We start from the raw sequence: 72,089 nt of genomic DNA, 5'->3' as shown, positions 1-72,089 counted from the left end.
TTCTGTATAGTTGAAGCAAGAGTAATGGAAAATTGAGAGGACTCTACAAAACATGGTTTACTTTTTTGTTTGTTATTTCTTGAACCAAATCTATGCAGACCAGAAGAAGTTAGCCAATGCATAAGTTAGGTATCTGTAGTGTGAATTTAGTTGTATTCTAGCAAGCACACTGCACACTAAAAATAAATTGCCAGCATTGAAGGAGGCGACATAGCGTACCATTATAAAGCTCCATGTTCGACCTGGATCGTTGTACCTTGCAAGCAAACAACCCATCTGAGGTTTAAGGCCATCTTTAATGATATTGGAGCGCAGAGTTCTCTCCTTTTCGCGAACAATATCCTCTGTAGGTTTTCCACTAAATTTTAGCACTGCAGCAATGCCACCTTCTATCTTTCTCAAGCTAACTGTTTCTTGATTAGGATCTGGTAAACTGGTCAAAATATTAAACATAAGCACAAACATATAAACTCTACTAAAGATGTTATCATTACTTTTGGATAAAATATAATTGTCCCCTTAAACATTACCTTAAATGCACTTTACCCACATCGATTTTAAACATGCAGGTTATCTAATTAAACTTATGCATGTGAAGGCTTAAGTAGTGGAAGAATGGCCATGATGAGGTTGGAAAGTGGCAAACAAATTTTACACATATTTTGACTAAGGAGAACTAATATGTTGATGCTAGCTTTGGCTACAATGGGAAATGCAGCTTGCTTTGCACTCAGAAGCCGCAGGACTCTTCTTCCTGAGGCACTGCATCTGCTATCTGGTAATAGAGGTGGTATCTCCACTAGTCCACACACTTGTGTAATTGGACTTGCATATCTAAATCTATTAAAAAATTTGAAGGAATTTATGCAGATCATGGGGGTGAGAATTGATGAAAGCATTACCTGATAAGGTTTATGTATTAGATAATCTTAAATTCATACAAATGTGACAGGACTGGTACCAGTAAGCAACAATTACATAAAGGAGTAGTGCGTAGAAATTGGGATTCTCAGCAATGTGTTGAAGAAACCTAGAAATTGGGGAAGAATGTATATGCAAATCTTTAAGATACAAGGAGGGAGAGTTAGAGTCATGTCTGAAACTTTTTAAATGATCCTCCCCTAACCGATTCTATTGTTCCTCTATTTATTCCTAACTCTAGCTAACTACCTTTCCCTCCAAAAGCTCCTCTGTTACAAATCTGTTACACCTAAAGGCCATCTTGCCATGCTTATTTGTCTTGTATGCTAGCCCATATAAATAGTCCCTAGCAAAATGCGAGGCAACAGTGGACTCTAATAGTCTGTTTAACCAAGAAATTTTTTATTTACGTCGAATACATCATTATTTTTATCAACCTCAGAAGAGAAGGATTAAATCTTTCCGAGAAGAATAGGAAATACAATCAGTTATGTACAAGGCACTGAGCAAGGGGATTTAAGCGCTGTCAATAAGATTAATGAGTTAAATTGTATATTCTTGATGGGGTAAAATACAACTGAAGAAACATTCAAAGGTTTTCCTTTATATTTTACCATTTTTTCCTCTACTGAACTAAGGATTGAATAATATGTGCCTTGTAAGACTAGGTAGAAATACCTCGCTGTTTCTGTATCTACAGGAAGAACTATTTGGATTGACACTTTGGACAATTCATCATCTATGGCTTGAGTGAAGACCGGAGTTGTCATCGGTATCTTCTCCGTTGTCGAGTTCTTTCCAAATATGTACCTGGGGGGAAATATTAACATGTATGCATATCATTTGAGAGCCTAAACTCTAAAGTTTCCATTGTTAACAAATGCAGCTATATTTCAGACATAAAAACTAACCCGGCCACATCATTAAAGCCTTTAGACCCAGAAAGCTTGTCTCCCGTTGTTTCTACTATTATAAATGGATTATACTGTCTAACCTGTTGTAAATTAAAAACAATCAACACCTGCCACAACAAATAGGTTGGTGGTAGAAAAATCACGAAAATTTTCGTTTTTCGTACAAATTAACGACAGTGAGATCACAAAAGGTGAACTTTACATTTTGACAGAATCATTAATGCAATTCTTTAGAGAAAATGACTGTGAGAAATGAATTGATAACTTATTAATGTAAATATATGAAGTTAAACAATGACAGTATAGACCTCATAATTTGCTGTCCTTTTCAATATTTGATATCTTGGTGTTTCCAAGTCAGGAGTCTTGTAAATCCTCAACTGCGTATCAAGTCGTCATGGTTAGACTCAGCTTTAAGAAGATATCAGGAGAACAATAAGTCCAAGGCATATTTAAAGAGTGAAATACAGGGATATACTTGTTTGACTACATCCGATAAACCTTCCAAAGAGAAATAGTCATTTTTCTCTATTGAGTCCCAGTAGTCCTACAAAATTGAGGATCAGAAAAAGAAAAAAAATGAAACCAAAAAATATCTCTTTCCATCAAAGTTAATGGTAAAAAAAAGATCAGCATTTTTAGTAACATCACTTCCACCACTTCTTGATTGTTGGAACTTTAAACTTTGAACCTACCACATGGCTACAGAACTTGCCATTTTCAGGGTTGATGCCCATCACAGAGGTTCCGGTAAACACCAACTCCGGTTTCCAGGGAAGTAGTATGAATTTCATAACCATAGTCCATCTCGTAGTTATCTCATATGGTCCTGTCTATAGCAATTCAGTCAATCCAACTGCATAAAGAGAATAATTTGCAACAAACTAGACAATAAAACCCATCAAATAAAATTTTAGAAAACAAACTTGTCACAAAATTGAAAAAAGAAAATAACATGATTTGATTCCAAAACTCTACTCAATTATAACTAGAGTAATTGATTCCTGAATTTTACAGGAAGGTCCCCATATATTAAACCAATTCTTGTTGCAATATCAACAAGGTCAGCAGCAATATTGTATATGGCTACCGAATTTTTTACAGACGGAATTGTAATTTTACTTTAAGAAAAAGTTCAATTTTCGAAAGATTGCCATCCAACCATGTTGACAAGTTCAATGACAGAACAAAACACATCCAGGTAAGTCGTAGGAGAAACTCATTGATTGCTATGGACTTCCCATTTTTATCTATATAGATATTCAAAATATTTTAAGCAGAAACTTTTAAAATATAATTAGAAGTATACAAAAGTATGTACAAAGGGAAATGGGAGCATAGACATAGACATAGTGTAAAAATTTGTCACTTGGTCATTTTTTGAAACATACAGTGTTTTTATATTTAGATTCCCTCTTATATTTAGATTTTGTTGTTTTAAATTAAATTAAAATTGAATTGAATTTAAATTTTAAGTGATTTGTGGCTCTGTGCCATATGCCAAAAGAAAAATATTGTTGACAAATTTAACAAAACTAGTTTTGTATCCACGAAAAGATGATTTTCATACTACAAAAATACCAAAATGTTAGTTTTATTTATGTGTAGATTTGTCAATATTCTAAATTTTTCATAGGTAGAAATGACCGTTGCTAGCCTGTCATGAATAGAGTGCTTGTTTGGGCGCCATTATTTTGATAAAATCTTTTTTCAATAAAAAAAGATTTTTTTTTATTTTTTAGCGTGTTTAGCAAATTTTGAGTAGTAAAAGTAAAAGCATTAGAAAAATCAGAAAAACATCTTTTTTTTTAGAAGCTGTAATTTACATTTTTTTTAAAAGATCTTTTTTTCCTTAAAAAAAAAAAGTAAAAAAAGAAAGATGTTTTTCATGTAATAAATAAACAAAAAAGTACTTTTATATTGTTATATCCAAACATAATTGATAGATAAAAAGATCTTTTTGCATGAAATATACAAACATAAAATTACTCTTATTTTTCCATAAGATCTTTTAAAAGAAGATAACTAAAAAAAATCTTTTATTAGAAACTCATCCAAATAACCTCATAAAATTAGTTTTGTTTATTGACGGTAAATTTGTCAATATTTTAAACTTTTATAGATAGAAACGGACTCCAAATTTAATTAATCTTGACATGGTGTAAATATCATGTTAAATGTTTTAATCCAACAAAGGTATAGAGATAGTGCAGTCGAAGCAAATTAAAATAAGAAAATGGGAGCATAAATGAGAGGAAAGAAGAAAAAGAGACCTGCTTGACCCAATGCAACTGAAAGAGAGGCCTAAATAGCGTCCTGAGAAGGGAAATGTTGAAGAGGTAACCGCTCAAACTGTCATGCTTTGTGATCGGGTCTCTGAAGATGACGCCTTCGTCGTAGGCCGATTCATCAATACCCTGATCGTCGAAGAGATGAGGGAGATCGTCATACAGAAACTCCACAAGTGCCTGCGTGTCAAGCCTGGGTTTTGGTGGGCTTTGCTCCGCTAGGCTAAGCTGAATGGCCCACTTGAGGCGGTTGCTTTCTGCTCTGAGAGGAGGGGGAGGGTACGGCTGGAAGCTTGTGGTGGTGGTCAGTGGCCGGAAACTGATGCACGTCGTGGGAAATGGCCGGGATGTTGGGTTTAAGAAGTTGGAAGTGGCCACAAGCATTTGTTGAAGACAGTGAATCCTAGCCATGTAAGAAATGAATGGAGGCCGAAGGGGCAAAGCAAAGGCACCAAATAATCCAAAATAAATAACGAGCAGAATTTTTCCATTTCATTTCGTTTTCCTTTTAATTTTTTGATGGAAAAATTACACAACTATACACACTCGTTTTAACTTAACTACATATCTGTTGCTGTTTTAAGATTTCTTTATAGAGTGAATTTTGGCCACATAAACAAACTCCTTCCATCTCCCTTCTAATCCTCTGTGAAAATATTCAAGAGAAAAATTTAACTAACACATAATTCTTTTAAAACATTTTTTGAAGATTTTTTTTGTAGAATAATTATTCAAATCAGTCTCTAAGGATCTTAAAATAAGATATTTTAGTCTCAAAAAAATTAATACAAAGATCAATCTTCAAGGTTTTACTTCGGCAGACAAATCAGTTCCCAATTCATTTTCTGGCAGAGCAATTACCCAGATCAGTCCTCAACGATTTTAAAAACAAACATTTTAGTCCCAAAAAAAAATTAATGTACAAATCAATCCCCAATATTTCTCTTCGTTAGACATAACAGTCCTCTGTCCAAAAAATAAAATAAAATAAAATAAAATTATTATTATTATTATTAATTGCACAATAATATTATACTATAATTTTTTATATTTTTTGGACAAAAATAATAATAAATTTATTCGTTATATATATAGTCACTCAATAATAATAATAATAATAATAATAATAAAAATAAAATTATTAAAAATTATTCTAAAAAAATTTAAGGTTAAAACCATTTGATATTTTTGTATTTAATATAATCAAAAGATGTCCTATTTTAAAAAAATATGTTTGTATTAAAAATTATGTATTAAAAAAAATTTTTAATTTGGATTTATATTAAATACATATTTCTTTTAATACAAATATGTTTTTTAAAATATGACATCTTTTGATTATATTAAATATAAAAATATCAAATGATTTTAACTTTGAATTTCTTGTAAAATAATCTCTAATAATTTTATTGATTATTATTATTATCATTATATATATATATAAGGTTAAAATGTCTTGTATTAATTTTTTTTTAAGACTAAAATGTCCGATTTTAAAATTTTTGGGGACAGATTTAGATAATTACTCTTTTTTTTATTTTTTGAGAACTGTTTTTTTTTTTAAATTGATTTGTCCTATTCAAATATATGCATACTTTAAGGCTCTTTTGTAATATGTTTGATTTAGGAGATAGAGATAAAATATATTTTTTTATAGGTGTCTCTTAGTTAAATTTTTGTATCAGTCTCTACTTGAGACATATAGAGACACAAAATTTAGAAACTATTTTAATGATTTTTTTTTTTTAACCTCTAATTTGCAAATACCAAAATTTGTCCTTTCTTTATCAAAATCTTAATTTCATCTTCTCTTTTATTCTGCGCAATTAACAAAGAAGAAGAGAACTCGTCCAATCTGGTGTCATTTTTTCGTCTTCCTCTTCCTCTCCTTATTTCTAACCCTTTTCAAGTAACCAAACCCTATTCAAGAATCAACAAACCCTAAACACAAAAAATTACCCTTCTAAAATCAACAAAAATTTTAAAGAAATGTAGAAAATTAATATTGCTACCTTGACAGCCATCTGCTATTTGGTTGTCGTCTGTGTTACCTTGACTTAGTCATTCTTAAAATTTGCCTCTTGTATGTTTTTTGGTGTCGTAACTAGAGAAGTAAGAGTGAAAAAAATAAAAGAGTGAAAAAGATAAAGGAAGCGTATGAAGGTAGAGTAAAGAAAATGAAGGATTAGGAAGATGAAGGAAGAGTATGAAGGCATATAAAGTGACAAAGATAAATGTTGAACTAGTTGAGATTTAATAAAAAAAAAACAGAGGACACAAGGAAGGATTTTCTTTTATTTCAAGATGGGATTTGATTGAAAAAATATTTCAGTTTAAAAAAAAATTAAAAGGGTATATAATGTCTTTTGTTATGTATTTAGTTAATTGTATCTATTTTTGTAAATATAAAACAAAAATATTTGACAAGTTTTTATCTATTATTTTCAAACATAATATAAAAGCATAAAAATATTAGAAATTGTCTCCGTCTCTCTATCTTTGTATCTTTGTCTCTATAATTTTGTCTTAAATACAACATTCAAACATAGCTTAATAGTCACATGAATAAGCTAACGTTTTATGTCACTAATCCTTGTAAGTGATTCGTAGAAAAAAATATATTATCTAACAAAAATAATAGAGTAAAAGACAAATAGGTCTTTAACCTTTTTTTTTGCGGACATTTTTGTCCCTGACCATTGAAAAATACTTTTAGGTCCTTGACGTCGTTAAAAGTTGGACGGATCAGTTCCTCCGTCCAAATGCCTCCGTCAGACCCAACAGAAAGTGTTTGTCACGCGTACGCGTGGGTCACGCGTACGCGTGGGTCACGCGTACGCGTGGGTCACGCGTACGCGTCACTTGGCAGACTTCTCTCTCATCCAACGGAAAGTGCTTGTCACGCGTACGCGTGGGTCACGCGTACACGTCGCCCTGAATTCTCCACTTCTCCATGAATTCTCCACTTTGCATACTTTTTTTTTCCCATTTCTTTCAAGCCATTCTTGCCTTTAAAACTTTAAATCACTTAAATAAACATATCAAGGCATCATGTAACACCCTACCACACAGAGCCTTATGCTTAAGTCATAAGACAGAGGTGGCGAGGTATTACGACCTCTAGAAATAAAATTTAGTACATATAGTAGTGTGAAAAATGTTTATAACTAGAAGCCTTTGAAGAAAAAGGGGTAGGACAAAATCGTTAAATAGAAAAGCACAACACTCCGATCGATAACGTAACAGAACAGATAAAGGATAGACTAACGCGAATCCATGACAAGAGAGTGCCAAAGATACGAATATCAAAATATATATATATATATATATATATATATATATATATATATATATATATATATATATATATATATATATATATATATATAAACATAAAGAAAGAAACCCAAGGGAAATCTCAAGGACAAACTACCAAAACCTATTCTCCAAAACAACCTCTAAGAAGAGTCAACAGTATATAATTATTTAGTGGAGATAGTAAGTATCTACATAAAACCAAAATAAAGTCCCAAGAACCAAGGATCTTCGCTAAACCAGGAGTCTCCAGCATGCCTCAGCAAGAAGCCTCACGACCTGCATTTGAAAACCACAAAATCCGCATGGGTGAGAACCGGAGATTCTCAGTATGGTAACAATACCCACATATCTAACATGTAATGTCCTGGGAAAGCAGAAGGCGATCCTAGAACTTCCAACAGATAAATCAAAGCTTATAAACAGACTAAACTATAAATGGCAACTGACTAAAGATCTTCAGTCTAACTGACATTTTCCCTTTCCAAATCCTATAGGCCTCCCAACTGCCATCAGTAATTTGATATTGCAAACATAACTATATCAATAAGGAAATGCACAAATAGGAAGTAGATACAGAAATTAAACAATTAGCAAGTATTATGCAGTCAATTAGGCATTCCAAACAATTCACATATAATGCATATGATGTATGCCTGTCCTAATGGCTGATGAGTCTCATCTGTCAGTTATAAAGCCAACCCGACAAGTCCTGGTAGCTAACCATTGGACTGTCCCTCTGTCGTGCATCCCCAACTCGAGTTAATACATATTCACAACACCTACACTGGTGTTTTATCTACGGGGGCGAGCTCATCCGAAACTTTCAGTGTCCGGCCACACTTACGACATAGGGTCAGCAGAGTATCGAGTCTCCACCTGGAACACGTGGTGGCTAGCCACTGTTTTCACCCAGGAAAACTTGTATCTCAGATAGTGGAAGTGCAACATTCACATCATTCAATACGCATATATGCAATCATACTCAGCCATAATTCAATAATAGTTCAGTTGTAATTCGGCAATATCTCAGCCATTCGGCTCATAATCCAATTCATAACCAGCCAATTCATTAACAATTACAACCATTCGGCTCATGGCTTACAATGCACTTCGACAATCATCCTCCGTATCTCATACAATAATCTTTGATCATCATTCATCATTAATTCTCCCCTTACTTCATCCACAAGTTACCAAAGTTACAGTGACGCGTAAGCATCGCCCACGCGCACGCATGGATGAGAGAAACGTAAATTGACGCCTGCACGTCAGCCACGCGTACGCGTAGGTGCGTTTTGTGCCCCACGCACAAAATCAGCACAATACCCGCACAACTCTTTGGAACTTTGGCTGGGCAACTGAATCAGCACATGGACGCGTACGTGTCGGACAGGCGCACGCGTGGAGTAGTGAAAATTTGATAGCGACGCGTGCACGTCGGCCACGCGTACGCGTGGGTGTACGATCTGCCAAAAATTTTACTAAGTTAAAAAGCTGCAGAATCACAGTTTCAAATCCCAATCTTCCGACGGGCATAACTTCTTCATTTCAAATCATTTTTCATCCATTTTTCGAACAGCATTAACATCTCGAATCTAATTTTATTTCTAAATACGTTTGACACAAATCGGGGATCCGGAGGCCAAGTTATACCCCATCAAAGTAAGCCCAAAAATCACATTTTCATACAAAGCCACAAAGTTCCATTTTCAAAACAAACCAATTTCAACCATTTTCAAAACCAACCAAAACATACCAAAAATCAACCTCAAGCCTCCTCAACTCATATATTAACATTGTTATCAAATTCACAACCACCAATCCACCATTTTTACCAATCTCAATCAATTAACTCAATTTCAAACATAATGTCATGTTATATACTTTTCCTCATCCCAATTTCCAAAAATACCATTCCCAATCAACTATCAATACATACAACCAATATCATCCTCACCATCAACATAGTTTTACCCACAATTCAACCTCAACCAATCATTAAACATATATCAAAACATGTATATCTCTCGTGCATCACACCATCATAATATCAATATTCATTAATCACATATATAACCACACAGGGACGGATTTACATTCAACAATGTGGGGGCAAGTGCCCCCATTGAATTTTTATAAAATTTTATGTAGAATATATAAAAAAATATATTTGCCCCCACTTAAAAAATAAATTTGACCCCACTAAATTTTTTTTCTTGGTTCACATACTTTTCAGTGTATAGGAATGGAAAAAAAAAAACTCGAAACATAAATATTAATTAATAATAAATATATAAAAACATAAATATAAAACACATTAATTCAATTTTAGTAGATGAATCTATTATCATTAAAAATTGATAGACTATAAATAATGTTAAAATAAAATTATTTTTTATTTGCTCATTCGGTGCTTAACAAATTAAAAAAATTAAATAAATATAATGAAGAGCCAAAATTTGACTCCATTAAATTTTTTTATTATAAAAGATTAAAAATTTATCCATGAAAAATATATTTAGTTCGCTTAATATTAGTAAAAAATTAATATCTAAATTATTTGAATAATTAAAAATAAATTTAGATTTTTGGTATGTTTATGTAAATAAATATTACCAAAGAATTTTTTTTATAAATTGCCTATATCAAAATTTGTAGTAAAATTTTAAAATCTAATCAATTGTCGAAGAAAAACCAAAAAAGGAATAAATTAAAAATAAAACAAAAAAATATTGTTTGAAATCAAATGGCTTAGTTTCTAAAATAAAAAAAATTATATAAACTCAAAAAAATATTATTTTTTTATTGGTAATTTTTTTTAATTAGTTTTAGTTTTCTCGGTAACAATAACATTAGTTGAAGAAACTTCTTCAGTTATAAATATTATAAAAAGTCAATTTCGTAACTATACGAGAGATAAATTTTTAAATAATTGTTCAATAACATATATAGAAAGAAAAATATTTGATTGTATTGAAAATAAAAAGAAAATATAAAATCTATTTAACTTACTATTTTAGTGATTAAATTTATTCGTTAGACAATTAGAAACTAATTATATTTTACAATAACAAAATATAATTATAAAAATTATTATCATATTATATATGCATTGCCCCCACTGATAAAATTTTCTAGATCCGTCACTGTAACCACACAATTTATCTCAACCATTCAACAACACCAACCATTCAAATCCTATTTTAGGGCCTCTAGCCTAAGTTTTCACACTACATTACATTTTAGATACAAGAAACCGAGATCATACCTTAGCCGCTTTTCTGCTTAATCCGGAACACCTCTAAATCACTTTTTCACAAGCTCTCAAGGCCTCAACACCTCCAAGAACATATTTTTAGCACACAAAAGTTTATTCCAAACTCTCCAAGACCTCAATCAAGCTTCAATATTCACATACACACTACCTAAGCCATAGTTATCACATCCAAACACAATAATTCAATATCCAATCATCATAAACCAACAAATTCTACTAGGGTTGAGAATCTTACCACACCCAAGGATCAAAGAGACAAGATTAAGCCTCTCCTTCGAACTAGTTGGATCCTATAACATCAAAGAGCCCAAAATCTCAATACTTTTTTCTCAAAAATTCAAATTTAAGGCTGAGAAACTGGACTAAAATCGTGGCTTACTTCAAGAACAAAGTAGTGGGTTTTGTAGAGCTTGTCTCGATAAACGCATGACCGCAAACGGTGCGGCAATCAGAACTCCGGATCAAAAGTTATGGTAGTTTGAAGATCAAACGAGAGTTAGAACTTTGGAAGAGTGTTCTTCCCTTCCCTTACTCCATTTTCAGCATGTGTGAGGTTTTAGTGAGGAGAGAGAGTGTTGTTTTTAGGGTTTTAGGTTTTGTTTGGTTGGCCAAGGGCCTAATATGGGTCCGGTTTGGCCCGTTCGGTCCAATTTTGGGTCGATTTCTTTAAAATTGGTATCAAAATTCTCGTTTTAATTTTCTCTATCATATTAAGCCATAAAAATCACATTTTTAACCCTTTAGATAAAATTCTAATTTATGGGTTAATTAGTCGTTAATTAACCGGGTTTTACACATCAAATGAAAAAAAAAAGTAAATTAAATTTAACAATTCAGGGTATGTTTGAGATTCACGTTGGGAAGAGAGAAGTCCGTTTGAGTATCTTGAACGTCCCATTTTTATGTTTGAAAACTTTGTGAAACTTTGAACCTAGAATTGCTTTCACCTCTGAACGTACGTTCATGTGAAGCAAAAGATTCTAGCTTTTGCGTTTACGTTGGGGAAGGTTGATTACAGTTGAGAAATTAGATGAGAAATCATTTTCCTTTTCTACCAACTCTACCCTTTATTTTCTTTTATAAAAAAGATGCAAATAATCATATAATTTTTACAGTAATTCTTTGTCGTTCCAAATTTTTTTTTATCAAAATCTTTTAGATTTGTTTCGATCACGCTAAGGTAAATATTTTAATTTTTTTTATTATTTTTAGTACTTTCTTTCATATTTTGATTTTTTATGTTTTTTATTGTATTTTTTTATTTATATGATAAATATTTTAATATTATTTTTTTAGTGTTCTAATGTTATATTTTTATTGTATTTTTTTATTCATATGACACTATTGTTAATATAAATTTTTATTTTTATTAATTTTTATGATATTTTTATTATTTTTTGTTTATATAAATTCCTTTTTTTATCCTTTATTATACTATATTTATGTTGTGTATAAATTTTTTTATTTTTTATTTATATAAATTTTAATTATAATTTTTTTGTTCATATGATATATGTTGTTGGTTGTAATTATTATATATTATATTTGTATAAAATTTTTTTGTTTTTTTGTTATTTTTATTATACTTCTCACTGTACTTTATTTTCGTTTTTATTATATACTAATGATAAGTAACAAAAGAGTCATAAATAGTAAAAATTTATAGTTCAAAATGATACTGAAAAAAATTATAAAACATTTTTTGAAGTGATTTAAAATTTTGAAGGCAAGAATAGCTTAAAAGAAATGGAAAAAAAACATGCAAAGTAGAGAATTCAGGAAAAAGTGGAGAATTCATAGCGACGCGTACGCGTGAGAGGGAAGTCTGCCAATCGACGCGTACGCGTGACAAGCACTTTCTATTGGATGAGAGAGAAGCCTGCCAAGCAACGCGTACGCGTGACAAGCACTTTCCATTGGGTTTGACAGAGGCATTTGTCCAACTTTTAACAACGTCAGGGACTTAAAAGTATTTTTCAATGGTCAGGGACGAAAATGTCCATACAAAAAAAGGTTAGGAACCTATTTGTCTTTTACTCAAAATAATATTAAAGACTATTTTATGTATTTTAAATTCTAAAAAACTAATGTATCTTTTCTTTTACAATTTTATTTTCTTTCTATTTTTTGGCATTCACAAAGTTATTACAGGTTAAACTTATGTTTTAATTTTGTTCTTGGTCCTTTTTAAATACTTTATTTCATTATTTTTGGTCTTATGTTTTTGTTTTTTTTTTTAATAATTTTTTTAGTACAATGTTTTTTAATATAGAAGATAAACTATCAGATACTTATATCAGTAGAATTAAAAAAACTTTTTTTGAAATATTTTAACTTTGTTAGCATATTAATATTTTAAAGTAAAAAAATATATTTATTTTATTGAATATTATTCTGAAGTCTTTTAGTGTAAAAAAAAGAAAAGAGAAATAAAAAAACAAACTTAAAAAAGATTGAATTGATAAAATATATTTTTTTTATGTATTATATATATATATAGTATAAATTAGAAAAGAAATATACAAAAACGGTTTCTTGTTATTTTAAAAAATTGATAGCTCTGTATCTTAATATTCCCTCTCCTTACAAATTCAGGGTGGTTTGCTTGTCAATCTAAGTTTGTCTTTAAACTTATCAAAGAGAAGTAAAGAAAAGGGTTTAGTTAATACATCAATCACTTGCTCACTAGATGGAATATGAGTAAAGCAATTTTTCCTTTTATTACACTATCTTGAACAAAACATAGATCCAATTTAGATCCAATTTGAAGTGTTTGGTTCGGTTGTGTAGAATTGGATTATAGGCTAATAATACTACTAACATATTATCACAAAATATAGTAGGAGTGGAGATTATAAATTGCCTGAGCTCGCTGAGAAGATTTTGAATCCAAAAGAGCTCCATAAAAACTGTAGCCAATGTTCTATATTCTGTCTCAATAGAGTTCCTACTCATGGTGACTTGTTTGCTACACTTCCAGGATACTAGATTAAGGCGATAGCATATGCAGAATTTAGTTGTTGATTTCGGTCTCAATATTACATGCCCAATAAAAATCTGAGAAAACAGTAAACCTTAAATTAGTTGATTTGTGAAATTGAAGAGTTAAAAAAACTGTACCTATAAGATATCTGAGAACTCTTTTGACAGCAATCCACTGTTCTTGATAAGGATTAGCCATATATTGGCTAAGCTTGTTTGCTAAGTAACTAATATCTAGCCTTGTGTTTGTTGCATATTGCCTCTTTTATTTATAGGTAACTCAATAATATTTCAAATTTTATGATATAAAAAGACTTTATACTCAGTTATCATAGCCTCTTTTCATAGAGGATCTTGTAAGGCTATTTTTACACTTTTTGAGAGAATAACTAAATCTGATTCCTCAAGAGTAGATGTTACATGATAAGCTTTTTGTTATTTAATACCTTATTTTGATCATGTCTACATTGGGTGAATGTTTGAGGTTGTTCCAGAATCTGAGGATGTTACCAGAGAGGAGGTACCGTGATTTCTGTTTTAGAACTGGTGTGGGAATAAACTGCGTAGTTGCTGGTGTAGAATTCACTTGTGGGTGTGAATTATGGAAGAAAGTAGCATCTTCAATACTAGATTTGTTATCTGCTGAGACATGAAATGATTGCACAACTAAATAGGGATCAAGACAAAATGGGGGTATAGTTGAAATTTGGGGTAAATAATCTAAAACAAGATCATAACTCAGGAATTGTTAGTAGTTGAAATAAAAAATGATGACGAGGGAAATTTTCTTTCCTCACAAAATAACATCTCTTGAGACAATGATCTTGTTAGACTTTATTAAATAGTTATAGCCTTTCTGATTAATAGAGTATCCACAAAAATACAAGGTTCTAATATGTATTCTAGTTTGTGTGCATTGTATGATCTTGTTTGAGAAAAACATAGGCAACCAAAATTTTTTAGAAAAGAGTAATCTGGAATAGTATGATATAACAGTTCAAAAGAAAATTTATGTCCAAAAATAGGTGTAGGCATATGATTAATTAAGTATACAGATGTAGCAAAAATTTCGTTCCATAAAGTAAGTGGTAGAAAGACAGTGGCTAATAGAGCCAATGTAGTTTCCACAATATGTCTATTTTTTCTCTCAGCAAGACCATTTTACTGAAGGGTGTATGGACATGTCAAACGATGAAAAATTTTCTCTTGATTAAGGTATGCTGTAAATGCAATGGATAAATATTCTTTTTTATTATCTATTTGCAAAGCTATAATAGAGTAACCTAACTACTTTTCTATATAATTTTTGTATTGTTTGAACATAGTAAAAACACTTGAGATTTATGAGTAAGAAAATATATAGTAGTATGTCTCGAGTACACATCAATAAAAGAGACATAATATCTTACACCATTGTGAGAAGAGACTGGAGATGGTCCCTAGATATCAGATATAATCAAAGATAAAGGATAATAGTAGGCAATAAGGAATGGAGAATAAGGTAATCGATGAGATTTTGTCAAACAACATGAATTACATACAAAATTAGTGATATCAATATTTATAAAGAATATTGAGAAAGAATCTGTTTTATAATAGGCTTGGCTAGATGTCCAAACCTTTTATGATACACATCAAAAGACAAACACTTAGCAAGAAACACACTTGGATTACTTTCAGATTGTGCAGATTTAGGAATGACAATTCTTCAAAGCGATACATGTCATTAATAGCTGCTCTTCAAAGAAGAACCTCCTTGATAGTCTGAGATTTCACAAGACAAAATTAGGCCAAAAAATAAACATGATTATCTCTTGCAAATTTTGAGACACTTACAAGATTATGTGCAATTGATGGAACATGTAGTAAGTCATATAGATAATATCTCTTCTCAGTAGGTTTATGTTGCTATTAATGCTATTGGGGTATGAAAGGATAGAGGAGGAGGAGCATTATGCATTGACGAGTTGGGAGAGTTTTATTGGGCATGTTGGAATTGTTGATCGAATCTGAAGTAACAGTAGCTTGCCACATGATCTAGTTTACCACAGATTTGGTATTGAGGTCTATTTGAAGGATTCAAAATTTCTCTGCCTCCTCGATTTGCATGTTCACCTCTGCCTCTTCTACCAAAATTTCTACAGTCCAGAAGAGGTGCAGTTTCTCTTCTGTAGGTATTTTTAACATTTCTAGAATTTAAAAATGTTGGTTGAGTAAAGTTTACTTGAATCATTGAAGATTTTTATTTTTTTAAATATCTCTATGATGTCTTCTTGAGCCATTAATGATGCTTCAAGATATAGGATAGAATAGGGTGGGTCATTAGCTGTGACATAGGTGATGAAAGGATCATAATCCTCACTAAAGCCATCAAAAATGATGTTGGTATCTTTACTTATTTAGAATTCACTAATTTCTTGAAAATTATTTGTGAACGGCTCAAAATTATTTTTACATGTCATTGTTATAATGATTTTGGTATTTGTATATAGAGAAATTGCATGTACAATATATAAGGTATGCAGTTAATAACTACTATATAGTGGTTAGACTAAAATTAAAAGATTATAGTGTTATTACTAGTTACTTATTTCCAATATTTTGTGGAGTTTAACAATCATCTTCACTTCTTCTATAAAATTTCCTTTTTTATGTTAGGATATCCATAATTCAACTATTTTAGTCTTTAATTAATATATTTAAAAAAAGAATAGGATATCAATAATTAATTGTGATTAATATCAACATCAATAATTAATTCTTATAATTATTTTTGTACGACTAAAAGTTACGTATAGTGTTTTTTTTTATGTAGAATAAAAAAAGTTTGTGATTCATAATATTTTCATAAAGTTTTATTGTATGGATACAAGATTAATTAGATAACAAATTGAATTTTAATTAATATATTTTATTTTCTGTTCATATTTTTTCATTAATTATCTTACTTTTTATATTTACAGTAAATATTGAATGCAAAAAGAAAAAAATAATATTGAATGTTATCTATTTTATTTATTTAGAGTCATAATTAAATTTGATATAATTATAGCAAGTATCTAGAATTAATAATAACATGATACTACAATTTTAAGTTGTATAATATAATAAAAAAAATGTATCAATTTATGTATGCTTCCTATTAGAACCGTCAAAATGGGCTAAACTCATCGGACCAACCCGTTTACCCATTTAAATGGGCGGACTTTGCCTCTAAAATTAAACCCGTTTAAATTTCGGGCTAGCCTGTGTGCTAAATGGGTGGCCCGTTTATTTTTTTTTTACATTTTTTTCAAAAAAATTAGTACTTTTAGTTGATATTTCTCTCGATTCGACCTGAAAATCAGACCTATCAACTAAAAAAAATATTATTTTTAAAGATTTTTGACCTAAAAGTGGTATTTTTTGTCAAAATATTTTTCAAAAAATAAAATTAAATGATAAACGGGCTGACCCATTTAACCCATTGGACTGACCATAAACGGTCCGGGCTAGAAATTAAAATTCTGGCCTGCGAATAAAGTGGGCTTAAACGGGTTAGCCCATTTAACCCATTGGCTTAATGGGCTGGGCCTAAATGGACCGGACTAGCCCGTTTGCCAGCCCTACTTCCTATATAGCAATGATATTATATATATTTATATATCTCCTCTTTTAGCTCTTTTCTAAAAATATTGGCATATAATTAATATAGATAACATATATATTGAGTAAGTATCTCTATTGAATTAATCATAAAGGTTAATAAAATATAATGAAATAAATTTCACCTAATTGTAGTAAGTATTTCCATTGAAGATATTTGCTAATTATTACCGTGTATAATTAGTGTATATATATATAGAGAGAGAGAAGGAGTAATAGTGAATTGTTACTATTATTTAATTTATCATTTAGAAAATTCGTACTTTGGACATAAATTTTCTTCTGTTTATTATTTTTCATACCTAAGGGCTACTAATTACAATTCTATCAACAGTGTTACCTATGGTACGGTAGATTATGTAATGAAAAGGTTTGAAAAATAAAGGCAAGAATTATAAGGTTATGGAAAGTCCCATACAAATTTGACAAGAACAAGACGACTTACGTCGAAATGGTTCTCATGGATGATAAGATAAGTTGATTATTTTTCATGATTCTTTCAAGTGATGCTAGGTCCAACTTATAAATATTTTTTGTTTATATTTTTAATTTATTTGACAAGTAAACCCTCGCACGAATCAAAGAAAGTACGATTTTATAGATTTATAAGTGTTAATAGTCTTTATATTTAATTTGTTTAATAGTGTGATAATATAGCTAATATATTTGTTGGTGGATTTAACTATTATTACTATATTATTTATGATCACATTCAGTATATATGTGTGATTTATTGAAGAAAGTACATTATTAAAATCGATTAATAACTATTTTAGAATTAATCCAATTAACACTGAATTAAAAAAAGAACAAACAATGCATAACATATTACTTTTTTATTAATCAAATTATTATAATTCAAATTAATTTTAAAAGAATAATTTAAAATTATAATTTCAATCTTTTCACGTGCATGGCACGGGTGATTATACTTGTTTCCAATATTTTGTGGAGTTTAACAATCATCTTCACTTCTTCTATAAAATTTCCTTTTTTATGTTAGGATATCCATAATTCAACTATTTTAGTCTTTAATTAATAAATTTTTCATTATATAATTATTCATTCAATTAGTGTTTTAAAAAAGCGACTACGATGCCAACATTAAAAGTATACATAGATGAGGTAAAATCGAATTTGTCTTGATTTAGACCTAATTCTAAATATACTCCGAATTTATTTTTGAAATTGTAACACCCTACTACACAGAGCTTTACACCTAGGACGTAAATAAAAAAAGACGAGACGCTATGACCTTTAAAAGTATATATATAGGAAGTTTAACTAGGAACCTTGAAAAGAAAAGTAAACGGAACACCAACAGATAAGCGCATCACTCTCGATCGGATCAACGTAGAAAGGTAGATAAGATTGAACAGTAAAGATAATATATATATATAAAAGATCAGACTTTCAAAAATATAAATAACAAGTTCCAAGCTAACAAGTTCCAGGCCCGACTTGTGAAGTTAAGGCCGGCCGGAGTATAAATACATACATATACATCCCAAAAGTTTCCCGAAACACAAGACAATACCTGTTTTCTGCAAGTCAGCCTCTAAGAGGGACAAAGTAAAATATATACAAGGCATATAATCTATATACATATATAAACATAAACAAACTACAAACACCAAATCCCAAGATAGTTCTTCGCTTCCAAGAGTCTCCAGAATGTTCAGTGCGGTGCCTCCAAATTTGCATCTGACAAACCACAAATATATGTATGGAATGAGAACCGAGAATTCTCAGTATGGTAATGGTGCCAACATACATAATATATAAGATCCTGGAAAGTCAGAGGCGATTCTAGAACTCACACACTCAGATTTAAAACTTAAAAGATTAGCTAAGCCAGATCTTTAGATACATAATCTAAGATTTTTCAAGTTATATCTCAAATACTAACTTAACCCTGCAAATCCTACTTCCTCCTACCCTTCAAAACTCTGGTGGAACTGCCCTCATCACTCCTCCGCTAGATAAAGGGCCGCTCAGTTGCACAGACAAACAATACAGACAAAGAAAACACAGATAGAATGCAGTTACAACAGATAGAATATATAGCAAATAAATATAGATATTCAAATAGGCAAACCCAAGTAATGCAAAATCAAACAAATGCATATGATGCATGCCTTTTCTACTGGCCGTGAGCTCACGTGTCGGTTAAACTGCCAAAACCCGACACACCCGGTAACTAACCCGGATATGGTCTCTGAGTTGCGCATCCCCAGGAGGAACACAAACGAAGGAGAGTGCATTTCCACCTTCTCCTGAAGGTATCATGAAGGAGTGTGCCTTTTCACGTCAAATGAGTGTGTCTTTCCACCTTGCAACCAGAGAAGAATGTGGGAGAAAAAATAATACGAAGAAGAGTGCCTTTCCACCTTTCCCACATCCACATCATGACAAGAGATGGAATCCTTCATCCTCAACTTGCCAACCTCGTGAGCGGGATGAAACCCCATCCTCACCACGGGTGGGATAAAACCTTCGTCCCCATCACGACACCGCAATCATGAGCAAAACAAGATGAAACCTCCGTCCTTACCTGGTGCAAGCGCCAACATAATCTTCGAGGTAACATGCAAGCGGGATCTCACCCAGACCTTGCCATCTCAGCCGATCCGACCATACTCAATTATCACCAACCTCAACATTTACAATCACCATCTATGAGAGATATAGTGCCCAATACACTCTTGGGATACAGTGCCCGTCACACTTATCAATTATTCTTCTTCCTCATCTCTTAACCGGAGCATATGGACAACGTCACTACCTCTTATCCGGTCTCATATATCTCAATCAAACTCATAATTAACTCAGTTCTCCTTATTCTTCTTTGTCTTTACTAACCTCATCATCAAACACCTCTCGACTTAGCTACATTTTAGTACTATTATCATTATTTCATTATTTACTTCTTATCCAACATTATTAATGCCTCATTAATTCGGTTAACACCTTGCAAAATCCTTCCAAGTATCTCCTCAACTTATTTAATAGACTCATCCTCGTTCTAAACCTTAAAGACTCACAACGGATCTTCAACAATTGTAAAAGAGGTTTGGAAAGATAGAGGACTGACTTAACATTAAAAAATCTCTTTTTTGGCTAAAACAGGGGGCTCGCGTCGCGTGCGTACTCTCACGTACGCGAGCTTTCAAAAATTGGGTTCCGCACATGCAAGCCTTACTCCATGTACGCGAGATTAAAAAACAGTGAGTATAGCTTGCGTCGTGCGTGCAGGTCCTATACGTGACACTCTCTTTTTCTCAAAAAGCTGCTAAGTCATTAAAAATCAATTTTATACACCTAACTTTTGACGCGCATAACTTTTTTGTTAAAAATCATTTTTAATCCGTTCTTCGAACGATGTAAACTTCACGGACCTAATTTTTATTCAAAATAAGTTTGAAAAAATTTGGGAGTCTAGAAGCCAAGTGATACATGCTTCAAATGTTCGTGATATGAAGAGTTCAAGTGTTATTTAGAAGATATTAGTTTATATTTTTAGAATATTTTAATTTAATTTGATATATTTTAATTTTTTTATTTAATTATTAGATTGGGCTTTATATTTTTTGGCTTAGAGTTTTCTATATTTTAACCTAATAAGATGTTATAAATACCTCATAAATTAGGGTAATCGTAGTACATAATGATTTAGAGGTTTGAAAACTCCTTTTTGGTTTCGTGATAAAACCATGGTGTGGACAATTGAGGTTGAGAAGTCCCTCTCTTGTTGCATCGAAGAATTGAGTAGAAGGTTGAGGAGTCCCTTTGATTCAATTCCCAAACTATGGTGTTGACAAGTTAGGTTAAGCAGTCCATTTCTTGTTGCGTCAAGAAATTGGGTAGAAAGTAGAGCGATTCTCTTTGTACTCAATTTCAATCTATTCTATTTGTTTCTATTTCAATTTCAATATATCTATTTTTATTTAGTTTAAATCTTTATCTTCTTGTTTATCCTTTTATTTCTTTATCACCAAGTTATGATCCGTCAAAGTTTGGTTAAAAATCAAGTTTTTCGGTTACAAATCAAGTTTTTCTCAAACATGAAAAATCTCTATTTTTACAACTTCTCAACTCAATACCAATAATCCATGCTTCAAAACATCACCAAAACAAACCAAACCAAACCATATCTCAACACTCCTCTTTTACTCCATAATATACATCAATTGTACAATTTCATAAGATTCAACCCAATAGTCCATATTCATAACAACTCTATATATAAATTATCAATACATCATTATTCATCATCAAAATCATCATGTTACCAAAATCAATCATATCAACTCAATACATATTGCATTAATCAAAACCACTAAGTTTGCACCAACACATAATTCAACTTATTCTAGGTCGTCTAGTCTAAGTTTTCACGCAACATTATATATTATCTACGAGAAACCAAAATCATACCTTGGTCAATTTCTCCCTAATATTGAAGCACCTCAATTATCTCTGTTTCTCAAGTGTTCAAAGCTCTGAATCATCACCGAACAAAAATCCAACCTCCACGGTTCGCTTTCTAGTCATCAATATCACCAAATTTGTCTCCAAAATATATATCTCTCTCTAATTCTACATAAATACCGCAAAAAATCAAACTAGGGTTCATAATCATCAATGGTTCACAAGAGTTAGTGGTTTCTCACCTTACCGATGAAAATTCGGGACAAGACCCGGCAATTCCACAAAACTAATTTGATCCTAAACACAAAAATTTAACAAAATCTCAACACTTTTACTCAAAGTTTTCAAAATTGGAGAAAGAAGAATTGGGTGTGAAATTGAGATTTTCTTACTAAATTGTTCAGTGAGTTTTGTAGAAAATTTCGAGATTAATGTGTTACCGCTGACGGCTCATCAATCGGAGCGCTAGATTGAAAGTGATAAGGATTTAAAATTAGGAGGGGGGGGGTTAGGTTTTCTAAAAGTTAATCTTCTTTTCTTCAGCGTATCTCCGTGGGTGAATGGAATGAAAACTCATTTTTGGTGTTTTTATAGGATGGGCCTTGGGTCCGGTTTGGACTCAATTCAACTGGTTCAGTCCGTTGACCCAATATTTGGTCAAAATATTTAAAACTAGTGTTAAAATTATTATTTTAATTATTTCTACCCATCTAACTTATCAAATTTAACTTTCTATTTTCTTTGAATAATAATTAATTTATTGGTTAATTATTTAATAATTACCCAAAATTTACAAAAATCTTAACTCGATTCTAAACCTAATGAAATTTGATCATTTTCGGATAACAATTATATCAGGTCTAAATCAAATTTAAATTGAGTCAAAATAACATGAAGAACAAAACAATGACTAAGGACAACAAGAAGATTGAAGACATGGTGTAGAGGAACTATGGGAATAGCACAATTGATAATAGAAAAAGCATAATCCAGATGCAATGAAAGCGAGTGACGAGAAAGAAAAAAGACAAAAAGAAAGAAGGAATCAGAAAAAAAGAAGATGGATGGTTTAATAGAGTTAGAGTTAAAAAGAAATTAGGCTGCGGTTGTTTTGTGTATACTTTGAAACATAGACATAGAGACATAGATCCTAAAAATATAGACACAATAAAACACAATTTTTTTTAATTTGTTTGGTATCTAAGTGCAAGATAGAATACACAAATCTCAGTCTTATTAAAATTTCAATATTACCCGTATTTGTTATCACTACATAGCCACCATCTCAACGAAACTACCACCATCAAGAATCACCCACTATATCAATCAAACAATCACCATTAACAATCTAAAATTAAATAACAAATTTAATCTAACAAATATCATTAAAAAAATTCAATCCAACAAAATCAATACAAAATTATTTTAACAAAATTTAACCAAAATTCAAACAAATAAAAAATTAAATTATACAAAAAAATAAAGCAGAAGTGAAAAAAGATGGTGACAGAGAGGAGAGGTAGAGAAATATGAATCTGCAAATAGAAGAGTAGACGAAGGTAGATTGAGAAATAGAAAGGAAGAACGGTGCACAAATCTAAAAACACATCCACCAAAGAGAGGAGAAAAGGGAGGAAGGAAAGGATGGGGAACGGTAGTGGTGGTCTAGGTGGAAGAAAGGAAGAAGAGGCGGCAGTGATTTAGGTGGAAGGAAAGGAGGAGGAGAGGCGGCGGTGGACTGGTAGTACAACGGGAGAAGAGGCGACAGTGGCTCTGTGTTTTAGGAGTGGAAGGGAAAAAAGAATTGGGAGGAAGGGGAAGATAAATGAGGATATAGTTAGAAAATAAATGTTAAAAATATTGTGTTTATGTCTCAACATTTATATTCTACCTCTCGCTGTCATACACAAATTTTGTATCTTTGTGTGCTTTTGTGTCTTCTCATATCTTTTGAAATTTTGTGTATTTTTGTGTCTCACTAATCAAACAATAGATAAGTACCACTTTATCTGTGTTTTGGATAGACACACTCACCAACTAAACGCACGCTTAACTATCACATTAAGTCACCATTCACCAACATTCATTTGCCACACCAACTATCTGTTGTAGTATTTATATTGACAATGGTGGTGCAAGATCATCACTTTAATTGTTAATCTACTTTAGAAAAGGTAAAAAGACTATTGTGGTATTTGAAGTTCAATATCAGGGACTTTGGTATTTCTAAGGGATTTCATTTTTTTTTGGTTAAACATCGGGGCTAAAAGTCCAAAAAGGATTACAAAACTGGGATTAATTTGGGGTTAGAAACCCTTCTACAATTATCATTTAGAATGAGCTATAAAGCAGGGGAAGGGAGATCCACAAATTGAAAAGCCTAGAGGACACTTAAGACTCTCCTTAGCCAAGAGATCTGCACCTCTATTGCCTTCACGGAAGGTGTGCCTGAATTCAATCATCCATTCTCTATTTATTAGACCCTTGATACTTCTGATTATGGGATCAAGTTGGTCTCTGCGCTTGCTCTTGTTAGAAATCAAATCCAGGACAACACTCGAGTCCATCTCCACAACAACTTTTCTAAATCCAAGTTCTCATGTCATATTAAGGCCATTTTTCAAACCCCACATCTCTGCTTGAGAAGCAGAGCAAGTACTAATATTGTACATAAATCCTGCTACTCATCTGTCGTGTTCATCTCTAATGAGTTCTCCGTATCCAACAAATCCCGAATTTTCTAAAGAGGAACCATCTGTATTGATTTTGATCCATCCGTGTGGTGGGGGGTTCCACCGGATTTCTGCCTCAATCTTCCTTCTTCTTCCTTTAATGCTTAACTCTCTTTGTAACGCTGCATGCACTGAATTTATAAAGTTATATATTATTGATCGAGCATCTTTAGGTCTTTTAAAAGGTAGAACGAAGATTTCAAGATTTCTCCAATTTCAGAGCATCCAGGTAGAGATAAAAAAAAAACTGAAGGAAAAATTTCTAAGAGATTTCATGCGGCTATTTAGTGCACGAAACTTACTACTAAAGGATTTCATGGGTTATGCTAATGTACAAAACTTAATTTTAAGGATCTTTAGAATTTTAGTCGACAAAAAAAAAAAGACGTTGGCAGCAAACTAGCAAACTATGAGGAGTTAAGTGACTCTGATTACTTAGGAGTTGAGATGAATGATGACCTAAATCTCTAAGAATAAGAGACAGAAAATAAAAATATTGTTTAATAAATTTCTGTCTGACCGGATGATTCGAACTTTAAATTCTTGCTTGGTTGAATACTTGAATTGATAGACCAAGTAATATTTTACTATTTTTGCATTCGGATTTTACCCGATATAAATTACACTGAGCCAATTTTGACCCAAATACTCTGGGTCCGAGTCGGATCTTCGAGCCAAATCGAGTTCTGCCCACCCCTAGCCACCACAACGACCCCAATTGCAGCAGCGCCATGGCCGCATGGCCCTCGTTATATACGAATGGTGGATTTCCTCTAATTTTTTTAAAAGTTGAGGGTTATTTTGGTAATTTAAAACCCTAAATGCAACATATCAGCTCCTGACTCCTGAGCTTCCTCACCATCCTTCGCTCAGGAAAACAGCGTGTTCCTTCCTCGCCAACCCAAAAATTTCGTCTGTCGCTTCCTCTTCCTCTCTGCGCTGCACTGCTGCGATGATGCCGGAATAACCATCGGCGGCGCGCCTGGCACCACCGTCCGGCTCCACTTCCTCTTTCTCCGTCTTCCCTCTCTTGCATTCTCTCTGCCGTTCTGTCGAACAAGAACCGAAGCCGCTGCTCGCCGTCTCTGCTCGGCGCCGCTCCTTGCCACTGGTTCCCTGTTTCTCTCTGGTTCGTTTATGTTCGTCTGTTCCTTGTTCCTTTTTTCTTTCCCCTGTTTCAATGTTTCAGTGTTATGAATCTCTCTTCTTCCATCCTTCTTTGTCTTAAACTATAAATCTCTCTGTTTCCATCTATTATTTAATGAGATTAGGAACGTTAAGTAATGTGGCACCCCAATATAGTTTTATGGTTTAAAATTTAAACATAGGATTTTATTAAAAAGAGTGTTACAACTTGCAACTTATTTGTGTAGCGCACACACTTGACATTAGGAATAAAAAGTAGTTTCTCTTTGAACTTCAGGTATTGATAGTGGCTATATATATGATTAAGAAGTATATGAACAAAGTTGAATCTGAGTTGTTTCATATCCGCACTATATGATGACTGTTATCGATGAACACCTTATTCCATCTTGTTCTGGTGTTGAGCCTAGTGTCCTCTTTTATAAGATGTGAGGGGATTTTGTTCTCTCTTTTCAATCTCTCATGTTTTCTGGTTGAGGAATTTGAATTTCATTGTTTTTGCTTTGTTATTTGCAGAAAGGGTGACTGTATTGGTATCCGGCCGAATTAAAGTGTGGTGATGGGAGCAAGGTGATCAGTCCACGAAATCATATCAGGTTTCCTTTTATTCATCTGTGTGCTTTGGAGGTTCTTGATGTTTGTTCCCTGCCATGCCTTAGAGTGTAATTCATTCATTAAACCAGAGAAGGAAAGTGTTTAGGTCCTTATCTTTCCTAAAACAATTTACATTTATCAGTAGCAACAAAATAACAAGTGACTATTGCATGTGAGTAAGTGCTGGTTCTTCTTATATAACATGGTGCAAAGGGTCATATAGCTGAGGAGATTGATTTTTCAAATTTTTTGAAAGACCCTTAAAAATAAGATCATTCCTACTGATTGGAAACACACTTTTTAGATTAGTCTCTCCAATATGATATTGTTTTGAATGATCTCTTCTAGTTACGTTTGATTGAAAACATGCTGAAAACAGCATCAAGTTCATGTCAGCCGTGCCTTTGGTTGGTAGCTCCATTTCCTTGCTGACAGAAATCATAAAAAATTCAAGATAGATTATGTTGTTTCTTTTTCTCTCATTCAACATAACTTAATTATGGATTTAAAGGTCCTTTCTTCTACTAGATTGTTTATCATTCTGATTCTCATATTGTTTATGTTTCTTAATTGGTGGGCCCAGCTTCAATTTCTCTTAAGGATCACTATGTGAATTTTCTTTTCTTTTTTTTTTTAAAAATATATTCTTATCAGTGAATAGGTGTAAAATCTATGTGCTTGCGGAAAGCTTCTTGTGAATTATTTAAGTTGTTCTTTCTTTTGAATCTCATATCTCTATTAAATTATTGGTCTAGTTGAGCTTAAGATTACTGTGCAGTAAAGAATTCTGATTGAGTTTAAACTTTACACTAAAACCGGTTGTCAAAAACCAGTTCCAGATGCGAAACTGTTTGAAACCAGTTTTTTACTTATTATGATATGAAACCGTTTATATTTTTTTGAAAACCGGTTCACATTTTTTGATCTGGTTTATTTTTTAAAACTGATTTGTAATTGGTTTGATCATCTTAAATCAGTTTGGTTTAATAACCTAAACTCAATTTCTGGACGTACATCCCTTATAATGGTGTACTGATTTCAACTCTATCTTTTCTGATCACACCCCTTTTTTTTATAGCTGTCTCTGGACTCCAAAATAGTAGTCGGAAGAAACTGAGAAATAGAATGAAATCCTTGGGGTCGGGGGAGAAAAGTAAATCCCTTCATAGCAAGGAAGATGATTCTACAGCTAACGGGAAATGTAGTAGCAAATTCTACGATGTCTATGGGCCCGAAGTAAGTTTTCTCTTTATATTTCTATTCTTCGCGACACTCTTCTTTGTTCTCCCCCTATTATGCCCTTCTGGTAGTTTCTTTCTTGTACATTTTAGACTGTATTAAAGCAAAATTGTTTATTATAGATGCTTTCTAACATTTTTCGGAACCTTGGTTTATGAGTTGATCTTGGATACTGTTTGATCCAAAATTGAGCGATAACGGATAATTTTCTATGTTTCTTGTTCTGGTTGGGTGAGTTTCAATTTATTGTTAGTCACTAGTATGTTTTTCCATGATATCATATGTTATGCGGTATTAGTTCATTGTGAAAATGCTTCATTGCATGCGATGATATTGACTATCATAATATCTTGAATGCTAGCATTTTCATTGATTGATGCTTAATAGTGTTGAGCTCTGATTTTCCTGCCCAAAACTTTTCTTTGTGGTTCTTTGGCTGTTTACTTCTTCATAGGCTTTTATTTCATTTATATATTGGTTAACAGCACTTGTTTAATGTGTTGCACTTTTGCAGGGCAAGGCAGATGTTGTTTTCAAGTCACCAGAAGATAATTCAACACTAAATCTCAATGTAGGTTGTTGCGAGCTATATGTAAGTTGATGTTTGTATTGTTAATAATTATATAATGACTATGATTGGTGTTATACAACAGGATATTCAAGGACTAATAACTTGGGTGCTTGGGGAAGGATTTATGCCATCTTGGGTTTTTATAAAGGTTCAAACCATCTTCTGTTTTCCTTTTCTAGTTTCAGTAAATGTTGAGTAGAATATGAGCAAATAAATTCTGTATTGATTGTTTATTACATCATGTATTTCAGACTTTTCATCAAGATTGTTCAGCACTTTTTCTGTCAGTCTTTTTGTCTGTTTGTCTAGGGGCAGGGGTTTGGGTAGACCCTTGTGAGTTGATAGCCACTGAATATAACTAACAACTCTTAAGCAAACATTGATTCTCTTAATGATTTAATGTGGTTTCTTATCGGGAACAAGAAGATAGGCATTATATTTTGTTCTATAAGGATCATATTAGGAGAATGGTTAGAAACTAATTTAACTTAATGGATCAAACACCAAATTATCCAAATATGCTGAAATCCTTGATCCAAAGAGATCTTGTCTTTGGGCAATGCAAAAAAGATAGGCCCCCAATTTGGAATATAAACCATGCCATACATATTATTAGGGGATAAAGCAATAAGGGGCCTCTGTTTTTAAAGCATGTCATTTCTCATTAGTAGTAATCTAGTTAACAACTGTCCAAACAATAGTTTTGAGCTTCAGGGTTTAGATATCCTAATTATTTTGTCCAAGCAAAATCTGTTTCTGTTTGGAAATGATTTGAATTACTGATAGTGAGATTTACAAGAAAAGCATTAGAGTAGTTCAAATTCTAGTGAGATAGCATTGTGCTTAATATCATTTTGATGGATTCTGAAAAATTCTATTCAAGCCTTTGTTCCACATGACTTGCATTAAAATACATGATTAACCAGGAAAACGATAGAGTAAAGAGTAACTCAGCAAATGAGAGAAAGAGTATACTACACTTCTGTTATGTATTACATGAGAGGAATACTGGCTGGTACTACCCTCTATTTATAATAATTGTAAAACCATAATATTAATAAGGAAATAAAATCAGAGAATAATGATAAATTATAAATATCAATGCTAATCCTTAGAGATCATATTTCATACTCTTTGATATGATATGATTCTTTGCTAATTTCTGATACTCCCCCTCAATTTTGAGCACATAGATAATATGCACCAAGCTTGGAACATAAATAACTTATAGGAGATATTATTTGATATCGTGAGATACAACAACTACAACAACAACAAAGTCTTATCCCACTAGGTGGGGTCGGCTAGTAGGAAATTCTCTTTATGTGAAGTTGTCATCGTTAGTAGGAAAAGGTTCTTAGCCAACCCCATCTTCTATTAAAAAATTAATTGATCACTTTTGTCTCTTTACAAAAAAAAATTGCAATAATCCATAATTTAAGTCTGTATGGCATATCTCTTTTGTATTTTGCTAGTGTTACTGATGCAGCAGTTTCACAATTTGCAGAATAAACCTCTTATTCCCAAAGTGGTTATGCTCTATATGCCAGGTTTGGATGCAGCTTTGTTTCTGTCACAGTCTAAAATGCTTTCCAGTTTAAAGTACTGTGGGAAACCAAGGCCAGTCCTAGCTCTTAGGTATGTTGGAAATGTATTTGCATTATATTTCCTTCAAAATTTTCTTTATCCTTACATAACTTTTCCCATTTTTCCCTTCTCGTTAGCTGTGTATCAGATAGTATGCAGACAATAGATGCACTCCTAACATGCAAGGTCAAAAGAAAGAGGGATCAAACTGGTTCAGTTAAGAGGAATTCTGCATTGTTATCTCAACAAGGTATGTACTCCTATAGATCCTCATTCCCCAGGGGCAATTATGTCTTGTATTTAAGGCTTTCTACTTTATGTTGTTCAAGCAAAGTTAGGCATTGTATTTGAAGTATCTGAATTATCATCATGGCTGGAAGTTGTGAAACAGTTAATATCTGTCCCTGCATTTTTGCCTATTTATTAATCCCCCTTATCTGTACAAGAAAATTAGCATTAACGTGGAATCCTGTCTATTGAACTTTTTGTATAATTGATGAGTATTGACTGATATGAGTTGTAAAAATGAAGCCATCAATCAAATTTCCTAGAAGAGGTTTGTTCTGGATTGTAATTTTAATATCTCTAATATTAGTGAAGGGGTAGGGAACTGTAAAAGATCAATTTCTTTACTATATTTATCTAAGTTGGCAATTCTTGGGTCCTGCCATTGTGGGCTCTTGCTAATTTGTATCATGTGTTTTTTCACATGTTCATGGTTTCATGCTGCAAATTTATGTACATGTGCTAAAGCAAATTTTTCTTCTTAGAAATGCTGTAATGTCAACAAGCATCAGAGGCTTAATGGTAGTAAGGCATAGAAGTCAGTTTTTCGTGGTTTTGTTATGTTCTTTTTAGTTGAATTTCCATTTCTTCCCATTACAAATTTTGGTTACTTAGATCTGTGACGAAAGTAATGTAAACTATCTCTTAGTTCACTTCCATTTGTGAATTTCTAGTGTTTCTACTCCTTGCCTATGAGATCATTTGCATCTTTATGGTTTTGTAATTTTAAAATGATTTTTTACTGGTTAAAACAATGATTGCATCAATCACTATCATTTCAATGCAATTGTGTAATTTAATAGCTAGATTAATATTAATATGATCACTATATGAAAACATGTTATATATTCATGCAGGAGGAGGCAAGCTTGGTATTGAGAATTTATCATTTATGGATCTTACGAAAGACATACCTTTCCCTATTACATATTATACGCTAACGGAGAAAGAACTGGAAGATAATGGGTATTCCATTAATCAGCCAGGTGATTTTTTATTTTTGTTCAGTGCTACTAATATGTTATCTCATGGTCATGGCCCAAGTTGTTTCACATATATTATAAGAAACATATCTTTGAAAGAAATTAGATGGTCTTAAACTTTTGCAAACACTTTGGATGGTTTCTTAAAAGGGTAAAGTACCAAAATGGTAACCCAAAAATTATATTGTTGACACAAATAACTTTGAAACATAGAAAGGACAAGAGCCTGTTGGTATTAGTTTGATAAAAATGACTAACCGTCAAGGGAGCCCGTTTTTGTTAATGGAAAACACTGATGTGGTAAAACATGGATGATGACATGGTAAATGTGATTGAGAATCTGACCAGACCAGCCTGTAGAATCAGGTGTTGACTAAAAGCCTGTTCTTACACCTGTTCGTGCTCCCTTCTTCATCCTCCTCTTCATAACTTCCCTCTTCACATTCTCCCTTACCCCCTCCCCAAACACTACCCTGACCACCTCTTTAGAACCCTTTGCCGGAAAGATGCTGCATTGCTTCTCGACATACGCTTTCTTTGTTGACACTTGACAGCAACAATGTTCACATGGAGAACCCTTCAATCTCCATCATCACCACCTTTGGTTCTGTTGCCTCTATCCCCTCGCCATCGAAAGTGGTGGGTTGGAGGAGTGGATGGCAGTGGTGGTGGTGGTTGTTGGAGAGGCTAGTGGTTGTGGTGTTGGTATCCGTGGTGGTGGTTTGGAGCCTGGAGGAGTCAATGTGGATTGTTGACTTTGTTGTTGATAAAGAGGCTTTGGAGTGAACAAACCAATTGTTGGCGTGCTTTTCAAATTATAAAGAATAAGAATATGGGGTCAGTTTTTCCTAATTATTTAAAACTTGATGCCATGTCATAGGCATGCTTGCCATCTCAACACTAAACCTTTGCCAGGTTAGTGTCTTCCTTTAATGGAAATGGGCTCGCTCAATCACTTGATGGTTGGGCATTTTGATCACAATATCTTTTGGGTGAGTTTTGGCATATTTTTGTCATTGATATAGTCCTTCCATTACTATTTTGGTAATCTACCCTTCTTAAAAATCAGAATCAGAAAGTAGTAAGTGTATTGCATGTAGGAATTGGTGTCTATATATATATATACTTGACTGATTACAAGCTCACCACATCTTTCTTGATCTTACACACAAGAATGAGTTGGTTAACTTGTGCTCATACAAGAATGTATTTGTTTTTTTGAAGTTTATCCAAAGCTTCCATTGCTATGAAAAATGGTTAGAAATGACATGATGAACGTTACTAGTGCATTCTGTTAAAGTTTAATCTGTGTGGCTTCATATACATTGAGCAGTCATTATTACCGTTTCTTGTCTTCTTGAAAAGTTATGTATTTATCCCCGTATAAGTTATAACTGCATATATATAGTGTTGCTGGGGTATCTATAGTTCTATTGAAAGAAAGTTGGCAATGATATGCTTATTGCATACTTGTTTGGTACAGGTTTTCTTTCTACTTTGCCAGCTCCGTCGGGATCTTCTTTTCATGAGATCTTAGCGCTTGATTGTGAGATGGTAAGTCTATCGGTGTGGGAAAAGGAAGTGATATTGCTTTCCTATATTCTAGTTACATTGTCATATTTATATGGCTGACTTTTTTGTAAGAGTATTATATCAGTCCCTGTTGTTTATTCTCTCAATAATACTCTTCTATCAAAAGAATAAATGAATTACTTGGGTTTAAGTAGGAAGGAGCTTTCTCTGCTTATTGGAGATTTTCAGTGTTACTCTGCTAGGGTTTTAAGTTGTTAATTAGGTAGTGGGATGTCAAATAAAATTTCTCAGTTTCCCACTTTGCAGAACAGATTGATATTGTTTTTTACTTGAAGAATGTTACATATCCTGGAGGTGGAACAGAGGAAGGAGAACCTTCTTAGGGCCCCATTACTAGAAGAGGAAAAATACCCCTTCTTCCCTTTAGCTATAGCTGAAGGAAAAAGAGTGAGAGGAAGGAGGGGCCCACTGATCTAACAGAATCGCCACATTGCAAGGATAGTGGGAAGGTTGTGCAATCCAATTATGATTCTGTTAGTGGTGAGATAGGAGAGAGGGGATTTAACGGAGTGAGTGTGAATGAGGGAGAGCATTGAGAATTTGGAGGATAGATTCAGGTTAGGAGAGAGGCAGGGCTCTCAAATCCCTTTGCCATTGTTATTTTCTCCTTTCCTTTTTTCCGTCAAATAATACACTAAGTGGGGAGGGTGAATTCTTACTGAATCCAATCCATTTCCCCCCTTTTGTCACTATTTCTCTCTATTTCCCCTCTTCTATAACTGTTCCATTGCTTTTTTTCCCTGTTATCTTCACACTGGTTGTTACAAAGGAGCTTGAAATTTTGGAACCTCATTAAATCTGGACATGTATGAGAGAATGATAAGCTCCCAAGCATTTGAATTTAGTTATCTTATGATTCTTCTCAATTCACAGTTGCATCATTGACTGGGATTGGCCATTGCCACAGTTGGAGTTTTCTCACTTTTGAGGAAACTTCACACTTCTATATCGTGGCATTGGATTGGAGAATAACTGAAAACCATATTAACTGAAGTTTTAATGGAAATTTGAAATTTTGGAAGTCCCGAATCTATACCTAGGCAAATTAAAGTGGTTATAACATTTCTGTAACTTTGCTTGTACCTATTACGTAATACATATTTGATTATGGACAATTGGTCTTATTTGTTTATTATTATTTTTCCTGACAGTGCATAACAACGGAGGGTTTTGAGCTGACAAGAGTTACGCTAGTGAATATCAATGGACAGGTATATTAACCAGGCTTTTTTTTTATATTATTTTAATTGCTGCTGGTGCTGCTACTACTACTACTACCATCACCACCCCGATGCCCACCCGCCACCACCATATAAAGGGATTAGACAAGGATAAATTCCCCTAGTCACAATTATTCATATCCTGTTTTACTGATTAAGTCAACTGATTAGAATTATAAGTACTTGCACAGATAGGCCTGTTTCCTAACATTATTACTCCTATCTTTCCAGGTTGTGATAGATAAATTGGTTAAGCCATCAAATGATATCGTTGATTACAACACAAGGTAGCTCTTGTTTGTTCTCTCAGTCAACCTGCCTAGAATGGTTAATTATAGATTATTTGATTATTTTGAAACAAATAAATGAAGTTGAGATCCCTTTGGACCAGTCTTGCAATTGAACTGGTCAAATTGATGGGCCAATTTGAGGCATTAATTTTCTGAATTCTCAAAAATTGCATGTCTCGGAATTGAACTTGGCTCCAAAGGACACCCTCCCCTATCGCCAGTTGATCCATCTCATATGCTGCTGTGTTAAAAATAATATATTCTTCCTCGTTTCTCTCACTTCCATATCCAAAATTTATAACTTTAAAATTGAGTATGGTTCAAAAGTGACCTAGTATTTGAATTCCTGTTTCTTCTGGTGGGAGTGATGTGGGGAATTGACATTCACCAGTCATCTATCAATTCTTATAATCTTTTGTAGAGAACTAAAATGGTTACATGTGGTTCAGAATATTATGTTGTTACTTAGGTTAGAAACCCCAAAATAGAGTGGGATCCTTTAGCATAATCTATAAGAAATTTTAAAAGGAAAGAAAAAAAAAAAAAAAAACCAAAAGTAGGTATTAATGTGAAAAATAATATGAAAAGAAAAATACAGCCTGGTATAAAGTTAAAAAGAAGGGTGAATTTTCTTTTTTCTGGACTTGTCTGTCTTCTCTGGACTTCAATTGAAATTGTCAACTGGAAGCGATAGTTTTATTTATCATGTGCAGATTTAGTGGAATAACATACGAGATGTTAGATGGGGTGACGACAACGCTGAGAGATATTCAGGTTGCGTGACTTGAATTCTCTTCAATTTAATTTAATTTAATTTAACTTGTTTTTTAGTAGGAATAAAATTTTGTAAGCATGCTGATTCTTTAAGCTGAAAATATGTTTTCCTGATTTGTTTCATATGTCCCATTGCAGAAAGAATTTCTAGAACTGGTTTACAAAGAGACTTTCCTTGTTGGACATTCTTTGGAAAATGATTTACTGGCATTGAAGATATCACATGACTTGATAATTGACACAGCGGTGTTATACAAAAATCCACGAGGAGCTTCTTATAAAACTGCTCTACGGCATCTTGCTAAAAGATTTCTTTCAAGGGAAATACAGAATTTGGCAAGTGGACATGACAGTGTTGAAGATGCTAGAGCAACCATGGAATTGGCACTATTAAAGATCAGAAATGGCAAGTATTTCTTTCTTTTGCTGCATTGATTATTGAACTTGTATAGATAAGTGTTGAGAGATTGGAAAGCTATGCTTTATAGATAGGTCTTCTGTTTGTTTTAATTTTGTGTAGAGAACTCTTGTCCTCTATTTTTTCTTGTCCCTCTCTTAATGAAATTATTCTCTTATAAAAAATAAAATAAAAAGAAAGTAAAGGATAAATAGGTTTCTGACCATTTTTCGTAGACACACACAAGTCCTTAACCAAAATTAAATACGTATAGGTGTCTCAACAAAAAATGTGTCTACACAAAATATGTTTAGTAGCTTATTTGTCCTTTATAATAAAAAATCTGTTGAGATTAATGGATGAGTTTTGTATCTTCCACTTATATTTTTAATTATTATAGGCTAACCCTGAGTTCCCAACTCAGGTTGTATCTCAATCATGCCCATACTGTTCTTACTGTTTGGGTTGATCTATTTGAACAAATTACCTTTCGCAAAGAATTATTATCATTTGTATGTCTTATCAGGCTCGTAAATAAGCTTCATATTTGACAGATATATGTGATGGACAGATTTGTTTGTGATATTATTTGTCTGTGTTCAAAATTTGAACTAGAGTGTGCTGGCTTGCTATATTGTATGACTTGTGACAGGCTTTAATTGCTTAACTTTTCAACCAGGTCCCGACTTTGGTTCCCCTCCATCATTTATGCGTAAAAAGCTCCTCTCTGTTTTGAGCGAGTCTGGCAAAATATCTTCCTTGATTGATGATATATCCATTGTAAGACGATATGCCTCTGAGTCTTCTCATGCAATTCCAGTGACCTCTGATGATGAAGCACTTGCAAAGACCAACAAGGAGGTAGATGGTTACACCCATCTATATCTGCAACTGTTCTCCTTGTTACAATTATACTTGCAGTTTCATTTTATTTTATTTTTTTTAGTCTGGATATACCTAGCGTTTTCTTTATGCCTTTTTTTGTCAGGTGAAGAATGAAAAGGTACACTTTATATGGACTCAGTTTTCAGAGTTACAATCATACTTACAGAAACAAGCTGAAGATTCAGAGGACTTGAATATAAGACTTGCAGAGATGATGGCATTATTTACATGTCAGAAGAATCGTGACAATGGTAAAGGGAAGATGAGTGCACCTGCCGAACTGAAGGAAATTCTGGCACGCATGGATGCCAGAATTCGTTCTGTGTATACATCCTTGCCCACAAATGCTATGTTGATAATTTGCACCGGTCATGGAGACACAGCAGTTGTTCGCAGGTACGGATGCCTTTTTTCTTTCTTCTACTGCTGCTGCTGCTTCTTCTTCTCCCCCAACCCCCTTCTCTCAATAAATAAATAAAAGAATGCTATATTGATTGAACTATTACAATGGCCATGGGAGGAAATAAATGTTTGACCCTGCAATGATACAGCATTGTTGAGTTCAAGATATATAATTTCTTCTACTTGGTGTCCGGATGTGTGACTTTGCAAGTTTGTGTCTAGATATGCCGGAAATAAATTATTTTTTCTATAAAAGGATATGTCTGAAATAAATAATGTATATGATATAATGTTTTTATCATATCTATAGAATTTTGTTCTATTTTCTTTTCTATCACATTATGTTGCATCATATGCATATAATGTTATTCAGACTTTTGTTATATTAGAGAACTAAATATTGGACATTTATGGCTTGAAAATTTTAGAGTAAACTATTATTTTAAACCCCCTGAAGATTCGTTTTTTGACAAATCAACCCCCCAAAAAAGAAATGACATCTTGGCTCCTGATTTCAAGCCAGTTCTTTACTAATTTGTTTAGAAAAATTAGATTTTCTAATCCTGCAAATTTAGTGAGTTTATACTTAAGGGGATTAATTTTGGCAATTTTTATTTACACAAATGTCCAAATATTCAAAGAAAAATGGAATGAATCTAAAAAATAAATTTGGGTTCAATTTTTTGTATGCACCTTAATATTCTAAGAATTGGATTAGACCAGCCAAAGCCGATTCGACCGGAATATTTGGGAGCTGATGACCTGGCTAGTCTGCTGCATGCTAAGAAATTGGTGGTCAGTGAATCGGTCAAAACCTGTTGAAGCAGTTAAATGATATATTATTTTGAACTTATAAATTTACGGATTCATGACCAGTCCTGTTTTTATAACCTTGTTATTATCTAAATCTTGTCATAAAAAAATTGATCAAATGTGGTTATTAATGGTGTGCATTGTCATTGAGATGATCTTAAAAAATTATATCATTTGGGGGGCTAAAATGATGGTTTATCTCAGTAGTGAGGATATGTCTTGCGGTTTGAAAATGAGAAAACAGCTAAGCAGAGAGGGAACAAACATAGTGGTTTGGTACTTCCAAGTGCTGTGCAACTAATATATGTGATTTGGACATGTTAATTGATGGTTAATTCATCGTTATTTTTCTTTGAAGGCTGAGGAAAATGCTGGTTGAGCAGGGTGAGAGTAACTTTTGTCGAGACAAGCTTGTGGAAATTCTGGAAGAGGTTCAGGCGCGAGCTGAAGTAGCTTTGTGTTTTGTAGGTGTAAAGCACTAAGTAGAAGTAATACAATACTGATTATTCTTGATAATTTGTTGCATGATGTCTTAGCCTCGTCGGGGCAAAAAAGGGAACCCTGGTTGTGCAAATGATTCTAATATACTGCTCCCGCATTTCAAAATATAGTCACTTCTATTTATTTTGGTTCCTTGATGGTCAATATGCAGCTTTTCTTTGTAATTTTAAGAGCATAGAAATTATTGTTTACCAAATATATAATTTCTTCTTGAAGAAAATACTTTGAAAATCTTTAGTGTTTGTTTGATTTGGAAATGATCAAAGTAGAAAATAATTATGAAAAACATTTTTTATTGTGCATATTTTTTATTTTTTAAGTTTTAAAAAAGAGAATAAAAAATAGAAACCGAAAATAAAAATAAAAACATAGAATTGGTTCCCAACTTTGCAAGAGAGTCTCAAGTAAGCTGTAATATTGTTGGATCTCAATATATAAAAAAAGTTAACCTGTTAAAAATCGTTTTCGATTTTTAAATACGTTGACAGAATATTCTAACAAAAATCTCTTTAAAATATGAAAAAATATTAAATATGAAAAATATATTCTCAAAAAGTAGATTGAATTTTGTTACGATAAAAATATTCTAACAAAATTCTCTTTAAAATATGTAAAAAATGTTAAATATTAAAAATATTCTCAAAAAGTAGATTGAATTTTGATGCCATATTTTTCAAGTTTACTTTGTAAAATAAGTAGATTGGTTTCTAAGTTAAGTAAATATTTGTTTGCAAAGTTTTTTGCCAATGACCAAGAATTTCTTAAAAAATGAAAAATAAAACCTTAAATATTGAATTTTTATCCAATTTTTTGTATGAGTTTTTTAAATAACTATCTAAATATTTCTAAAAATTTTTAGATCAAATATGTTAGCAGTTTGTAAAATGTAAAAGTGGTTTATCACTAATAAAAATAATATTTTTTAATTAAGTTTTAATCTTTAAAAATAATTATCCAAATCAGTCTCTAAATTTTTAAAATTCGACATTTTAGTCCCTCAAATTCAAAATACATAACACAGTCTCCAACGTTTATTTTTATTAGACAATAAAGTTCTCCTTCGTTAGTTATTAATGGTGATTGCTGACGTGGAATGTTAACTCACACATGTAGCTATTAAGTATTTACATGTGCGAGTTGGACAAATCAATCCTTAGAGTGAAACATAAAACAATCCTTGAAGAGTTTAAAAATCTCAAAATAGTCAATGAAAAATTTTAAAAATTTCAAACCAACTTCTTCGAATTATTTGTATACCATTAAAGTAAATAATCATTTCTAACCATAAAAATTTTAGGACAAAAAATAAAATAAAATTGATGTACTCATGAAAGATGAGTTTCTATTAATGAAACTATTTAAATTCTAAAAATTATTTAAAATTTTTAAATTATCCTTTCTAACTTAACCTAATCTTAATCCCAACTATAACTCTAATTTAATAATTTTATCCACCCCGAATTCCAAACCCGTCCCATCACAACCCTTTCCAACAACAAAAAGTAGTGACAGAGGAATGCACCAAATTCCACAGCCATTGCCATAGGTCCATAGCTATGAACCCTTGTAAACTTGCTTCTCGTCGCCACAACCACCATAGATTTATCTTATCTATCTTCTTCTTCAACTTACGCTGGAACACATATTTCTTTAACAAGCTTGTAGTGCCAACCACATTCTCCAGCGAGAATGCTATAGCTGTTGTGGCAAAGGAATCTAACATCTTTGATCACAGTATCTCCTTGTACACCTCCAATGATACAAATCAGGTCTCTTCTATTCTCCAGCGCGAGCTTTTCAAGCTTCCACAAGCCATCGCGAACGAAATCGAGATTGAAAGGTCCATTTCCTCCGTCGTGTGCCATAATGGAGAAATCCATGCCTTGCACGGTTTGGTCGTGGAGATCATTGAATGAATGTGGTTCGACTAGTGGAGTTTTCGCATTGAATGAATGAGGAGCAAATGTTGAATTTGACAAGGTGCAGGTGATTTTAGTATTGGGTTCGAGTACAAACAAAGGGAGAGTAGAGGCTAGTGTTGATGGGATTCTAGCGGGAGAAATTTTAATTATTCAAATCGCATGAGAATAATATATTGGAATGTTGTAGCACTGATTTCTACAATGTTATTGCTTTGGCTGATCTTGGTTTTACTAATTCTTTAGAGAGAGAGAGGGGGGGATTAATTTAAGGTTTAATTACTCTGTTGGTCCCTATAGTTTCGCGAAATTTTCAATTAGGTCCTTATACTTTTTTCTCTTTTAATTGGTTCCCATACGTTATTTTTTTTTAATTAAATCCCTACCGTGACAAAAACGTCTAAAATAACAGAATATTCTCTTAAAAAAACGAATATTCTCTCTTTTAAAATAATAAATCACTCTTATATTTTTAAAATTCTAAAATAACCCTTCTCACTTCAACTCACATATAGCTCTCTCTGAATTCCGTTGTACGCAATTTATATATAAACCCCAACAATAAGGGCGCGTGAGCTCCACCTCCTCAACGGTCTCACTCTGACACAATCTCCCTCCCTTCGCTTCCTTCTGCAACCTCTCTCTGCGGTTCTTCCCTCACCACACCACTACTCTCTCCTCTTTCTTCTTCTTCTTTTTTCTGTTTCTGTTTCACAGTAATAGGGTTTTAGGGTTCATCTTCTTCCCGCACATTTCAATGCCGGAGAAGTCCAGGAAGGTACCTTTCACGGTCTCCTCCGGCAACGTCTCCTCCAGCAGCGACCTCCTTCTGCGACGTCTTCTCCAGTGACGGTCTCCTTCGGCGACGTCTCCTCCTGTGACTTCTCCTCCAGCGACGTCTCTTCCAGCGACGTCTCTTCCAGCGGCTTCTCTTCCAGCGACGATTTCCTCCTGCGACATTCTCCTACGCTGGCAATCTCGTCAATCGAGCTATTGAGCTGCGAGTTTCTCTTTCGGCAGACTCACGAGTAGGTTCTTCTCTCTCTTTGCCTTTGTTCTCTTGAAAATATTTTATTCTAATCGATGGTCTTAGGCTTGCCTTAGATTAGATGAAAAAATTTAATTAAAATTGGTTTGAATCTCAGTATAGTAGTCAAAATGTTTCTCGTTTTTTATTCTCAGCATGTATGGGCTCTATTTTGTTGTTCAATTTCCATAAAAGAAAAGAGGAAAACACTCTTTGTAATTATTATATTCTTGTGATTTGCTATAAAATTATATCATTGCTTTGCTTTTCTGGATGAGTTATGATTTGAGTACGATAGAATACTCTTAAAATTAACTTTCTAAGAGATTAAATTTAGTTTATTGAACTATAGCAATTTCCCATGTTAGTATACTCATCTTTGTCAGGGCTTTGTCCTGTCTGATCCAAATAATAGGATGTTCCTTTGCAGTACTTAAGTAACTATGATTTTTGCAAGTTACTTGAGCCTGTCTTCTGTATAATTGCACAAGACCATACCACTCCTTTACTCTAGTTTGCTGAGCACAAGACACCAATTTTAATTTCTGTTCATTACAAAATTTGGCTCAAGAGTTTGAAGATCAAATTTTTAATCATGGGAGTTGAATGTTCATGAAATGATTAAGTAGTATATTTTAGTTTTTGATTGTTACCATGGGAGTTGATTGTTCATGAAATGTGTGGTATCATCTGTAGGTTTTCTTTCCATTGTTTCTTTCCTTAAGTCAATGGAGAGAGGGGCTGCCTTTTGTCTTCTTTTTTTTTACTATCCATAATTTTCTAAATTTAGATTTAAGACTAAGCACCCAGATTGTATACTTATGTATAGATGTAAAATATTGAAGGTTACTGCTTAATGGTTCACTTTGTCTAGAGTGTTATCCCATATCTTTAGATATGTAAACTCAATGATGATGAATGCATGTCTTGGGTTTGCTAAATTATCTCTTTTCTGATGTTTGATGCAGCGGCCGCTATAAGGATTTTATTTCAATCTATGATCTCACCTTCACAGCTAGGTTGGCAAGTGAGTGGTGATGATCTGTGTGGACAATATTGGAAAGGCATAACATGCTCAAACAACCGAATAGATATAAAACTCTAGACTAACAAGTAAACTTCAACGGCAAAGGCTTTTCTTTTTTCTGGCCAGGGATGCTATTTATAATTTAACTGTGCTATATATATATATATATATATATATATATATATATTGTTGAGCTTCAATTTTGTTCATGTAATAACTAATACTATGGGAAAGTAAATATGTAAAGCAGATATATTGGTTCATATCATGGCATGGAAAGAAATTGAAGGCGATTTTATTATCTTTGTGCACTGCACTAAATTACAATACATCTCCACAACAGTTTTATGTTTGCCACCTACCTGGAAAGAATGATGATTGATGACCACTCCAAACAATGTTTTTATGATGCCATTTTTCATTAGATCTTGAGGCAGAGTTCTAATGGTTTTTCATATGCTATTCTGTTTATACTGCACTTTACACAGCCCTTTTTATATCTTATCTGATTTCTAAAATTATTGTTTTATTTACCAGGATGGTTGCATATATGTACTGATAAACTGAAGTCTGCTCTCTCAACTCTCTCGTAATTCTTCTCGGCTCAAAACCGTCCGTTATCAATGTTATTATTGATCTCTATGCTAGTTTAGGGAGTGGGAGGCTGCAACACAAGAACTGATTTTCAGATTTTAAATTTCAAAACACAAATTACATAGCCTTGTGATTTATTATTGTGTACCATGATATAATAAAGACACAAATTATATTCTATGAATCCATATAAATGTAAAATATTACATTATCATAATGAATACTTGAAGGATGAAAACCGAATTTTATATATGCTTATTACTATTATTTCTATTTCATTTTATCCATTCTTTTTTTTAGGTTCTTAAGATAAGGTATTTTGAAAGTAAAAAAAAAAAAGAGAAAAGGTATTTTTGGTACAATTTGTATATAAATAAGCAAAAAAATGATAGTGACAAAATAAAATGGATTATAAGAATATTTTTCATGTCTTAGAATCATTGAATATGGATTATAGGAATATCTTTCATTGAATATTTATAGTTTTACTGAATTTTCAATTAAGTCCCTATATTTTTTTTCTTTTCAATTAGGTTCCTAAGGGTATAAAAGTAATTTCACAATTCACTAACATTTTTTTGACGTTTAACGTTAATAGGGACTAAATTGAAAAAAAAAATAACGTATAGGGACCCAATTCAAAGGAAAAAAAGTATAGGGACCTAATTGAAAATTTTGCAAAACTATAAGGACCAACAGAGTAATTAAACCTTAATTTAATTATGGATAGGTGTAGTGTAATATTAGAAAGAAAAAAAAAAGAGAGTGGAAAAGCATCGAGACGTGGGGTTAAATTAAAAGGGATATTTTATAAATTTTAAATAATATTTTAAAATTTGAATAGCTTTGTCAACTACAGTTTATTTTTTATCGGTGCAACATTTATTTATGGGTAGATTTATTAGCGCCTAAATCTTTTATGGTTAGTGTAAGAGAGTATATGTATTATCAAGGTTTAGACCAAGTCAAAATCTATTTAGATACCTGTCAATTACTTAGTCAATAATGCTCCACTTCTATATAAAAAACCTATCCAAGTCATTCAAACATTTTTTTGTTAACGCGCCTCCCCCTCCCCCAGGTTATGTAAAATACATGCACGCCCTCCTCTTCCTCCTATCAACGTAACAAATTTACGTAAACCTCTTCTTCAACGTAAACATTCTTCTTCTTCTCTTCTTCAACATTAACAATTTGCATTGTAATTTTCGGATCTGCAATCTTTGTGCTCGTCATTCTTCTTCTTTTTTCTTGTCTTCTGCTCGTTAGTCTTCTCTGCTGCTCGTCATTCTTCTTCCTATTCTTCTTTGTTTTCTTCTTCGATTTTGTGGATTTATCTTCTTCGTTTTCAGATTTCAATATTCTATCAAAACAATGAATGATTCAACTTCAAATCAGTTGAATGAGAGCGTTTTGAATTATTCTTCTGAAATGAATCAATCAGATGAGGATTGGATTTGTTTTTTAATCGAATTGAATGGAATGCAATTGTTAAATTGAATTGGATTGAATGTATGCACGTGTTCTGAATTGAATTGAATTGATAATCTCTCAATTGTAGAGACAGGTGTTTTGAATTTATATAATGGATAATGTTTTGTTCATTTAGTACTATACAATTGTTTTACCATAATAACATGTTCGGTTCATTCTGTAGAAAGCTGTTTGAATTTGATTTTATATAATGGATAATGTTCCGTTCATTTAGTACTATACAATTGTTTTACCTTAATAACGTGTTCGGTTCATTATGTGGAAAGCTGTTTGAATTTGATTTTATATCATGGATAATGTTCCATTCATTTAATACTATACAATTATTTCACCATAATGATGTGTTCGGTTCATTATGCAGAAAGCTGTTTGAATTTGAATTTATATAATAGATAATGTTCCATTCATTTAGTACTATACAATTGTTTCACCATGATAACATGCTCGGTTCATTCTGCAGACCAGGTGTGTTGTGGATGAACAATTTGTCCCAATGGTCGGGATGATTTTCAAGACACTAGAGAAACCCGAAAAGTTCTACAAAAATTATTCCAAAGAGTTCAAGAGTTTCTGAAACTGAATACTAATAGCAACATTTTTTTAAAATGATCTCTCTGTTATATTTATATATGCACTTTTTCGGTTCACCCTATGTATTAATTTCGGTTCATTTATTTTTTTGGGCTCTTAATGTTTGATAAATACCCTGATTCCATTCACTGTCAACCTGGAACAAAACAACAGTCAGACAGTTCTAACATATATATATATATATATATATATATATATATATATATATATATATTAACATCTCAAACCAACAGGACAAGGACTAATTCATCTTGAATCAGATATATACATTAACATTAAATTTCCAATAACATTTACATTAATATTCACATATATACATTGTTTGGTTTTTTTAAACAAGTTAAACAAAATAGTGTTAATTACAACCAGTCAAACAAAGTAGATCCTATTTACTATCTATATTCCCAGATGTGAATTTACAATAAGGGCTGGAGAGGGCAGCAGATGGCTTTGGAAGTCTTATTTCTTCAGATTCTCGAATCACTTGGTCTCTGATTATGTTCAGTATGTGCAACAGAATATTTGGACAATATTCGAGCCTAAAACCAAAAAAATTTGGTCAATACTTCACTCAATACACTGGCAAACACAATCATGCATATTTTAATCAAGTGAATCAAAATGGCCAACCCAACTGAACCGAACACCATTTATGTTCTGAATAAAACGTGATAAACATTCAATCATCAAGAAAAATTTTTCTGCATGCAAAAGAACTCATAACAATCAGGTGAATCAAATGACAAACACTAGTAAACCGAATACCAATCATGTACTGAATAAAACGTGATAAACATTCAATCATCAAGTAAATCATTTCTGCATGCAAAAGGACTCAACTAAACACACTAATAATCAAATGAATTAAAATAACCAACTCCACTGAACTGAATTTCATTGATGTTCTGAATAAAACTTGATAAACATTCAATTAGCAAGAAAAAAATTTCTACATGCAAAAGAACTCAAATGAACGCACTAACAATCAGATGAATCAAATGACAAACACCTGTGAACCGAACACCAATCATGTACTGAATGTAACATGATAAACATTCAATCATCAAGTAAATCATTTCTGCATGCAAAAGAACTCAACTGAACGCACTAACAATTAGGTGAATCAAATGACAAACACTAGTGAACCGAACATCAATCATGTGCTGAATAAAACGTGATAAACATTCAATCATCAAGTAAATCATTTCTATATGAAAAAAAACTCAACTAAACACACTAACAATCAAATGAATGAAAATGAGCAACTCAACTGAATAGAAAGAAAATAAGAACACATTTCTATTCTTATGCCCTAGTTACGCAAAAAAAAAATGGAATCAGATTAAGTCAATCTACTAGACGAAGTAACTCGAATCAGTAAACCTAAAATGCAACTAAGAGAAATGCGATATTGCAAGATTTTAAATGAACAGTAGTTTTTATCATACCTTTCGCAATCTCTATTCTTGTTTTCGTTCGTTTTTTCTTCTTCCTTTCGAAATCTTCTCGCGATTCTTTCCAGTAGCAGTTTTTGCAGAGAACACGAGTGAAGTTTGAGAGATTTTGAGAGAGATTTGAAGTTCTCCAATAGCAGTTTCAATGTTAAAGAAAGAACGTTTCATATTCAAGGCGCGAATGAATATGTTAATGTTTCGATGCTTTGGGCTCGTGTATACGCCAGCTTAGATGGACTTGAATGAAAAATTATATAGATGTTTAGCATGGCTATTAGTTAGTTTTAGTGAATATTGGTTTTATTCTTGGGAGTGCATAGGACTCTGGATGCATTAATTCTCCCTATAAATAGCTATGTATATGACTTGTGAATTCACTCATTTAGCATATATTTCATAAAAACAATTTCTCCCCTCCTGGTTCTCTAGCTACCTTTACATGGTATCAGTTGCTCAATTTAATCCATGGCTGCTTCATCTGTAACTTTTGGTGATCCTGAAAACACATCTTCACCAATTCTCATGCCAATTCTTCCTCTTCCACCAAACCCTTCTTCCGTCCCTTTTTTTGAAAAGCTTTATGAGCATAACTTTCTTAAATGGCGTCATCTTGCTATGCTAATTATTTTCGATCAAGAAATGCAAAATCACTTGAATTTTTCAAAAATCCCATCATGTTTCTTTACCCATGATGAGCAGCAATCTCAAATTCAATCAAAGAAATATCATGAATGGAAGACTGAAGATTACAATGTACATTCATGACTTTTTGCTTCTTTAGATGCTTCTTTCAAGCATCAATTATCGGCTATGAATTTGCCAATAAAATTTGGAGCCGCATTCACACGTATTTTGTCACAAACCAAGTCAAGGATATGACAACTCTAACACCAACTGAAATTAGTCAAAAAAGTTAGATCCACTTCTGATTATCTCCTCCAAATCAAGAAATTGACAGATTCTTTGACTGCAATTTGATTTCCAATCACACATTTCGAGTACACTAATGTCATCCTTGATGGCCTCAATGAAGACTATTATTCCTTTAGCAGTTTGTAGAAATTAAATGCATTAAATCCCTTTTCGTTTGATTCACGGCAACAACAATGACTTCGACCATTCTTGCAGTACGACTCCGATTACTCCCGCAGCAGCCATTCCATTAAATACAGCATGTAATTATAGTAAGACATTAATGTCGCAAAATTCTCAATAATTTATAATAATTTATAACAGAACAACAATGACAAGAGTTTCAGAACAAGAACTACTCACGGCACCAAAGAGGAATGAAGGAATAGAACAGCAATAGCTCCGGTGATCCATCCCAGTTACGACGACAGACACGGCAGAGTGGTGACAAAGCTATGACGGTTCAGTAGCAGCAGCGTCAGAAAGGAGCCGCTCCAACAGCCGTATGCAGCTCAACGGCAGCCTCCATCCACAACAATGGCAATCATAGCAGCAACCACAGTGGCAACACCCACCACCGTCACCTCTTCTCTTCCCGACGACAAGCTCCAGCGATGACGATCTCAACGGCTCCAGGCGGCGATGGCGTGCACGGCGATGACGGCGATGGACTCAACCCCACCAGTGACGGAGACGGTCCTTGACGATTGTGGTGAAGCAATTAGGAATGGCGAGCAGCGACGACTTCTTCCTCTCCCACGTGCGGCTCTCTCTCTTCCTAGCCCGACGACGGCAACGCTGACGGCAACTCTCAGCCCTGTCGGCGTTGTCCTCTTCTTCTTCTTCTTCTTCTTCTTCTTCTTCTTCTTCTTCTTCTTCTTCTTCTTCTTCTTCTTCTTCTTCTTCTTCTCCTCCTCCCTTTCTTCCCTCTGGTTCGCGTGCTCTCTCTCGGGTCTGGGTGTATGGGTGTGTGTGATGGCGCTGAGAGCAGGGGTGGCAATATCTATCCTACTCGTGGGTATCCAATCCGACCTCACCCGATTGGGTAGGATTAGGCATGGCAAAAATCCCCGGCGGGACGGGTACCCGCGGGGATTTACCCGTCGGGGACCAGGTATGGGGGCAATTTTTACCCGCGGGGACGGGGGACGGGGCCCCGTATAATAAACGGGGCGGGGGCGGGGGTAAAGGTCCCGCCCCGTGGAGACCCGTTAAATCCCCGTTTGTGTGAAAGGACAAAAATACCCTGATATATATATTATATGTGAGCCACTCTCATTTGAACATAACCTAACCTAGCCGTCTTGCTTCAGAGAGTGAGATAGAGAGCGAGAACTGAGACTTGACTCTCGTCTCCACTCCTCCTCAAACCCTTAGCCCTTCCTGCCTCCTTCCCGCTGACCGCCGACCGCCGACCGTCGCCCGCCGCCTTCCACCCTCTGGTCTCTCAGCGCCGCCTTCGGCAACGTCGTCTTCTTCTGCTGGTCGCAGTAGACTCAGCAACGTCGTCGTCTTCTCCTGTTCGCGTCGCCGGTCTTCGCTGGACGCTGGTCTTCCTTCCCCTTTTCTCCATCATGTTCAGGTAAGTCAGTTCTGGTCTTCCCTGGTCTTCCATCCCCTTTTCTGAATTTATATTTCTAAATTAGGGTAACGAATTTGGGTGTTCTGAATTAATGAGATTTCTATTAATCTGAATTTTTGTGTTTTGAATTTCTGGATTTTTGAGTTTTGAGTTGCTGAATTTCTGATTAGGTTACTGAATTTCTAAATTTCTGATTAGGTTAATGATTTTCTGACTATGAATTTCTGGATTCTGGTTGTGTAATTTATATTTCTGGTTCAAAACTATGCCTGATAGTTTATCGGTGCCATGTTTGTTTTTGCATAAACGTTTATTATGCTAAGTCCAAATGGTTTCATTCTTTTTAAAAGTCATTGCAAAACAATTTGATAAACAATATTTGCATTTTTATTCTAGTGAAGAGTTGTTCCTGTTTAAATATTTGGTTACATTAGATATCATATTGAGTGGTGATTACTGTGAAGACAGTTAAGTCTGAATGAATTAGGCCAAATAAATATATAAGAGCGAGGCACATCTCCCACTATAGCATCATAAGACTGCACATGAGTATGATCCACAGCAGTAGTATTAGTATTTAATTTTCAGAAAGAAAGATTAACGTAATAATAAAAAAAGCATGCAACTATGAATATGATTTGGAACTAGTCCATGATTAAATATGCCAAAGATGCTTTTGATATGATTTTATTTGAAGTCCTTAGCAAATTTCTTGTACAATTCAGTGTTATGTTTTGATGTGCATATATTCAGATGATAAATAGCATAAAGTAAAATTTCTTTACCTCATTTATGACATTTTGAAAAAGACTGTCATAGGATTCATTGAAGGAATGAAATTCATAGGGCAATAGGTCACCATAGTTGTCACTCAGAATTTGTCTTATTGAGTAGAAAAGATCAATACAGAAACCTTGATATTGATTTTGTGATACTTCCTTTACAAAGTTTTCAAAAGCTGGGTTTACAGGAACTGCAACTTTTAAAGGGTTTGTATCTGTTGGTAACTTCCATCCCATAGGAATATGAACAGTAGAATTTAGGCCTCCAGGCTAAACCACTGTGCCAGTTCCTTTATTCTTTGATCTGTTTCACTAGAACAAATAGTTTTAACTAATATCATATTCATATCTAAGTAGTGTTATTTGAATAGTTTGGAGAGCTCAATTTTAATTTATAATTTATAATTTATATTTTTGAGTTAGGTTAATGAGATTTTGATTCATAATTTATATTTTAGATTAATGTTTTTGATTCATGATTTATAGAATGTCTTCTTCGGATGCATTGAGTAATACTCTTGAGAAGAGTGCTCCATCAGAAGAACCTATAGGCACTAATATTCAAACTACGCAAGAGGCTCCTCAATCTCAACCTCAAGAACCTCCAACGGATACCGCAACTACTAATGAAGGAACGACAAACTCTACAAGTGGTGTTCGAAAGAGGAAGTTAACCTCTGAAGTGTGGAATCACTTCAAGATTGTAGAAATCAAGGGAAAATTAAAGGCTGAATGTAATTATTGCAAATCGAAGCTACTTGGTGACCCAAAACAAGGTACTTCGCACTTACGTGATCACTTCAAAAGCTGCAAGCTCCGCACCACTAGAGATATAAGACAATGTATGATGAAGACAACTCCAACAACTAGTGGGGAAACAGTTGTGGTTGGTGCATATACCTTCGACCAAGAAAATGCAAGGAAAGAGTTATCAGTTATGGTTTGTCTTCACGAGTATCCGCTATCTATTGTGGATCACATTGGGTTTCGACGATTTTGCAATGCTTTGCAACCTCTCTTCAAAGTGATTACTCGCAACACTTTAAAGAGTGACATCTTGAAGCTCTACAACGATGAGAGATCGAAGACAATGAATGTGCTTGAGCGTAATAAAAGTCGAGTTGCAATTACGACTGATATGTGGACAGCAAGCAACCAAAACAAAGGTTATATGGCTATTACGGCTCATTACATTGATGATTCTTGGAAATTGCAAAGCCGTCTGATGAGGTAATAATATTATCATTATAGGTTCTTCCAAATGTTTATATAATTGCAAAGCTGGTTATAATTGTACTAAATTATCATTACAGGTTTATATATGTGCCGGCTCCTCACACGGCTGAGGTACTTTCAGAGGTTCTTGTGAATTGTTTGATGGATTGGAATCTTGATAGGAAGGTATCCACTTTGACTGTTGATAATTGCAGTACTAATGACGTTATGATTGAGAATATTTTGACTAAAATGTCACATAGAAACTTTATCTTGGGTGGTAAATTATTTCACATGCGATGTTGTGCGCATATATTAAATTTGATTGTCAAGGATGGGTTACAACTTATTTCACATGCTATTGAAAGGGTGAGGGATAGTGTTCATTATTGGACTGCAACACCTAAAAGAGAAGAAAAATTTAAGGAAACATGTGCGCAACTTAAAATACCCTACACAAAAAATCTTTGTCTTGATTGTAAAACTAGGTGGAATTTAACATTTTTGATGCTTGAAGTTGCAATTATGTATAGAGATGTATTTGAAAGATTGTCATTGCGTGATAGTCAATATAAATCTTTGCCTAGTGAGAAGGATTGGGATATGGCGGACGAAATTTTTTAAAGATTGAGGGTATTTTTTGATGTGACTGAATTGTTTTTTGGAACAACTTATCCTACATCAAATCTTTATTTTCCTAAGGTTTATGTGATTAAGTTGGCTTTGATGGAGTGGAAAAATTGTGGAAATGAGATAATTGAAATGATGGCTACTAGTATGATAACTAAGTTTGAAAAGTATTGGGGTGTGATTAATACAGTTATGGCTATTGGGACTCTTTTGGATCCTAGGTACAAGATGTATTTATTGAATTTCTTTTTTCGTAAAATATATGGTGAGATGGAGGCATGTGTTGTAATTAGTCAAGTGAAAAGGGTAGTGCAAGATTTAGTTTTAGAATATGCAACAAAGGGAAGAGAGAGACACCAAGTTGCTCAATTAGATATGCCGCCACCACCATCAATACCTTCAAGTTCAAAGGGGAAGAAGTTCAGTCATGAGGATTGGCAAGCTGATTTTGCTGCACATGTAAGTGAGGAATCCGCATTTATTGATACAAAGAGCGAGTTGGATTATTATCTTGAAAAGAGACCGGTACCACAAACTGAACATGATTTTGATATCTTAAATTGGTGGAAGTCAAATGGAGCGAAGTTTCCTACTTTGCAAGCTATTGCTAGAGATTTTTTGGCGATTTCTATCTCTACCGTTGCCTCTGAATCTTCATTTAGTACGGGTGGTCGATTTGTTACGCCACATCGTAGTAGGTTGCGTCCGGACACATTAGAGGCTCTAATGTGTAATCAAGATTGGCTTTGGAATGAACTTGGCACTACAACTAACATAGGATTTGAGTGCTACACAATTCATAACATTAAAGGAGATGTTGACGTAAGTAAACTATTAAATTACATATAACACACTATGTTTTTATATTATTGACTTATTGAGTTATTATATGATTTTAACTTTAAATTATTTTCTTGTCAATGTAGGATTCAAGTAAGTCGGAATCTACCATCACTATCATTATGGGATGAAAGGAAGATTGAGATGGTGGAATTGTGTTTTTATGATGTCATGAACTTTATTTTGTTGTTTATGAATATGGTTGGTTGTTTATGTAATATTTGATTGTTTATGGATATATTTGGATGTTTATGTTTGTTGTTATTACTATTTAAGTCTTTAAAGACTATGGATATTATGTTTGTAATGATAATTGAAGATTATCTTTGATTTTCTCTATTTTTTTTCATTTTTCTCAATTTTTACTAATTTTTACAAAAATCCGCGGATATCCGCGGAGACCCAGGTCCCCGGCGGATATGGGGTCCCCATTACCCGTCATGGGGACGGGGCGGGGACGGGGACAGATATTGGGGCGGGGGGCGGGGGGCATGTCCCCGCCCCCATGGGGACCCGTTGCCATCCCTAGGTAGGATTGCCAACCCGATCCGCAGCGGATAGGATAGGGTGCAGGTAGGGTTCTCGTGTGGGTCGGGTAGGGTGCGGGTTGAGCCTCAACCCTACCCGACCAACCCGCACTCTATATATGTTTATATTATATATTTATATAAAAATATGTTTTAAGTGGACGATGAATCAAAGACCTCTCACTAAATGCTAAAGATCCTTAACCACTAAAAGAAAATCATTAATTGATAATTTAATATTTTTTTACATAAAAATCAGTTCTATTTTAAATTATCATCAAATTATATAATAATGTTGTATATTTTTTGTAACCCGCGGTAGGGTCGGGTACTCGCAGATTAAGAGCGGTTAGGGTTGGGATATTCTCAACACGCAGGTAGGGTTAGGGTTAGATCCAAACCCTACCCTATCCTATCCATTGCCACCCCTAGCTGAGAGTGAGGAGAGTGAGGGTCAATGTGTGTTAAGGTTAAGGTTTTGTTGTGAAAATTAAGGTTTAGATAGTTTGGTAATTTTAATCAAATTAGAAGATAGAGTAGTAATTTAAAACTAAATTTAACCTAATAAAATTATTTTTAAAATATTATCTATGTATCAATTTACTAATTAATTTAAAATAAGTACTCTAATTTAAAATTAAAAATAATATAATTAATTTTTATTTATTCATAAAATTAAATTCAAAATTTTAATATTTAAATTAAATTAACAAATTCTCATTAGTTTTTAAATTTAAAATATCATAATTTTGATTTAATTGCATTTAATAAAATAATTTTGAATAAATTAAATTAAAACTGACTCATGATAAAATTTCTAAAAGTTTTGTGCCTTACAAATACATTCACATCATTGCTCGGTACATATTTAGCAAATTAAGAAATAATAGAAATAAAAACTATGATCATCAACTAAATTTTAATTGTGTAAAAATTTAGCAAGAGTGGAGAAAAAAAAAAAAGAGAGGCATGAAATTATGTGGGAGGAGATAAAGAAAATGTGTGAGGTGAAATGTTAATTTATATAGTAAATATAAAGAGTGATAAATATAAAAGGAGAGAAAAAATTTAATTAAATTTATACCTATTAAAAAGAATTAATATTAACATTGAAAATAATAATGTAACCTGCATAAAAATAAAAGATAAGGGAATATGAGAAGTTATGATTAAATACTAATTTTATAATAAGAATAATGAAGAATGAGAAGTAATAAACTTGATATGAAAAAATAAAATAAATTTTATAACTCAATTATAACTACTAAAGAGAAATAATATTAAAAAAAATCTTATAACATTATATAAAGATAAGTTATTATGAGGAGATAAAAATATAATAAAAATCCTATGACATAATGCAAACATAGAAAATTATGTCATCTAGAAAAAAATCTTATGTGGCAATATATAATGAAATCAAATGTCTAAAGATGATATAATTAATGAATATAATTAGACTAAAAATAAAAATAAAAAATTATAAGGGACATGATATATAATTGAAATTAACATTTAATTTTTTAATTTTATTTTTCATGATGCATGATAGTACTATATATTTTTAACATATTAGGGTTAAGTATAGTTTTGGTCCCTAAAGTTTTTTGCCAGAATGGAAATCGTCCCTCTTGTAATTTTCGAGTTAAAATCGTCTTTAACATTTTTTTTCGTATTAAAATCGTCATTTTTAATAAAATTTTTAATTTAATTCCTAAACTATCCCTATTTCAATAAAAAAATAAAATTAAAAAAAAAACACGTTTTGGGGGAAGGGGCAAAGGAAATGCGTTGGGGGTGGGGGTGGGGGTGGCCGGGGGGAGGGGGGGGGGAGGAAACGCGTTGGGGTGGGGAGGTGGGGGGAAAGGAAACGCGGGAGAGAGGGGAGGAGTCCATTGCCATAGCCGCCGCCACCTTCGTCATCTTCATCGCCGAGCCGTTACGAGAACCAAAAAGCGCTGAGATTGGAACACCTTCTGCCAGTACCTGAGGAACCACCGTCTGCCGCTGTCTCTGCCGCTATGCAGCGGCCCACACGTTCTAGAGTTCCTCCATTACCTGGATCAGTTCGGGAAGACCAAGGTACACAACCCTACCTGCCCTTCTTCGGGCTCCCTAACCCTCCGGCGCCCTGCCCCTGCCCCTGCCGGTGGTCCTGCTTCGCCTTCTGCATCTGCTTCTTTGTGCTTTGAATTTTTGATTTGGCTTTTTGCTTCTCTGTTGATTTGGCTTTGTCTTTGAATTTTTTGCTTCTGCTTCTCTTTCTTGTTGAATTTTCTGCGTCTACTTCTCCATTATTGAATTTGTGCTTCTGCTTGTTGAATTTGGGGGTGGGGAAAAGGGGAGACGGGGAAGGGGAGGGGACGCGGGGTGGGGGTGGGGAGAAGGGGAGACGGGGAGGGGGAGGGGAAAAGGGAAAGGGGGGGAGGGAACGGCGGTTGCGTTGGTGGTGGTGGTGGTGGTGGTGGTGGTGTTGGTGGAGGTTGTGGCGATGGTGTTGGTGTTGGTGGTGATAAGGGTATTTTTGTCAAAAAAATAAAAAGGACGATTTTAATACGAAAAAAAACGTTAAGGACGATTTTAACTCGAAAATTACAAGAGGGGCGATTTCGATTCTGGCGAAAAACTTTTGGAACCAAAACCATACTTAACCCAACATATTAAAACTAAATGATATTAAAAAATATAAATTTTTGAAAGAAAAAAAAATATATATGAATGATATAATTAATGAATACAATCATATCAAAAATAAAAATAAAAACTAAAAAATTATAAAGGTCAAGTGTTCTAGAAATTTATTACCTAATATATATGTTTAGCAAACTAAAAAAAAGAGTTGTGGTTATCAACCAAATTTTTTAAATATTTGTACAAAATATTAGTAAAAATAGAGAAAAAAGAATAAGAGACATGATATTATGTAAAAAGAGGAGATAAAGAAAAAGTGTGAAGTGAATGTTGATTTATGTAGAAAAGATAAGAAGGAGTAAGTATGAAAGAAGAGGATGAATTTATGTTTTATTACTCAATTTATATTTATTATAGAGAAATAACATTAATATTGAAACTATATAGTATCCTATATAAAAATAAAGAATAAGAGAATATAAAAAGTATAGAATAACCTAAAGAAAAATAGATTACATAAGAGTGAGAACAAAAAATGAAGAAGAATTTTAAGTTGTAATTCTATATAATAATCATAAAAAAGAGTGGATATAAAAGAGGATAAATTATGTTTATATTTAATAAAAAAAATAATATTAACATTGAAGGTATATAGTATCCTATATAAAAATAAAGAGTAAAAGAATATAAAAATTATAAAGTAACCTAATAAAAAATAAATGTTATAAGAGTAAAAAGAAAAATAAAAACGAATCCTAAGCTATAATAATAAAGCACATAAGAAGTCGAAATAAAAGATTTTAAAGTAATTCAATTAAAGACGAAAAATTAAAAAATAATTTAAATAGATAAATAATAAGCAAATTGTACCAATTAATTACTTAACTCACGTGGCATGATATTAAAAAGTTAGGAGGCTAAAAATGCATTAGAACATTATCTTTAGCTCTATTTTAATATATTATAAATAGATTCTCATTCATTTAATTGTTCTTCTTATTCTTGTTGCATGACAAAATCTCATCGACTCCTCTTTTCTCCCTCAAATTTTGTTTACACTCAGCCTCTTTAATTAATTGTTTCGGATGTTTGGGGTCCTCCACCCATTGTATTAAGAAATGGTTATCGCTATTATGTTTTGTTTATTGATGTTTTCTCCAGGCATACAAGTATATATTTCCTTACTAATAAATCTCAAGTTTATTTTGATTTTAGAAATTACAAGACATCTATGGAGTGACAAATTGGATATTCCTTGAAAGTTTTGCAAACAAACAATGGTAGAGAGTATTTATCCAAAGCTTTTGAAGAATTCTTGGTTCAGAAAGGTATTATCCAATGCTTAAGTTGTTCTTACACATCTCAACAAAATGGCTTAGCTGAGCACAAATATAGACATGTGGTTAAAATAGGGCTTGCTCTTCTTGCTACTACATCTTTGCCGCTCTCTTTTCGAGTTGATGCTTTTTCTAGCGCTGCGCATCTTATTAATCGCATGCCCTCACCCATTACACATATATTTATCCACATCAAATCATTTTTCATCAAGTGTCGGATTACTCTATGTTAAGAGTTTTTGGGTGCTTATGCTATCCTCATCTAATACCTTTTAATGCACATAAGCTACAACTCAAGTCTGAACCATGCATATTTATTAGTTATCTATGAATCAAGAAGGTTATAAATGTCTTAGTAAAGATGGAAAAGTTATTTTGTCTAGAAACGTAGTTTTTGGTTTAAAAAAGTTTCCTTCCGATAAGTTTTTTTAGTGCTATCAAGATTTATTTTAATTCTAAATTAATTTTAGCAATTATCTCTCAAATCTCAACTGTGTCTTCATCAACAATTAACCCCACACCCAGTATTCCAACACATAATAATGCTCCTGCTACAAGCACCATTATAGTTCCTGAACCTTTAGAGGGTTCAAATTCTCTCCCTTACTCTAATACTGTCACTATTATTACATCACATTCTGATTCCATTTCTATCACACCAACAGATATTGCTCTTCCATCCTTCTCCCCTATTCCACATGTTCTACCTTTAACACACAATACTCACCTTATGCTAATAAGAGCTAAAACAGAAATTTTAAAGCCTAAGTCTTTACACACTAAAGTAGACAATCATCTAGATAGTCCTACACTTCCTAAATTCATCTTTACTGTCCTTCAATCTGAGAAATGTAAAGAGGTTATGCTCACTGAGTATTGTGCCTTAGTTCATTACAAAATTTGGCTTTAGTTGACCCTCCCCCTTATGAGAAGATAATTGGATGCAAATAGGTCTTTACACTTAAGAAAAATTCGAAGGGAAATGTGATTTGTTATAAAGTCAGGTTTGTTGCCAAAGGCTTTAACCAATTAGCAGGCATAGACTATGATTAGGTATTCTCCCTTGTAATCAAACCCGTAACAATTCGAATTGTCATTACCCTTGTTCTCTCAAAAGGATGGAGGATTTGCCAGTATGATTATCATAATACCTTCCTCAATGGAGTGCTAAATCAAACAATCTATACGTGCCAATCTCCTGTTTTGAGGACTTACATACACGAGTGTAGCATGCGTACTCGACATGGGCGTTTTGACACCCATGCGTATGTGAACAGGGGCGTGCGTACGCATGACCTCTATTTTGTTGAAAACTTATTTTTCTTCATTTTTAAAGGTTCTCCTAACTTTTTAAACTTCCTTAGCTACTATTTGAGACTTATAATTAGTGATTAGGCCTTAAAATTATTGAGAATGAGTTAAATAACTTAAGTTAGGTGAATTATCTTTGATTTTAGAAGACAGAGACTTAGGCCTGGGAAGTTCTGTGGTTGGAATGACTTGAGTGGTTTGGTGGAGAGTTGAGATGATGATATATCGAGAACTGATGATGAGTTTGAGACTTGGAAATGATTGATTGTGATGAGATGAGTAACAATGAACTTGTGCTGTGAGCAGTGATCACTGAGACTGAGTATACATTATTGATGTGCTGATATTTGATGAGTCGCTATGCACCTGGTAAGAACGGTGGTTAATCTCGCTTGTTGAGGTCGCGGTGCCGACGTAAGGATGGTGGTTAATTCAACTTACGTTGAGATATGAGGTCTGAGGTAAAGTATCCCACTCGCATCCTTTTGAGTTGCAATAGTGGGACAGGCATTATATCCCTTGATAGTAGGCCGAGTGACGTGGCAGAAATTGGCGAGTTAAGAAATTATTATAAGAGATACGTTGTAAGTACAGTTCTTAACCAACAAAAATCCGCTTATCAATTTAGAAGGGTTGTCACAAAATTAGAATTAAAATACTGGGAGTATGAATCCCATGTCGTCTCCCAACGAGTTGCAGAAAGATGTGCTATTTTATTAATTAGATGTTTTCCAAAAGGGTTTGAGTTTGATAGACAGGAAATTAAATCAGAGAATTTATGTAATTTAAATAAAAACCTTGACCGGGAGTAGATTAGTCGGAAGTCCTATCCTTGTTGGAGTTCTTCCAAGATTAATTGATAATTGAAGGTTGTTTTGCTCAGTTATCCTTTACCAGATAAAGGAAAGTCAAGCAAGTTGGAAGTCAGTTTCTATTCACAAGTTCTAATCCTCTCCCTTGGGAAGGACTAGTGTCAGTGACTAGAGGGCGACCCAACGATAAACCCAATTACAATTTTACTCTGAAGCATTCTAACTCAAGGTTCTCCTTTCAACCAACTCCCAATCAAGTTATGGAACTATTCGCTCATTATGAATGTAAAATTCACGAAATAAGAAAGGGAAATAAAGAAAGACATGATAAATAATAATAATCAAAGAGACCAATTAAAAATAAAAACAGTTCTTGATTAATAAATTCTAAAAAATAATCCAATAGTAATCCTGAACAAAATAAGGATATGAAAGAGTAAGTGACAAGTAAGGAAACCAAACTAGAATGATGAAGTCTTGGCGGAGGTAATAACTCTTCTCAATATCCCAATCCAAAAAGTAATAAAAATCGAAATCCTAAGAACTATGAATGCGTAGAGAGAAAACCTAGAGGAGGAGTAAATTCAGATCTAAAAACTAAAATTATGCGGAATGAATGTTGTCCCTCGTCTCTGCATGTTCCATGGCTCTAATCTGCTTTTCTGGGCCGAAAACTGGGTCAAAACATGGCTCAAAATCGCCCCCAGCAAATTCTGCAGATTCTGCAGATCGCGCACGTCATGCGATCGCGTCATCCACGTGTTTGCGTCATCCAGCGTTTTGCCTTGCCACGCGTTTGCGTCGTCCACTAATTCGCGTCACTTGTGCAGTTTCCAATCCATGCGTTCGCGTCAGGCACGCGAGCGCGTCACTGCAATTTCCTCTATTTCGCGTGGTCGCATGAGCCATGCGCCTGCGTCACTTCTCACTGGTCATCTCCTCAATTTCTTGTGTTCCTTCCATTTTTGCAAGCCTCCTCTCCAATTTGCAAGTCATTCATGCCCTATAAAGTCTGAAACACTCAACACACGCATCACGGCATCGAATGGAATAAAGGAGAATTAAAATACATAATTAAAAGTCTCTAGGAAGCAAGTTTTCAATCATGGAGTAATTTTGGGAAGAAATTGTAAATACATGCTAATCATATGAATAAGTGGATAAAGATTTGATAAAAACCACACAATTAAACACAATATAAATCATAAAATAATGGTTTATCAACCTCCCCACACTTAGACATTAGCATGTCCTCATGCTTAGTTGAAGGAGATAAAATAAATGAGTAGGAACATGTAAAACTCATGCAATGCAATGCAACCTATACATATGAATGCAACTATATTATTCTTGTCCACTTGGTTAAAAGTAAGTAAGCTCTTCAAGACAATCACAAATCAAATTCCACTAATTCAATTCTTATACAGTAAGAACAAATAAAAATGCAAGAAGGTAGCTCATGAAAGCAGGGAACATAGAATTTAAGCATTGAACCCTCACTGATGATGTATGTACATTCTAGTCTCTCAAGTGTATAAGATAGTCACTCTATCCTTCTCTAATCATGCTTTCTAATTTTTTGTTCTTCACCTAACCAATCAACAACATTTAATGTGCCAATGCAAACATCATGAGGTCTTTTCAAGGTTATAATGGGGCCAAGGTAAGGGTAAGGGTACATATATGGCTAAGTAAGCTTATAAATTGAATCTTTAATTAACCTAAGCTTTCACCTAACACACATATATATTCTATATAACTTAAATTTCACACCTAGCTACCCAAAATTTCCTTTTCACATTCCATACTCATGTATCAACTTTTATTTTAATTTTATCACATGTGCATTGATCCTTGAATTTTAACTTAGCATTCGGGTAATTTTGTCCCCTTATTTATTTATTGAATATTTTTGGATTTTTTTAAACATGAAAATAAACATAGCTTATCAATGCATATGGATTTTTAATTTCTATAGTTTCACATGAGTAGGTACCCAAATTTCCATTATATTATCATGACACATTCCCTTATTTTCTTTTGTTCCCACAATCTTCCTATACTTAATTAACACACAATTCTATCTCAAGCTAACCAAAGATTCAATTGGGATATATAATTGTTTTTCTGCTTAAGGCTAGTAATGTGGTAAAATAAAGAACAAATGGATTTAAAGGCTCAAAGTGGCTAACAAAGGTAACTTAAGAGGTAGGCTTAATTTGGATAGTGAGCTAAACAAATAATGGCCTCAATTATATGCAAGCATATAAATACATTAAACATTGGACATATAGGATGAAACAAAATATAGATTACGATCATAGAGAAGTAAACACACAAGAATAAAATATTGATGGTTAAATAATGTAACCATGTAACTAAGCTCAAATCTTGCGGGTTGTGTGTTCTTAGCTTTTTAAACTATGTTCCAAATATAACTTCAAGCAAATTTAACATAAAAGTTTTGATTAAAATTAGTGAAATTTTGTTCTAAAAATAGGGTCTTAGAAGAAACTTATTATCTTTTCAATCAAGTAGAACATGCATGCAACTAACCTATTACTATGCAATCTATCACATTCTAAAACAAAAAAAATTAAAAAACTAACTAAATATCCTATTTTATTGATGTTAAGGAAGAGAAATTACCTCCGGAAGTCAGGTACTGACCGACCTCCCCACACTTAAGGCTTTGCACCGTCCTCGGTGCCATCTGTCAGGAACAAAGGTGGGTTGGTAGCAGTATCTCCATAGTCGGGACCGTCATGGCTCCCTGTGCTGGTAAATGAAGTGGAGTCCGGGGTGTCTGGGTCTTTGTATTTTCCCATAAGTAGCTCCTTGAGGTATGTGAATCGGCGCTTGTTACGGCGCTCTCTTAGCTTTGCTTTATGTTCATGCCAATCCAACCTTTCAAGTATCTGATGGAGCAGTTGAGTTGTTGTAGGTGCTTGTAGTGTTGAAGGAGGAATGTCTTCATCCAGTTCAGTAGGCTGGCTTGTAGTGGCTACTAGAGGTCTGATATATTTCCCGTTAGGGACGTATTGATCATCCCGTGGAAGCATGGCTTTGGTGTCCCCAGCTCTGTAGGAGACTCCGGCTGCTGAGACGAGATCTGAAACCAAGGCGGAAAAAGGTAAGTTGCCCGCAATTTGTACGTGTCCCATGGCATTCCGGATGTGTCTTGGTAGGTTTAGAGGCTGGTCTGTAAGGATGCACCATAGTAGAACGGCCATGTCTGCAGTGAAGGAGGACTCGTGGGTGCTCGGAAAGACGTAATGGGACATAATCTGTGTCCATACGCGAGTCTCCAAGGTAAGTGCGGAAGCCGATATTCCCTTAGGTCGGGAACAATGGTATCCATAAATCCATCTGCTGCCAGGTAGTGCGATAACTCTGAGAATAGTATCCCAGTCAAATTGGTACGTCTGGCGCTTGAGTGAGGCCTCTTGAAATGCGTCTAGTCCTTCTGGAGCAGGGGGAAGATCTAAAGCTCGTTGAATGACCTCTTCTGTAATGGGGGCTTGCTTCTGACGGACATAGACAGACTGCAGGGTTGGCAGGTGGAAATTAGAGTAGAACTCGACTACACAGGAACGATTAACCTGCCGTGGCTATCTCCGTAGGAATCCCATTGTCTTCGTTCAATTTGCGGCTCAACAAATTCAGCAATACGGGTCGGGAGGATAAGAAGGTATTCGTTGTTGTAACTCCTTTCTGCCAGGATGGGAACATCTGCTCACAGTAGCAGTTGGTAAATCGCGCAGTGTCCTTTGCTGGGAAGGCTTTCTCTTTTTCATCAACCTTTATAATCCTCTTAATTCTTTTTGTTGGGGGCTTAACTGCAGTTGAAGATGGCTCTGCCACTAATGCTCTTTTTGTTTCTCTTCTTGTTGTTGATTTGGGTGTAGCTTTCTCTTTTCCTTTCTTGGGGGCCATCCTGAAAGGGAAAGAGTAAGGATGTTAAAACTTCAAGGGATAGAGCAAGGAAGAGAACGGGAAAGGTGGTAATCAATGCACATTAAAGATGAATGATGTTAACACATGGTCATGACTACATGTGAAAAATCATCAACGGAAATATAGCAAGTGCATATGATGACAATTAAATGCAAGGTGTTTATTGGCATGCTGGCAAAGGCATGAGTAGCATAGATCAAGCATTCAATGCCCAAGTTAGATTACCAAGTCTTTCAAACTAATAACCTGTTTGTAATAGCAATTATATGGAATCAATATAATATGAGAAGGGTTTTGTGAAAAGCAAGCATTCAGAGTAGTAGAATAAAAGATATCGAAAAACAGTGCATAATGCCATACGGGCGTTTTCACAAACACATAGCATGCATGGTAAATAAGCTATTGAAAATATTAAATTGAACATGCAAGCAACCTTATAAAATTAATATATAATTGCCAAATAATTTCTTAACAATCCACAAGCAAATCATAAGGAATAATAATGACCCTAATAAATTTCCAACACCAATTAAAAGAAAAAGAAAGAAAAAGAAAACATGGATAATGAAAGTGAAAAGAAAAAGAAAAGAAGAAGAAAACATAAAAATAAGAAGAAGAATAGAAAAGTAAGGAGGGAAGAAGAAAAGAAAAACCTTGATAATGGTGGTGAGAGAGAGAAAGTAGAAAGTGAGAAAGAAGGAAGAAGGTAGAAAGGGGAAGAAAGAAAGAAGAAGGGAAAAGAAAAAGTAGGATTTGGGGAAGAGAAAGAAAAGATATTTTGGCAAATGTGGATATGTTGTGCGGCGCTAGCGACACGGACGCGCGGGGTACGCGTTCGCACAAAATGCGCTTATATGAATCGACGCGGACACGTCGGTCATGCGGACGCGTGACTCGTTCTGTGCTACTGGCGCGAGGGCAGCCTCGCGCTCACACAACTCTCTGTTCGAAAACTCATTGTTGCCAAATTCCAGGGTGACGCGTTCGCGTGGTGGATGCGATCGCGTGAATGGCCAGGGTTGGAAGACGACGCGGACGCGTGGGGCACGCGTTCGCGTGGTAGGACTTGTGCGACTAGCACCATTCTAGCCCCACTCCAACACAACTTTTGGCCATGCACCCCTTTTACGCCGATTTTCAGGTCACGCGTTCGCGCGGGTGACGCGGACGCGTGGGAAGCATTTTTCGCACATGACGCGGACGCGTCAGCGACGCGGTCGCGTGGGGAAATTTGTGCCAAAGGCACGCCTCCAACCACGCTCTCGCGTGACTCTCTGTTCGATTTCTTTTTCTTCCTTATGCACATATGATGCGGACGCGTCGGCGACGCTGTCGCGTCGCGTGCCATTTTTTTTATATGCAATATGCAAATGCAGATACAAACTATAGGCACTAGTACTGAGAAGAGTTATTGAGAAAGGAAATAAAGAGATAAAAGAAAGAAACGATCATACCATGGTGGGTTGTCTCCCACCCAGCACTTTACTTTAACGTCCTTAAGTTGGACGCTCCACTAGCTCAATCTTCTACTGTTGGTGGATCCTCCAAGAGGAGGATCTCTAGCTCTTTGTTTTTTGTCGCCTTCTCACCATGTTATAGTTTTAAGCAATGTCCATTGACTTTGATGAATTCAGAGCTTGAAGGATGACTCAGGTGAAAAACTTCGTATGGCTCAGCCTTCTCTACTCTATATGGACCTTCCCATCTTGATCTCAACTTACCTGGCATGAGCCTCAGTCTAGAGTTGTAAAGGAGGACTAAGTTTCCAGGCTGGAATTCTCTCCTCTTGATGTGCTTATCATGCACAGCCTTCATCTTTTCCTTGTACAGCCTTGAGTTCTCATAAGCTTCTAGGCGAAGGCTTTATAATTCTTGGAGTTGCAACTTCCTTTCAGCTCTGGCTTTCTCAAATTCCATATTGCACTCCTTCACTGCCCAAAAGGATTTGTGCTCTACCTTAACTGGAAGGTGACAGGCTTTTCCATAAACTAAGTGGAAGGGACTCATCCCAATGGGTGTCTTGTATGCCGTTCTGTATGCCTAGAGTGCATCTTGTAGCCTGGTGCTCCAGTCTCTTCTATGAGGTTTGACTATCTTCTACAAGATACGCTTTATTTCTCTGTTTGACACCTCGGCTTGCCCATTAGTCTGGGGATGGTAGGCTGTTGCCACTTTATGAATTATCCCATGCTTCTTCAGTAATCCTGTTAGTCTCCTATTACAAAAATGGGTGCCTTGATCGCTCACGATTGCTCGTGGTGATCCAAAGCGACAAATAATATGGTTTCTAACAAAGAAAACAACAGTGTTAGCGTCATCAGTGCGGGAGGAATGGCTTCCACCCATTTAGAAACGTAATCTACCGCTAACAATATATAAAAATAACCATTAGAATTTGGAAATGGACCCATGAATCTGTTGAGGCATAATCTGTTGAGGCATCTCATCCCTCTTGGATATATTACCAAACCTTTGGCATGGTGAACAAGATTTACAAAATTTAGCAGCGTCTTTAAAAAGAGTAGGCCACCAGAATCCACAGTCTAAAATTTTTCTAGCTGTTCTTTGAGGGCCAAAATGTCCTCCACTCTCAGATGAGTGACAGGCCTCTAAAATGGACTGAAATTCTGATTGAGGCACACACCGTCTAATTACCTGGTCAGCGCCACATCTCCATAAATATGGGTCATCCCATATATAATATTTGGACTCGCTTTTCAGCTTGTCTCTTTGATGCTTAGTAAAATTTGGAGGAAAGGTGCGGCTGACTAGATAATTAGCTACAGGTGCATACCAAGGGACTACTTCAGATACTGCTTGCAGGTTATCAAATGGGAAATTATCATCTATAGGGGTGGAGTCATCCCTAATGTGCTCAAGGCGACTCAAGTGGTCTGCCACTAGATTCTGGTTACCACTCCTATCCTTAATTTCTAAATCAAATTCTTGTAGTAGTAGTATCCAACGTATAAGCCTTGGTTTGGATTCCTTTTTAGCCAATAAATACTTTAGAACTGCGTGATCTGAGTACACTACTAATTTAGTACCAAGTAAATAGGCTCGAAATTTATCCAGAGCAAAAACTATAGCAAGAAGCTCTTTCTCAGTAGTAATGTAATTAGACTGAGCGGTGTCTTAAGTCTTAGACGCATAAGCAATACAAAAAGATCCTTACCTTCATGCTGAGCTAGCGCCGCTCCTACTGCATGATTGAAAGCATCGTACATGATTTCAAATGGCTGGCTCCAGTCTGGTTCTCTCACAATTGGAGCTTGAGTCAGGGCGGTCTTTAGTTTATCAAACGCTTGTTTCCAATCCTCACTGAATTCGAACTCAATATCTTTCTGCAGTAGTCTGGATAGGGGTAGTGCTACCTTACTAAAGTCCTTAATGAATCTCCGGTAAAAACCCGCATGGCCAAGGAACGAACGAACTTTCCTCACAGAGGAGGGGTAAGGTAGACTAGAAATAACATCCACCTTTGCTGGATCTACAGAAATGCCAGTATTAGACACAACATGTCCTAGTACAATCCCTTGTTTTACCATAAAGTGATATTTTTTAAAATTCAATACAAGGTTTGTACTGATGCCAGGGCATCTTGGCCAGTTTCACTGACCTTTTCTTTACTGTTTTTAGGTTAGTTTCATGCATTTCCTTAGGAAATAAGCTAGTTTTGGGTAGATATTCACTTACACCTTGACTTAAGCATACATTGTGCATTTTACATTATTTCATGAGGATTTTGCATAAGTTTAGTGACAAATTGTATGTTGCATTGCCCATGACTTGGACTAGAACTTTGATGCACTCTATTGCTTGATTTCAGGACCAAAGGAAGCAAGGAAAGGGAGGAAACTTGCAAGGTTAATGAGAAAAGTGATTGCCAATGATGCTCTCATAGCCATCATTGCCCACGTTAACTAAGTTAACGTGAACTCTAACGTGAAAAAGGGAAGTTGAGCAAACGTTAGTGACACTTAACATTGTCACTAACGTTGGCAAACACTCATAAGTGGCCATGTTAGAGCCCACGTTAACCTAGTTAACGTGGCCTCTAACGTTAAAAGGGGGAAAGAGAAGCCAACGTTAGTGACATTCAACATTGTCACTAACGTTGGCCTAAGGATGCAACACATCACGTTAACTCCCACGTTAACTTGGTTAACGTGGGAGCTAACGTAAGAAGTGAGAGTTGTCGCCAACGTTAGTGACACTCAACATTGTCACTAACGTTGGAAGCAACCACACAACCCCCCAAGGAGCCACGTTAACTTCCACGTTAACTTAGTTAACGTGGAAGCTAACGATGAGGAATGAATGATGAGCCAACGTTAGTGACACTCAACATTGTCACTAACGTTGGGATGGCTAAGAATGGCCACGTTAGAAGCCACGTTAACCTAGTTAACGTGGACTCTAACGTGAGATCTAGGGGCACATTGGAACGTTAGTGACAATGTTGAGTGTCACTAACGTTCTCGAAGTTTGGCAAGGCCACGTTAGAAGCCACGTTAACATAGTTAACGTGGACTCTAACGTGAGATCTAGGGGCACATTGGAACGTTAGTGACAATGTTGAGTGTCACTAACGTTCTCGAAGTTTGGCAAGGCCACGTTAGAAGCCACGTTAACATAGTTAACGTGGGCTCTAACGTGAGGCAAAAGGGGTACATTGGAACGTTAGTGAAAATGTTAAGTGTCACTAACGTTCTTGAACTTATACTTTCACTAAATGTTAACACCCCTAACGCCCTGAGCTAAAGTCTCTGCCCACTTAGCACTTTCTCTCTGCAAGTAAAGCCAAGCCCAAATGAAGAAAAGAACTACTTCAAACTCAAGATCCAAAGGCCCAAGACTTGAAGAGCAAACTAGAAGCTGAGAAGAGTAGTATATATAGGAGTAGCTTTGAATTGTAAAAGGGAGTTCTGGAGGCTGGAAAAAGGAGAACTACTCTCTGTATTTTATCTTCTCTGCATTTTCTAGTTTTATGATGTATTCTCCATCTTTATTTTCATTTTCAAGAGCTATGAACAACTAAACCCCTTTCATTGGGTTAGGGAGCTATGTTGTAATTTGATGGATCAATACTAATTTTCATTATTCTTCTTTTATTTTTTCTCTTGATTTTACTTGAAAGCTTTCGATCTTCATCCAATTGATTAGTTATCTTGGAAGAGAAGCTATTCAACCTTGAAAGAGGAATGAAGAGATCAAGCTAGAAATGCTTTCTCATACTGGACCAAGTTGGGTTTGGATGGGTATGTGACTATAACCCTCTCAATACTTGATTTAGGAAATGCATGTGGTATAATCAGTGACCATACTTCATCTCTTCTCATGAGCAATTGACCAAGGAATTGGCTATTGATCAAGATTTGAGAGATTGAATTGCAAGAAATTGTAATTCAATCACTTAAGATTGCCAAGGAGATCAATGAGTACATTGATTGAGGAAGAGATGAAAATGAACTTGATCCGGAGAATTGCAACATCTCCTAAGCCCAATGAACTCCCCATCTCTGATCTTACCCATTCTCTTTAATTTCTGCCATTTACTTTTATGAGCAAATCCCCCATTCCCATTTACAATTTTGCAATTTATTTTCAGTCATTTCCTTCCAGTTCTTTAATTCTAGCATTTACTTTTCTGTTATTTACATTCCAGCCATTTTATTTTCTGCAACTCTCAACCCAAATTCTGGATTCGCTCAACTAGAACATTCTTCTAATTAAAGTTGCTTGATCAATCAATCCCTGTGGGATTCGACCTCACTCTATTGTGAGTTTTTACTTGACGACAAATTCGGTACACTTGCCGAAGGGAGATTTGTTGAGAGACAAGTTTTTCCCACATCAAGTTTATGGCGCCGTTGCCGGGGATTGATTGTGCATCAACAATGATTAAATTAGGAAGATCACTAGATTGAGCATTTTTATTTTGTGAATTTTATTTTCTGTTTGAGTGATTTACTTTTTGTTTTAGTTAAACTTCTTCCCTTCCCCGTCTACTCTTTTGTTCTTCTTTGTTATTTTCAATTCTGTTTGCTAACCCACTAACTGTTTGATATATTGCATTACCCACAACTAACAGTAATTCTGACACAAATACTTTCTGCACCTATCTTTTCTTGCTTGCACTTGATGGTTGTATGACAGGGAGAAGAAGCGGGGCTTCAACTTCCTTCGATTCTGAACCTGAGAGGACTGGTGCACGAAATTGTGATGTCCAGGCTCAAACAATCCCCGGCAACGTGAGCAACTTGGTGCTCTGATCTCAATACATAATTGTCACAACTTCGATACAACTAACCAACAAGTGCACTGGGTCGTCCAAGTAATACCTTACGTGAGTAAGGGTCGAATCCCACGGAGATTGTTGGTATGAAGCAAGCTATGGTCACCTTGTAAATCTCAGTCAGGCAGATATAAAGTGATAATGGTGTTTTCGAATATTATATAGTAAAATAGGGATAGAGATACTTATGTAAATCATTGGTAGGAATTTCAGATAAGCGAATGGAGATGCTTTTCGTTCCTCTGAACCTCTGCTTTCCTGCTATCTTCATCCAATCAGTCTTACTCCTTTCCATGGCTGGCTTTATGCAAGGGCATCACCGTTGTCAGTGGCTACATCCCCTCCTCTCAGTGAATAATATGCTCACGCACCCTGTCACGGCACGGCTATTCATCTGTCGGTTCCCGATCATGCTGGAATAGGATTCACCCTCCTTTTGCGTCTGTCACTAACGCCCAGCACTCGCGAGTTTGAAGCTCGTCACAGTCATTCAATCATTGAATCCTACTCAGAATACCACAGACAAGGTTTAGACCTTCCGGATTCTCTTGAATGCCGCCATCATTCTAGCTTACGCCACGAAGATTCTGATTAGGAGATCTAAGAGATACTCATTCTAGCTTAATTCATGTAGAACATAAGTGTTTGTCAGGCACGCGTTCATAAGGGAGAAGGATGATGAGCGTCACACATAATCATCACCTTCATCAAGTTCTTGGGTGCGAATGGATATCTTAGAAGCGAAATAAGAAGAATTGAATAGAAAACAGTAGTACTTTGCATTAATCTTTGAGGAACAGTAGAGCTCCACACCTTAATCTATGGAGTGTAGAAACTCTACCGTTGAAAATACATAAGTGATAGGTCCAGGCATGGCCGAGATGGCCAGCCCCCTAAACGAGATCACAGGATCAAAATACAATCCAGGATCCAAAGATGGTCAAAAAGACGTCTAATACAATAGTAAGAGGTCCTATTTATAATAAACTAGTCACTAGGGTTTACATGAGTAAGTAATTGATGAATAAATCCACTTCCGGGGCCCACTTGGTGTGTGTTTGGGCTGAGCCTAAGTGTTGCACGTGCAGAGGCCATTTGTGGAGTTGAACGCCAGTATTTGTGCCAGTTTGGGCGTTCAACTCTGGTTTTGGATCCTTTTCTGGCGCTGGACGCCAGATTTGGGCAGAAGGCTGGCGTTGAACGCCAGTTTACGTCGTCAATTCTTGGCCAAAGCATAGACTATTATATATTGCTGGAAAGCCCTAGATGTCTACTTTCTAACGCAATTGGAAGCGCGCCATTTTGAGTTCTGTAGCTCCAGAAAATCCACTTTGAGTGCAGGGAGGTCAGAATCCAACAGCATCAGCAGTCCTTTTTCAACCTCTAAATCTGATTTCTGCTCAAGTCCCTCAATTTCAGCCAGAAAATACCTGAAATCACAGAAAAACACACAAACTCATAGTAAAGTCCAGAAATGTGAATTTAACATAAAAACTAATGAAAACATCCCTAAAAGTAACTAGATCCTACTAAAAACATACTAAAAATAATGCCAAAAAGCGTATAAATTATCCGCTCATCACAACACCAAACTTAAATTGTTGCTTGTCCCCAAGCAACTGAAAATCAAATAGGAAAAAAAGAAGAGAATATACTATAAATTCCAAACTATCAATGAAACAGAGCTCCAATCATATGAGCGGGACTTATAGCTTTTTGCCTCTTGAATAGTTTTGGCATCTCACTCTATCCATTGAGGTTCAGAATGATTGGCTTCTATAGGAACTCAGAGTTCAGATAGTGTTATTGATTCTCCTAGTTCAGTATGATGATTCTTGAACACAACTTCTTTATGAGTCTTGGCCGTGGCCCTAAGCACTTTGTTTTCCAGTATTACCACCGGATACATAAATGCCACAGACACATAATTGGGTGAACCTTTTCAGATTGTGACTCAGCTTTGCTAAAGTCCCCAATTAGAGGTGTCCAGGGTTCTTAAGCACACTCTTCTTTTTCTTTGGACCTTGACTTTAACCGCTCAGTCTCAAGTTTTCACTTGACACCTACACGCCACAAGCACATGGTTAGGGACAGCTTGGTTTAGCCGCTTAGACCAGGATTTTATTCCTTTAGGCCCTCCTATCCACTGATGCTCAAAGCCTTGGGATCCTTTTTATTTGCCCTTGCCTTTTGGTTTTAAGGGTTATTGGCTTTTTCTGCTTGCTTTTTCTTTCTATATTTTTTTTTCGCCTATTTTTTTCTCTTCTCTTTTTTTTTTTTCTGCAAGCTTTGCTCTTTGCTGCTTTTTCTTGCTTCAAGAATCATTTTTATGATTTTTCAGATTTTCAAATAACATGTCTCCTAGTCATCATTCTTTCAAGAACCAATATATTTAACATTCTTAAACAACAACTTCAAAAGACATATGCATTGTTCAAGCATACATTCAGAAAACAAGAAGCATTGTCACCCATCAATATAATTAAGCTAAGTTCAAGGATAAATTCGAAACTCATGTACTTCTTGTTCTTTTGAATTAAAACATTTTTCATTTAAGAGAGGTGATGGATTCATAGGACATTTATAACTTTAAGACAAAGTTACTACTACTAATGATCATGTAATGAAGACACAAACACAGATAAGCACATAACATAGAAAACAAAAAACAGAGAAAGTAAGAACAAGGAATGAGTCCACCTTAGTGATGTCCTTGAGCTCTTCTATGTCTCTTCCTTGTCTTTGTTGCTCCTCCCTCATTGCTTTTAGATCTTCTCTGATTTCATGAAGGATGATGGAGTGCTCTTGATGTTCCACCCTTAGTTGCTTCCAATAATTGTGTGGAAGAAAATGTATCCCCTGAGGTATCTCAGGGATCTCTTGATTTGCAGTCAAATGTTCTACCACTGAGCTATAGACCCTTGATGGAAGCTTTTGTCTTCCCTTTCCTCTTTCTAGAGGTTTCTTCTGGCCTTAAGTGCCATCAATGGTTATGGAAAAAACAAAAAAAAGCTATGCTTTGACCACACCAAACTTAGAATGTTGCTCGCCCTCGAGCAAAAGAAGAAAGAATAGAAGAAGAAGATATGGAGGAGATGGATGGGAGTATGTATTCGGCCATATGGGTGGGATTGGGTGGGAGAGAGAGAGAGATGTTGAATTTTGAAGGTAGTGGGTGTGTGGATGTGAGTGGTAAAGGGTTAATAGGGAAGGGTGTTTATTGGGAATAGAGGATGATTGAGAAGAGAGAAGAGAGTGAGTAGAGGTAGGTGGGGATCCTGTGAGGTCCACAGATCCTGAGGTGTCAAGGCATTTACATCCCTGCACCAATTTAGGCATGCAAAATGCCCTTGCACACAAC

At 34.5% G+C, this 72,089-nt stretch overlaps 3 protein-coding genes and 2 long non-coding RNA genes across 7 annotated transcripts in view; 4 read left to right on the top strand and 1 right to left on the bottom strand.

Annotated features, from left to right (window-relative positions):
* Positions 1–694, top strand: part of LOC110272271 (uncharacterized) — a 3,141-nt gene extending 2,447 nt beyond the window's left edge. Inside the window, exon 3 of the long non-coding RNA XR_015883695.1 lies at positions 570–694. This is a non-coding gene — a long non-coding RNA (uncharacterized LOC110272271). The remainder of the gene's footprint in view (positions 1–569) is intronic.
* HBP5 (SOUL heme-binding family protein) overlaps positions 1–4,845 on the bottom strand; it is a 5,429-nt gene extending 584 nt beyond the window's left edge. The window contains exons 1-7 of the mRNA XM_016347626.3: positions 4,109–4,845; positions 2,531–2,668; positions 2,314–2,382; positions 2,144–2,215; positions 1,833–1,915; positions 1,600–1,731; positions 220–433 (exon numbers count right to left, since the gene is read on the bottom strand). Coding sequence (XP_016203112.1) covers positions 220–433; positions 1,600–1,731; positions 1,833–1,915; positions 2,144–2,215; positions 2,314–2,382; positions 2,531–2,668; positions 4,109–4,534 — 1,134 coding nt within the window. The 5' untranslated portion in view covers positions 4,535–4,845. The remainder of the gene's footprint in view (positions 1–219; positions 434–1,599; positions 1,732–1,832; positions 1,916–2,143; positions 2,216–2,313; positions 2,383–2,530; positions 2,669–4,108) is intronic.
* A 20,132-nt stretch (positions 4,846–24,977) lies between these two features.
* Positions 24,978–37,920, top strand: LOC107643877 (Polynucleotidyl transferase, ribonuclease H-like superfamily protein). Of its 3 annotated transcripts, none has more exons than XM_016347625.3 (16): positions 24,978–25,637; positions 26,171–26,250; positions 27,327–27,484; positions 28,002–28,058; positions 28,141–28,206; positions 29,566–29,696; positions 29,783–29,895; positions 30,788–30,916; positions 32,397–32,467; positions 33,658–33,717; positions 33,958–34,013; positions 34,730–34,790; positions 34,929–35,196; positions 35,867–36,048; positions 36,176–36,468; positions 37,646–37,920. In XM_016347625.3, the coding sequence occupies exons 3-16, from the start codon at positions 27,374–27,376 to the stop codon at positions 37,767–37,769; spliced, it is 1,722 nt and encodes a 573-aa protein (XP_016203111.1). In that variant the 5' UTR covers positions 24,978–25,637; positions 26,171–26,250; positions 27,327–27,373; the 3' UTR covers positions 37,770–37,920. The 3 variants fall into 3 exon arrangements, with proteins under 3 accessions (XP_016203111.1, XP_016203110.1, XP_020979966.1); XM_016347624.3 differs by having other exon boundaries at positions 24,988–25,647; XM_021124307.2 differs by having other exon boundaries at positions 25,152–25,637; positions 29,609–29,696.
* Positions 37,921–40,204: 2,284 nt separating this feature from the next.
* LOC107643876 (uncharacterized) lies at positions 40,205–42,062 on the top strand. Its single transcript, XR_001621149.3, has 2 exons — positions 40,205–40,735; positions 41,703–42,062. It is a non-coding gene; the product is annotated as an uncharacterized LOC107643876 (long non-coding RNA).
* A 7,595-nt stretch (positions 42,063–49,657) lies between these two features.
* Positions 49,658–51,986, top strand: LOC148565701 (zinc finger BED domain-containing protein RICESLEEPER 3-like). Its single transcript, XM_088487216.1, has 2 exons — positions 49,658–50,194; positions 51,942–51,986. Exons 1-2 carry the CDS (start codon positions 49,658–49,660, stop codon positions 51,984–51,986), a joined length of 582 nt encoding a protein of 193 aa, XP_088343342.1.
* The last annotated feature ends 20,103 nt before the right edge of the window (positions 51,987–72,089 follow it).

Source organism: Arachis ipaensis, chromosome B5 (genome assembly GCF_059453495.1).
Source record: "Arachis ipaensis isolate K30076 ecotype BB chromosome B5, ASM5945349v1, whole genome shotgun sequence".
In the NCBI taxonomy this organism is placed as follows: domain Eukaryota; kingdom Viridiplantae; phylum Streptophyta; class Magnoliopsida; order Fabales; family Fabaceae; genus Arachis; species Arachis ipaensis.
Note: the sequence above shows the minus strand (reverse complement) of the source record. Positions and strands in the feature narration are given on the sequence as shown.

Bases quoted from the DNA above. Each gene is read 5' to 3' on its own strand.
- LOC107643877 (XM_016347625.3), top strand. From the start codon at position 27,374: ATGAAATCCTTGGGGTCGGGGGAGAAAAGTAAATCCCTTCATAGCAAG. The intron at 34,791-34,928 runs GTTGCGTGACTT...GTCCCATTGCAG, and splicing joins CAACGCTGAGAGATATTCAG to AAAGAATTTCTAGAACTGGT. The intron at 36,049-36,175 runs GTAGATGGTTAC...TTTTTTTGTCAG, and splicing joins TTGCAAAGACCAACAAGGAG to GTGAAGAATGAAAAGGTACA.
- LOC148565701 (XM_088487216.1), top strand. From the start codon at position 49,658: ATGTCTTCTTCGGATGCATTGAGTAATACTCTTGAGAAGAGTGCTCCA. The intron at 50,195-51,941 runs GTGATTACTCGC...TTGTCAATGTAG, and splicing joins CTTTGCAACCTCTCTTCAAA to GATTCAAGTAAGTCGGAATC.